A 72,089-nucleotide genomic window follows, 5' to 3' on the forward strand; every position below is an offset into this window, starting at 1 on the left:
TATGATTAATATATATATATATATAATGTTAACAAAATATAAAAAAGAAATATTTTATTTATCATGGTTTTTTTTCATTATTGTAATAATTTTTATTTAGTATTTTTTAATTTCCAGAATATAAAAAATTAAAATTATTTTCTTAATCAGTCCTCGTTTTCATAGTAGATTACGAGACAAACCCAGCTTAGTTTTTGTTGAAATTAATTGTTTAAAACAAAACGACACGCTTTGCTTTTGTACTTCGATATTAAATAGATGAAAGGAGATTCGAATTTATCATGCGTGCGAGATCTATCCAAATTTATTTATTCGTATATAAATTTGTTTTTATTAAATTTTAATAATGAATTTAATAATGTATTATAATAATTTATTTTGATTATAATTATATAGATGTATTGATTATAATATAAATTTGATTCAATAATAAAATATATTATTATAACAATAATATGTCATTTAATATCAGAGACGGATACAAAATTTTATATTACGAGATAAGCTTTTAAAATTTTAGACTATATTAAACTTATACTATAAAATACATAGAAAAAATTCAAAATATAATATTTTAAACTTGAATTTATTTATTTTAGTGTAAATTTAATTTAGGGTAAATTACGTGTTTGGCATCTAGACTATCAGTTTTGATCCGTTTTAGTATTTAAACTTTTAATTTTTCAAAATTATACATAACTTTTAGTTTTTGTTTCATTTTAGTACCCGCCATTAAAAACTTCAATTGTTGATTCATTTTAGTACACTCATTCAAAATAATAATAACTAACAAACAATCAGTCAATTCAGCGGAATGAGACACTAGAATTCTTAAATAATAACAGAGATATAAATCTTAATGTCGTGAATGAAACAAGCTAGGTTAGGAGGGCCGATCACTCTCATAATATACTTTTGTATTACTCGATTAGAGTAGATCGGTTAATAGATTGAATATTAGTGGTTAATGTAAATAAATATTTAATCAGTATTGATAACCATCTGTTAATCTAGTGGGATGAGATAGATCTCTTAAACAAGATAAGAGTTTTTGGATCTTTACATTATAATAAAATAAAATGGGTTGGGAGGATCACCCGTAGTGAGGTTCTACGGTACCCGATCTAAATTAATAGTTTAGTAAATCAAATAATAATAATTAATAGAAAAAATATGGTTAAATTACACGTTTAGTATCTAAACTATTAGTTTTGGTTCATTTTAGTACTTACTCTTTAATTTTTTTCAAAATAATACCTAATTTTTGTTTCATTTTAGTATCCCGCCGTTAAAAACTTTAGTTTTTGTTTCATTTTAGTACCCCGTTTAAAATTTAACGTCAAATACTGGAAAATTGAAAGTTTAGGTACTAAAACGGACCAAAACTAATAGTTTAGGTACTAAACATGTTAAGTTTTTAACGATGATATACTGAAATGAAATGAAAAGACCAAAACTAATAGTTTAGGTACTAAACATGTTAAGTTTTTAACGATGATATACTGAAATGAAATGAAAATTAAACGTTAGGCATGATTTTGAAAAAAAAATAATAGTTTAGGTACTAAAACAGACTAAAACTGATAGTTTAGGAGAAACCACTTTGAGCAATGATAATTGGTGGGTTACTTTGTTAGGTAACTTTATATAAGAATGAGTCCTAAACAAATTGACTAAAAGACTCCCCTTTTTTTAATAAATAGATAAATAAACATTGTTGAAAAAGTATTTTGAAAAATCAGTTAAAGTTAGTTCGAGCAATTGCTTCGTTACACAAAGTAAACACACTGTTGATGACCTTGTCAAATCTACAAATATTTCACATGAATTTATGAGTGTTTAAAATGTTGAATCATGGTAAGTTTGAGAATATTTCGTATTTAAGTTTTTTGAGTATGATTCGAATTCCAGTTTTTGATTTCGAATTCGAGTCGGGCTCGATAATTTTAAGTTCGTGAACTTTCGAATTGAACCGAGCTCAACAATATTTAAACTTGACTCGGCTCGTTTATAATCCTAATTCGAGGGCCTGAAAAATTCTCAATAGTTTAGATCTTGTATAGAAAGTTATATATACTAATTACTAGTTAGTTTAATAGGATAAGATATTAGATTTCTTATGCAGACGATCAATAAATCAAATATGAATAATATATATATATATATATATATATATATATATATATGCCAACAATGCGTATGAATAAAATGTTACTAATAAAGAGACAACAAAAAGTTGTGCCGCTGTTAGTGCTTTGCATGTTTAACGTTTGGGGATGGAAAGCACAAGGAAATGTGTCCAAAAGAAATCAATGTGAAGCCCTTGGTTTGTTGTGATTCTCTAAGTCAAACAACACCATATATATATATATATATATATATATATGAAATCTATTTAAAATTATGATTTATTGCATAATTATCTTTGTGATGATGTTGGTTAATCTTTTCTTGGTTAAATTACACATTTAGAACCTAAATTATCAGTTTTTGTCCGTCTTAGTACTTAGACCGTCTTAGTACTTAAACTTTCAATTATTTCAAAACCTAACGTTAAATTTTGAACGGTGATACTAAAATGAAACAAAAACTAAAGTTTTTAATGGCGTGGTACTAAAATGAAACAAAACTAAAGTTAATCATGATTTTGAAAAAAGTTGAAAGTTTATGTACTAAAATGAATCAAAACTGATAGTTTAGGTACTAATCATGTAATTTATCTTATTCTCTAACATGTACCATCACCAGTCTAATTATAGATTTTTATCTTTCTGCTTTATATAAAAACAAAAATTTAGTTCATGCATTTTAATTTGTCAGAGCTTATCCTCATATTGTACGAAAATTTAAGAAAAATATTGATTTTTGTTAATTTAATGCATATAAGTTGTTAAAATACTATTTTTTATTAATATATATATATAGGAGATGATCAAATTATATGAATCTTATGGGTTTTGATTCCATTTGATTTTATAGAAGTTATTTTTAATTGGATTTAAGTTTGGTCAATTTTGATTTTACGAGGATCCATGAAATCATATCGAGATTGAATTTACGATGAAAAATCCTCGATCTGATTTAAAATAATAATAAAATTTTCTTCGTATATATAGAATTAATTTTTTATAATATCTCGGTACATTTTAATTACTTTTCTATTTGTAATGAATAAAAATGAGGGAAAATAGAGCTAATTACTATAATACCACTTCAATATAGATATTTTCGATTGTCCTCGTATATTCGAATAAAAATGGAGAAGTTTTTTACTTGTTTCGAATGGGATTAGACCCATATCGAAATTCAAATCGGATAAAAAATCTTATGATGTTAAATTGAGTTAAATTCGAATAAAATCTTTAAATTTTTAGATCGATTTGAAATCAACTAAAATTTTACTTTTATTCTACCGATATCCATCCTTATTATAAACTGTTGAAATATTAATTTCATCGATGGCTCTTCATTCGTGCAAAATATAAAACATATCAAACATGCAAAGCGTAGAGTTATTTAATATTCCACGTGCCACATGTCCACCATAATAAGTTCATTATTCTTTTTATATATTTTAATAAATAGTAAAATAAAAATAGAAAAGCTAAAGCAAATTATAGAGAGTAGTATCTTATCAATGTGTGTGAATCCAAAAGCCATTGAGAATAAATAACAGATATTACATAATTATAAAGGAAGTTTACTTATAAAGTGCAGTCTTCACAAACTAAAGTAGCGAAATTTTTCCGATTAATTTGGGTAAGAACAAGACAATATATGTTCAAAGATAACTTCTGAACGCTCATCCCCTGACATTCTTGGTATTCGAACTCGGGGCCTCAAAGAATAATATTAATTCATTTATCAATGAGATCGCTCAGTACGTACTAAAAAATTATAATTAAATAAAATTATATATTTTTAAATTAAATATTTTTTTATATTTTTTATTTATATTCTTTTATCTTTTAACCCGTTAAACTATTCAACCCCATATATATATATATATATATATATATATATATATATATATATATTGATGGGCATGGGTCGGGTTTCGATCAACCCGACCCGACCCGCAAACTTTACATAATTCACCAAATCCGACCCGAAAAATATATACCATTCACCCGATTTGAACCCGAACCAACTTTTTGAGATAAAATCCTTTACCCGACCTGAAATAATAAAAAATATTATTTTTATTCGATAAAAATAGTGATTTAATTGAAAAAAATAATATATAGAGGGGTATTATTGTAATTATTCATAAATATATAAGGTAAATATTCATAAATATAAAAGGTAATTTTTTTTGGGTCGGGTTGGGTTCCGGTATTTTCATCATAAACCCGAATCCAACTCGACCTGAACATCACCTTTAAAAAACCTAACTCGACCCGTATCTTAAAAAAAACCGATCGGATCGGGTCGGGTCAGGTCGAAACCGGTCGAGTTCGGGTCCCTTGCCCATCCCTATATATATATATTCAACCCATGATATAAATATAAATAAATTTTATTTTTTATTCAATAAAATATATATCTAATTAAAGATATAGAAAGAAATATTATTGTGATATTCATAAATATATAAGAGATAGATTTTTTTTGTCAGTCCAAACCTAAAACTATATAACAAAACCCATCCAATTTTAAAAATACTTTTTTTCATCTCAAAACTAATTAAAAATAATGCACAAACCAATTTGCCTTAATGATTAAAGGAATCGTTATTGTTCTCTGAGGTCATGAATTCGAGTACCAATGACTGCAACAGCGTGATTGAGTGTTCATCATCAAATAGTTGAAAATATTTAGAACAAATATTACTTTATAATCACCTTAGCTGAATAAAAAAATCAAACTTTGACAAATCTAACCCAATTTAATATACATATATTATATTTTTATCTAAATGAAAACTAATTAATTAAACATTAATTTATTAAATTAAAGTAAAATTTAATTTAACACTATAATTTTAGTATAGTATATAATTATAGATGTCGTACTCGAACATGAGACCTTAATGAATAACAACATTTCTTTAACCATTAAAATCACTTGATTCGAGTAAATTATTATCATTGTTTTTTAAAAAATAATCTAAAATAATTTTAAGATAATATATACTTAAAATCTTCTCAACGTATTAATAACGTCACATCATGCGAACAATATTACACAAATTTATCTTTGAAGAGTATAATATTTTATCTTTTGATTGAGATAACTTTATTCATATAAAATATTATCATTCTTATATGTAATACAATGAGACATAAAATTGAATACACAACGTCTTTTATTTTATGACGAAAAATCGTGTAATATAAATATTGTATTAAAAATAGAGTAAATTATACAAATAATTCTTTGACTAAAGTGTATTATTTTATTAAGTATTTTGACTATTAAATTTTATAAAATTGTAACCTGATTATTCATTATGGTTTATACTCATAATTTTCTGTTAAAAAATTGACGGTTGTTTAAGTTGGATGTTAACATGATAATTGAAATATGATAGTCGTTTGAGATTCTAAGATCATATTTTATCATATCGCAGTCAGCAAGTTAACGTTCAACTCAGAATAGCATAAGTATTTTAATAAAAAATGACGAGTTTGTAACATAATGAATAATCGAATGACAATTATATAACTTTTAATAGTTAAGGGATTTAAATAAAAGTATCACTTACTTAAAAAAATAGCAAGAGGTGAAGGGACACACATTATAAATTCTCCCATTTTCTTTGCAAACTTCCCACACAAACACCCAAAGGACTTCCATCAATAGGGCAAAGCATGGCGCATTTCTACATCACCCTTTTGCTACTCTTCGTCTCCTTCGTAACCCTCTCCTTCTTCGTCCTTTTCTATAAGAACCGCTCCAATTATTCCGCTGGAAACCTCCCTCCCGGCCGCCACGGCTTGCCGTTCATCGGTGAGACTCTAGAGTTCCTCTCCACCGGATGGAAAGGCCACCCGGAGAAATTCATATTCGATCGCATGGCCAAATACTCATCCCAAATCTTCAAAACCAGCATCCTCGGCGAACCCGCCGCCGTCCTCTGCGGCGCGGCGGGAAATTAGTTTCTGTTCTCCAACGAGGATAAGCTCGTGACGGCGTGGTGGCCGAGCTCCGTCGATAAAATCTTCCCCTCGTCGTTGCAAACATCGTTGAAGGAGGAATCGAAGAAGATGAGGAAACTCCTCCCGCAGTTCTTGAAGCCGGAGGCGCTGATGAGGTACATCGGAATAATGGACGCCATCGCGGACGCACACTTCGCTTCGCAATGGGAGAACGAAGACCGAGTACTCGTCTTCCCGTTAGCGAAGAAATACACTTTCCTCATCGCCTGCCGGCTGTTTTTGAGCATCGAGGATCCGAGCCACGTTTCGAAATTCGAAGCGCCGTTCCAGTTATTAGCTGCCGGAATCATTTCGCTGCCAATTGACCTTCCTGGAACGCCGTTTAACAGAGCCATTAAGGCGTCGAATTTCATCCGGAGAGAGCTCTTGAAGATCATCAAGCAAAGGAAAGTCGATCTCGCAGACGGCAAGGCGTCGCCGACGCAAGATATATTATCGCACATGTTGTTGACGACCGACGAGGACGGCCAATTCATGACGGAGATGGATATCGCCAACAAGATTCTCGGGTTGTTGATCGGCGGCCATGATACTGCCAGTGCTACTTGCACTTTCATCGTTAAATATCTCGAGGAGCTTCCTCACATATATGAACTGGTTTACAAAGGTATTATTATTTTTCCTCTATTATTATCATTATTATTAAAAATTAAAATAAGTATACTTTAAGTAATTAAAACATTAAAATACATATTATTTTGGTTATCAAATATATAATTTTTAATTATATATATAATTTATGAAATATAATCCAAATACATAACATAAAATATTTTAATTTTACACATATATAAAACAATATAATGAGTGAGAATAAATGATTAAATTAACAATAATAATAAATGATAATATATTCACTGAAAAAGAATAAATTAATCTAAATCGTTTATTTTCACTCATCCAACAATCCTAAATTTGTATAAAACTAAGAAAATTTACTTAATATAAATAGATAAACGTAATTATTTACTATAATCTTGAATGGACATTGTTGATAAATTTTAAATAAATTTATTAGTAACTAATTTTTGTAAAATAATAAATTAGCTTATAAATGGATTAAATTGAAAATATTAAAATAATTTAATAGGATATAAATAGGATAATCATAGGTCGAATTGGGTTTTTCATCTATTCTAATTTAATCAGAATATTATATCTTCTATTCGTCACCTGATGCAATATAAATTTAAGGAGACTCCACTCAATCTAAAATTCTACTCAAATTTTAGAATAAAAATTTATATTTGTTTATGTAATATACACTGCCTATACCTATACTCGTACCCGTCCGTTGTCATCTTAGTTAATTTATTTAGGGTAAATTATGTGTTTAGTATATAAACTATTAGTTTTGATTTGTTTTAGTATCTAAACTTTTTGATTTTTCAAAATCATACTTAAAGTTTATTTTTTCTTTCATTTTAGTACCTCGGTTCAAAATTTAACATTAAAATTTGATTTTTTTTTGAAAGTTTAAGTATTAAAACGGACTAAAATTGATAGTTTATGTACTAAATGCGTTAAGTTTTTAACGTCAGGGTATTAAAATGAAACAAAAACTAAACGTTAGATATGGTTTTAAAAAAACTAAAAGTTTAGATACTAAAACAGACCAAAACTAATAGTTTAAATACTAAATGCATAATTTACTTATTTATTTAATTCCTTGTTAACGTCAAGAAATTGGCATGAAATAAAATAAATAAATTAAAGCCATGCAAGTCATTGAAAAAGATAGACTTACTTCTTAAGTCAGATGACAAATCTTTTCAAGAATTTGATTTTTTTTTTGTTTAAATCCATTACTTTTACTTTGTTGACTAAAGTGAATAATTTTTATTATTATTTTATTAATTTGGTGTAAAAAAACAAAGTCTTAATTATCACGAAATGTTTTGTTAGAAAAATGCAAAATATCAAGAAATTAACTCACCATTCACCAACTCCCTAAATTGAATAATAATACTTCAATTCTCCTACTCAACAATTAATTAATTAATTAATAAGAGAACATTTGAATTTATGTTAGAAATATAAATGTTTAGGTAGTTATATTAAAAATTTAAGACACAAAATTATAAAACTCTAGAGACACGTAATTAGATCATCAGTAAAAAATAGAAATAAGATACTATTATATTTGAATTTAAAATTTCTCGACCTTTATTTTTAATTAAAATTTTCTTGTTAATTTTAAATTAAAGAAAATAGATAGTGATTTTATATCGATGATTTAATTTAGTTTTTTTCGAATTACAGAACAAATGGACATAGCAAACTCAAAAGCTCCTGGTGAAAGATTAAGTTGGGAAGACATTCAAAAGATGAGATATTCATGGAACGTTGCTTGTGAGGTGCTGAGACTTGCCCCACCATTACAAGGTGCCTTTAGGGAAGCCATCAATGATTTCATCTTCAATGGCTTCTCCATCCCAAAGGGTTGGAAAGTGAGTCCCCCATGTCTAATTTTATTCATACAATCTCGGTTTATCCGAATTCGATTATAAATTTAACCCATTTTACGATACTCGTACAGTTGTATTGGAGTGCGAATTCGACTCACAGGAATCCTGAATGCTTTCCAGAACCGTTAAAGTTCGACCCGACGAGATTCGAAGGAAAAGGTCCGGCACCCTACACGTTTGTTCCGTTCGGCGGCGGTCCTCGGACGTGCCCCGGGAAGGAATACGCTCGACTTGAGATACTCGTGTTCATGCATAACATTGTGAGGAGGTTTAAATGGAAGAAGTTGGTGGGTGATGAGAAGATCATTGTTAATCCCATGCCTATGCCTGCAAAGGGTCTTCCGGTTCTCCTTTTCCCTCACAAAGCTTAAGTTTTAGCTTTTAACTTCATTATTCCCAAAAGGCTTAAAATAAAAATATATACTCAAAGTTGACTTTTACTGTCCAAAGAATTTTTCATTAGAAATATGTGTCTAATGTTTTCTCTGATATACTTTTAGATGTCTACTGTTAAAAAAAAATCTGTTAAGTGACACATGTCATGTTCATATTTTTTATTTTAAAAAATATAAACGTGAACATATCACTTAACGTTTTTATTAACAGGAAGCACCTAAAAGATTGACGAAAAAAACATTTGACATCTATTTTTAACAAAAAAATTCTTTGAATACCAAAAATCAATTTTGAATATAATTTAGACTCTTGTTTTTGTATAATCCTTAAAAATCAATATATTTTATAATGTATTAAATCAATATGATTTAATGTTCTGTTTATCAATGTTTATTAAGCAACTTGATTTGCATATTTTATTTTTTTTAGTTTTTATTTTTCATACCTTATAAATCAATATATTTTACATGTATGTTTATTTTATTATATGATAAACTGTCGGTCGAAAAAATAATTTCACAAACAATGTTTCATCATGCTAAGTATTTCATTATCAAGGATGTCAATAGGTTGGATAAGAAAGAACTTTTAATTTTTTTGAACTTGATATAATATTATAATAACAAAACCTGACTCTGATTCGATCTGAATTTAAAAACATTGTACATGATCTGAACTCGTATCGACATTTTAATTGGAAATCCGACTATGGTTCAATTTAATATAATTTTCACATATTTTTACTAAAATAGAAAAAATATTTAAATAAAATTTAATTTAAAACCATAATTTTAATACCTTTCATACTAAAATTTACATATATTTTAACCAAAATCTAACTAGTAATATATAAATACATGTTTAAACCTAAAATTCTTGAAAGATAATTTTTATTAAGGAAAACTACAATAGTAGTCACCGCGTTTTTTAGAACATTTTAACTTTAATCATCGAAATCAAAAAATTTATTTGAAGTTACAATCGTTAAGAAAAATTTTAAATTCAATCACTCTAACAAGTATACATGCCGACTCAATTATCATTGACATGTAAATATATCACATTAGTCGTCGTTAATAGTTTAATGTCTTAGTGATCGAGATGAAATTTTTTTCTTAAAGAAATTGATTCCAATTAAAACTTTTTCGATTTTGATGACCAAATTACAAGTGCCCTAAATTTCGGTGACGTTTATTAAAATATTTTTCGACCCCATATGACATCTCGGTCATCGGCGATCAATCCATGTTTTCAAAGATAAAAAAGGGGAGATGAAAACTAAAATCTAAATATATCCGATTAATTTCATTTCATGCTTACACTCCTATTATTAAAAGTTATAAAATTATTTCCTAACTATAAGATTTATTTGATTGATTTCATCGATTATTAAAAGTTACAAAATAATCATTTGACTATTCATATATTCCAAAATCTTCCTTATCCGCTAAGAAATTGACGATCACTTGAACTGAATGTTAACATGTCGATTGAGATATGATAAGATCATATTTTAATTATGTATACTAACACCATTGTTGCTTTCAAGCATTGACTCGACACATAATGTTTCAAACATTTATTCGACGACATAATATAAATAGAGAATGGATCCAAAAAATACCGCTCAAACTATTCTAAGGTAAATTTTATCATATTCTAGTCAACAGGTTGATGTGCAACTCAAATGACCCGTCAAATTTTTAACGAAAAATATGAGTTTAGAACATATGAATATTCGAGTGACCATTTTGTAACTTTTAATAATCAGAGGACTCAATAAAAACTTGCTAGGGATGGCAACGGGTCGGGTTTTTGGTCAACCCGACCCGACCCAAAAATTTTATATCCTCCACCCAACCCAACCGACCCGACCCGAAAGATATATGTCCTCCACCCGACTCTAACCGACCAAAATTTTTAGAGTATAAATCCAACCCGACCCAATATAAAATAATGATTTAATTAAAATAATAATTTTTTAAGAAAATTTCATTATTATCATCGAGTTGGATCGGGTTGAAATTTTTTTACCCTCAACCCGAACCCAACTTGACCTGACCTCACCCCTTAAAAAATCTGACCGACTCAAACCCAAATTTTTATAATAAAAAAATCGACCCTATAAGGTCGGGTCGATCAAAACCCACCTGATTCGAGTTAAATTGTCATTCCTAAGCATCGCTATATAGTTGATGGACCATTTTATAACTTTTCATAATTAAGATACTCGATAAAGCAACTCTCTATAGTCATGAAACTATTTGTGTACTCTAACCATTTCATAAACAAGAAAATTTTATCTAAAATCCTAAAAAAATGGATAAAACTGGACTAAAAAATTCTCCCGCGCATTCAAATTTAGATTGGAACGAGTAAACGGCGTATCGCCGCGCTTCGCTCGCCGTCAATGGCGGCAACGCCTAAATCCCCAAAGGGAAAAAAGAGAAACTGTTAATCCAATCGTGGATTCGATCCGAAAGCCATTGTCGATATCTTTCTTCTTTTTAATTGGATTTTTTTCTTCCTTTTTATGGTTCCATCTTTGGGTCGGTTCAGTTCCTTGGCAACGACACATCTGTGATGCGATCTTACCCTCGTCGGATTTTAATCAGAATATCATATCTTCTATTCGTCATCTGATGCAATATAAATTTAAGGAGACTCCACTCAATCTAAAATGCTACTCAAATTTTAGAATAAAAATTTATATTTGTATATGTAATATACACTGCCTATACCTATACTCTTACCCGTCCATTGTCATCTTAGTTAATTTGTTTAGGGTAAATTACGTGTTTAGTATCTAAACTATTAGTTTTGATTTGTTTTAGTATCTAAACTTTTTGATTTTTCAAAATCATACTTAAAGTTTATTTTTCTTTCATTTTAGTATCTCGGTTCAAAATTTAACATTAAAATTTGATTTTTTTTGAAAGTTTAAGTATTAAAACGGACTAAAATTGATAGTTTATGTACTAAATGCGTTAAGTTTTTAACGTCAGGGTATTAAAATGAAACAAAAACTAAACGTTAGATATGGTTTTAAAAAAACTAAAAGTTTAGATACTAAAACAGACCAAAACTAATAGTTTAAATACTAAATGCATAATTTACTTATTTATTTAATTCCTTGTTAACGTCAAGAAATTGGTATGAAATAAAATAAATAAATTAAAGCCATGCAAGTCATTGAAAAAGATAGACTTACTTCTTAAGTCGGATGACAAATCTTTTCAAGAATTTGATTTTTTTTGTTTGTTTAAATCCATTACTTTTACTTTGTTGACTAAAGCGAGTAATTATTATTATTATTTTATTAATTTGGTGTAAAATAACAAAATCTTAATTATCACGAAATGTTTTGTTAGAAAAATGCAAAACATCAAGAAATTAACTCACCATTCACCAACTCCCTAAATTGAATAATAATACTTAAATTCTCCTACTCAACAATTAATTAATTAATATGATTTTAGGGTAGAAATATAAATTTTTAGGTAGTTATATTAAAAATTTAAGACACGGAATTATAAAACTCTAGAGACACGTAATTAGATCATCAGTAAAAAATAGAAATAAGATACTATTATATTTGATATAAATCTAATGAGTTTTAATCCGACTTGATACGTTTGACTTTTTTTAAAAAATTTCGGTTCTGGTCGAACTTTATACGAGAGAGATTGGATTGAAATTGAATTTTGGGTGAAAAATCTCCAATTTGACTCAACTTTAAATAATAATATGATTTTCTTTTATACATATAATCTAATTACATGATGTAAAAATAAGAAACTAATCTCAGTTATATATTTAACTCATTAATAATTCTAAATATACGTAAAATTAAAATTCTTGATGAAGCCCAAGTTTAGGACAAAGTTGATGTATACTTCCAAAGTAAGCAAAAATGTCATTTTTCAAATATCGTACTATAATATATATTTGCATGTATACGTATCTTTCTTGTTTAGTCGATCACCGTTTTCTTGTATATGGTGTCATTTAGCCAGCAAGAACGGCTTAAATAGTTATAATTTTAGAATTACATCAGTTAATTTTAATCCGAATTCGACTGATTTAAATATAATTAATTTTTTATTTTAAAATTAGATAAATTAAATTCGGTCTTTATTTTTAATTAAAATTTTCTTGTTAATTTTAAATTAAAGAAAATAGATCGTGATTTTATATCGATGATTTAATTTCGTTTTTTTCGAATTACAGAACAAATGGACATAGCAAACTCAAAAGCTCCTGGTGAAAGATTAAGTTGGGAAGACATTCAAAAGATGAGATATTCATGGAACGTTGCTTGTGAGGTGCTGAGACTTGCCCCACCATTACAAGGTGCCTTTAGGGAAGCCATCAATGATTTCATCTTCAATGGCTTCTCCATCCCAAAGGGTTGGAAAGTGAGTCCCCCATGTCTAATTTCATTCATACAATCTCGGTTTATCCGAATTCGATTATAAATTTAACTCATTTTACGATATTCGTACAGTTGTATTGGAGTGCGAATTCGACTCACAGGAATCCTGAATGCTTTCCAGAACCTTTAAAGTTCGACCCGACGAGATTCGAAGGAAAAGGTCCGGCACCCTACATGTTTGTTCCGTTCGGCGGCGGTCCTCGGACGTGCCCCGGGAAGGAATACGCTCGACTTGAGATACTCGTGTTCATGCATAACATTGTGAGGAGGTTTAAATGGAAGAAGTTGGTGGGTGATGAGAAGATCATTGTTGATCCCATGCCTATGCCTGCAAAGGGTCTTCCGGTTCTCCTTTTCCCTCACAAAGCTTAAGTTTTAGCTTTTAACTTCATTATTCCCAAAAGGCTTAAAACAAAAATACGTGTATAAATTATACTCAAAGTTGACTTTTACTTTCTAAATTTTTTTCATTAGAAATAAGTGTCTAATGTTTTCTCTGTTATACTTTTAGATGTCTATTGTTAAAAAAACTCGTTGACATATGTCATGTTCATATTTTTAATATAAGTGTCTAATGTTTTCTCTGTTATACTTTTAGATGTCTATTGTTAAAAAAACCTGTTAAGTGACACGTGTCATGTTCATATTTTTTATTTTAAAAAATATAAACGTGAACATGTCACTTAACATTTTTTTTAACAAGAAACACCTAAAAGTGTGACGGAAAAAACATTTGACATCTATTTTTAACAAAAAATTCTTTGAATACCAAAAATCAAATTTAAATATAATTTAGACTCTTATTTTTGTATAATCCTTAAAAAAAACACTTTGTTATGTGTATCAATGTTGATGAAGCAACTTGATTTGCATATTTTATTTTTTAGTTTTTATTTTTCATACCTTATAAATCAATATATTTTACATGTATGTTTGTTTTATTATATGATAAACTGTCGGTCGAAAAAATAATTTCACAAACAATGTTTCATTATGCTAAGTATTTCATTATCAAGTATGTCAATAGGTCGGATAAGAAAGAACTTTTAATTTATTTGAACTTAATATAATATTATAATAATAAAATCTGACTCTGATTCGAACTGAATTTAAAAATATTGTACATGATCTGAACTCATATCGACATTTTAATTGGAAATCCGGCTATGGTTCAATTTAATATAATTTTCACATATTTTTACTAAAATAGAAAAATATTTAAATAAAATTTTATTTAAAACCATAATTTTAATACCTTTTATACTAAAATTTACATATATTTTAACCAAAATCTAACTAGTAATATATAAATACATGTTTAAACCTAAAATTCTTGAAAGATAATTTTTATTAAGGCAAACTACATTAGTAGTCACCGCATTTTTAGAACATTTTAACTTTAATCATCGAAATCAAAAAAATTATTTGAAGTTACAATCGTTAAGAAAAATTTTAAATTCAATCACTCTAACAAGTATACATGCCGACTATATTATCATTGACATGTAAATATATCACATTAGTCGTCGTTAATAGTTTAATGTCTTAGTGATCGAGATGAAATTTTTTTCTTAATGAAATTGATTCCAATTAAAACTTTTTCGATTTTGATGACCAAATTACAAGTGCCCTAAAATTCAGTAACGTTTATTAAAATATTTTTATCCCCATATGACATCTCCGGTCATCGGTGATCAATCCATGTTTTCAAAGATAAAAAAGGGGAGATGAAAACTAAAATCTAAATATATCCGATAATCTCCTTATTTCATGCTTAGTCTCCTATTATTAAAAGTTATAAAATTATTTCCTAACTATAAGATTTATTTTATTAAGTTCATCGATTATTAAAAGTTATAAAATAGTCATTTGACTATTCATATGTTCCACACTCTTCCTTATCTGCTAAGAAATTGACGATCACTTGAACCGAATGTTAACATGTCGATCGAGATATGATAAAATCTTATTTTAATGATATATACTAGCACCATCGTTGCTTTCAAGCATTGACTCGGCACATAATGTTTTAAACATTTATTCGACGACATAATATAAATAGAGAATGGATCCACAAAATACCACTCAAACTATTATGAGATCAAATTTTATCATATTCTAGTCAACAGGTTGACTTGCAACTCAAATAACTTGTCAAATTTGTAACGAAAAAAAATATGGGTTTAGAATATATGAATATTCAAGTGACCATTTTGTAACTTTTAATAATTAGAGGACTCTGTTGAAAATATTTTGATGTTTCGATATAACAAAGTAAGTTAAATGAATTTTAAGATTTTACAAATGATTTTCTAAGTATATTCGATACAATTATTCGAATATCAAAATATTACTCCAAGTCTTTCAAAGTTTAATTTCAATCCTTACTAAAGTGTAAAATTATGTTTTATACTTAAAATATTTTTGAAACAATTTTCACAAAGTATTTCGAACAAAAAACGAGCAAAAAATCAAATTTGTGAAGGGATGCACCGATGGACTCATTGATGCATCGATGCACACCCCATTTCGAATGCATTTTATGCATCGATGCACCCTTAGTGCACCGATGCACTAAGTGTTCCAACGGTCTAAATATTTGAATTTTACACTTGATGCATCGATGCACCTTGACTATGCATCGTTGCACCTTGACTATGTATCGATGCACACACGCTCCGAACTGTTTTTATTAATTGTTTTCACACAATAACGACTCTATTAACTCCACTAATAATCCCCAAAGTTCAAAAATAATCCAAGGAGTATTTAAACAAGCTTAGAAGACATTAATCAATCACAAGAAACAACAAGAAACAAGAATCAAGAAAGAATCAAAGAGAAAGCATCAAACCTCAAGTTTGAGAATTTTCAATCCTATTTCATTCAATATTCATCTTTGCTTTCAAGAACACTTATTGTGCTCAATTGTATTATTCTTGAGTGTTATTTCTTTGTTCTAGAATTGTGCAAACATCTTTCCTTGTGAGGATTTTCTTGTAAGTTTGCAAAATTTGTATTGTTCTCTTTGGGAGATAGTGTTATTAAGAATTTGGGATATAATTCTTGAGGGATTTGTAAGGTTACTATTTGTCCTCAAAAGAAAGACAAATTAGTGAATTTGTGGAAAATCCTTAGCGATGATAGCTAAGGTAGTGGACGTAGACTTTGGTTAAGAAAGTCGAACCACTCTAAATCGCTGTGCAAATATTTTTCAATTTTCTGCAAAAGTTTCCACCGAAATTTTTATTGCCAATTCACCCCCTCTTGGCCTATTCCGTCAATCGAGTAACCCAACAGACTCAATAAAAAATAGCTAGGGATGGCAACGGGTCGGGTTTTTGGTCAACCCGACCCAAAAAATGTATATCTTCCACCAAACCCGACCTAAAAAATATATATATCTTCCACCCAACTCTAACCCGACCCGACCCAATATAAAATAAGGATTTAACTAAAATAATAATAATTTTTTTAAGAAAATTACATTATTATCCTCGAGTTGGATCGTGTCGAAGTTTTTTTACCCTCAACCCGAACCTGACTCGACCCGACCCGACCTCACCCCTTAAAAAATCTGATCTGACTCAAACCCAATTTAAAAAAAATCGACTCTATCAGGTCGAGTCGATCAAAACCCATCGGATTTGAGTTAAATTAACATTCCTAAGCATCACCCTATAGTTGATGGACCACTTTATATCTTTTCATAATTAAGATACTTGATAAAACAACAACTCTCTATAGTCATAAAACTATTTGTGTACTTTACCCATTTCCTAAAACAAGAAAATTTTATCTAAAATCCTAAAAAAATGGATAAAACTGGACTAAAAAATTCTCCCGCGCATTCGATTGGAACGAGTAAACTGCGCATCGCTCGCCGTCAATGGCGGCAACGCCTCTGAAAAAAAAATCCCCAAAGAGAAAAAAGAGAAACTGTTAATCCAATCGTGGATTCGATCCGAAAGCCATTGTCGATATCTTTCTTCTTTTTAATTGGATGTTTTTTCTTCCTTTTTATGGTTCCATCTTTGGATCGGTTCAGTTCCTTGGCAACGACCCATCCGTGATGCGAACTTACCCGCATCGGATTTTAACCCCTCTTTAGGTTTTTCTTCATTTAGATTCAACTGAGAAACCCATATATATATGTATAGAATGATATTATCATGTGAAATATATACACATATATATGTCGATATTCAAGCTTTGGGGAGCTAAAATCCGAATTCAGATTGATTTTCAGGGTTTGGGTTTCTTTGATTAATGGGGCTTTGTTGTAGCACCGCTGAGAAAACGCCGTGCCAACGTAAACATGGCAAATCTCCCAAGAGGAGTCCAGGTTAGTTTCATTTTCATTTCCCTTTTTTCTTTCTTGATGTTTGTTTGGGTCTGATTTGAAGTTTTGGGGTTGTTTCTTATGCTGCATGTTTGTTGGATTTTTAGAATTTTTTTCTCAAATTTTTGGCCGTTTGTTGTGAATTTGTTCGTTTCAATCATGTTTTGAGAGTAAGGAAAATTCGACTCAAAGAATTGATCTTTTCGATTCGATCGAAAAAAACTCGACTCGAATAAAAAAAATTCAAATTCAAGTCGAATTATAAAATATAATTTTAATAACACAAAAATTTTAATAATTGATGGATTGATTTTCAAGTTTGAGTCGAGTTTATCAATTCTGTATGATATATGTGTATTGTATATGCAAAAAAATATGAAAAATGTATATGTATCGTATATGATTATAAAAAACCATTTAAATTACAATTAAATATTATCATAATATTATAAATATCAGTAGTTAAATTTAAACAGAAATTCAAACTCGACTCAAATTTTATAGACTCAACTTGAAATTTTTTTAAATGAAGTTTGAGTTATAAAATAGAACTCATCAACTCGAATATGTTATGGAATATTTTTGCAGAAAACTGAATTTGTGAAATGTTGTTCATCTGGAGAGTTGCAGCGTGGAAAACTTTGATATGTTATGGAATATTTTTGCAGAAAACTGAATGAATCAAGAGAATTAGTCGATTGATTAGGGTTTGAACAATCTTGAACCTGTCGAACTGACTCTTTGAATGATTTCTGATTGTGCCTTGTGTAACTGATCTTTTGAGAATTGAATAGAACCAGGAGGATTAATTTCGATGGTTCCGAAACGATGATATTCACCGATGCTTAATTTAAATGCTCTTATGACCGTATCGGTTTCATGCTTCGGAAACTATATGAATTACGAGAAGTAATCGATTGAATAGAGTTTGAAATTCGATTGTGCCTTGTGTGACCTATTGTTTGTAAACTGTATAGAATTGTCGAACGATGATGAATTTTGATGTTTCCAATATTATCATGTCCAGAAGGCCTTGATTAAGCACTTGCGATTACAATTGTATCGGTTGCATGCTTGAATGCTTTCATATTGTAAAGAGATAGAATGACCTTTAGCTTGTACAATATTTCTTTAATCAACAACTTCGAACCGAGGACTTGATGTTAATGCCACTTCATTTCCAACAGAAAGAATCCCAGCAACGCAGAGATCAAATGAAACTCAAACTCAAACCGTATTTCCTTCGACATCCGTCAAGGATCTCAAAGATCTACGGCAGAATCCCAGTTACAGCAATGTTAGCATCTTCACATATGAGGAGACAAAACTGGCTACCAAGGAATTCCGGCCAGACCATATCGTCGGTGAAGGGGGTTTCGGGGTCGTTTATAAAGGAGTCATAGACGAGAATGTGAGGCCTGGTTTCCCATATACAGCAGTTGCCGTTAAAGAGCTTAATCGTGATGGGTTCCAAGGGGATAGAGAATGGCTGGTGAGTCTCATTGCATATTCTAAACTAATTCTTCTAATCTGAGGTGTTATTGTTTTATTTTTACTATATTTAAGTATACGAGAACCTACGAAAAAGTTTCATTTTATGTTATTCGGACTCGGGTGTGAATGTCAGAGTACTTTTTTTTCGAAGTTTCGTTCTATGTTACTCAAACTCGGGTATGAATGTCTTCTAAAGGGTAAAGGGTATTGCTAGTTTCGAGTTTTATCTCAAAAAGACAGGTTGGGTCAAGTCAGGTGAAGTCACTTTAAAGTTTAGGTATTTTGAACTTTGTCATTCGAATTTGAGTATGATTCTGATTGTTTGCACAAATTTGGTTTGCAGACTGAAGTGAACTACTTAGGGCAACTCAGGCATCCAAATCTTGTGAAGCTCATAGGCTATTGTTGTGAAGATGACCAACGGTTGCTTGTTTATGAATACATGGCAAGTGGGAGCGTCGAAAGACATCTCTTTCGCAGTAAGTTGTAGAGAATACAATTTTAAGTACATGTCCATATCTTCCTCGAAGAATTACTAGTCTTTACATCCACTTATAATGTGCATACGGTCATTCCTCTAATTTTGTGACTGGTTAGTAATATTAGGTATAGAGTGCCTGTATTAGGGATGGGTTGGCTCAGGTTTTTAACCAACCTGACCTGATTTGAAAAATATACACCCTCCACCTGAAATCTTATCCGATCCCAGTTTAGGGTGATTTCACCCGACCCAACCCAACCTATCTTTTTGAGATAAAACCCGAATCCGACCAAACCTGACCCGAAATAAATATATTTATAAAAAATATTACTTTTATTCAATAAAAATAAGAATCTAATTGAAAATATAATATAGAGAGATTATTACAATTATACTTAAATATATAACATATAATTACATTATTTTTAGTCGAGTTGGGTATTTTTCACCTTAAATCCAACCCTAATATAAACTTGAATTTTTTTTTAAAAACCTAACCCAATAGAGTCAGATTTGGTCGGAACTTTTTCAGATTGAGGTCTTGTGCCCATCCCTAGTCTGACAGATACGAATGAGTATGAAAACATACCCCTCAAATACATAGAAAAGATTAAGCCTATCGATACTCGCATCAAGTTCAAGCAAAAACGAAGGGAACTAGGAAAACATATACTAAAAGGCATATACATTATGTATATATATATATATCAGAGATGTTTTCCATTATGCCAAGGTTGAAAGCATTTTGCATTTTGTTATTTACCCTATTCATTATGGCTGGTTGTTAGGATCTGATTGTACATTGACTTGGTCGAAAAGAATGAAGATTGCTCTAGATGCGGCAAAAGGGCTTGCTTTCCTTCATGGTGCCGAAACACCCGTCATATACCGCGACTTCAAGACGGCCAACATCTTGCTCGATGAGGTTACTCATCGTTTCCCATCGTTATTCACTTTCATTAGTTTCAACCCGTACTTGATTGTGAGTGTCAGACACGAGAATGTTTGACCCATATTTTGGACTTGCTAAACGGGCTTGCTTAAGTATTCATTACTAAAAATGCATGTAAACATGTAGGACTTCAATGCAAAGCTGTCGGATTTCGGACTCGCAAAGGATGGACCAATGGGAGACCAAACCCATGTTTCAACACGAGTGATGGGAACACACGGTTACGCTGCTCCTGAATATATTTTGACTGGTTTGTAACATAAATGCTTTTTTCCCAGAGGATTAAACCATCCCCATAGTCAGAAGTGTCAAATATATAACTGAGTTGCAGTATTGAAATGAACAGGCCATTTAACAGCGATGAACGATGTTTACGGGTTTGGAGTAGTGTTACTAGAGATGCTACTTGGGAGAAGAGTAATGGACATGAGGGGGCTTAGCCGAGGACAAAACCTGGTCGATTGGTCTCGACCACTCTTGAACCATAACAACAAACTTTTTAAGATCTTAGACCCTAAGATGGAAGGTCAATACTCACCTAGAACTGCAATGAAGGTAGCCCATTTGGCTTTTTTATGCCTCAGCGAAAATCCGAAAGGCCGACCTGTGATGAGCCAAGTGGTCAAATTTCTCGAGAAACATCAGACAGAAGATGTCAGCCATGACAAAACTCCCAACAAGTCCCCTCGGACTCCTGTGAGAAAGAGAAATCACACGAGAAGTTCAACTCAAAAAGAAAGATGCAAACAAAGAATGCAACCTGCAAGAAGAAGCCAAAGTGAATCTCACATAGAAACTAAACTTTTTGAGCCTTCGGATTCTGACGCTGAAGATAACTTTGAAAATGTGGCTAAAATTATCTAAAGATGCATAAAGTTTGGTTTCAGCCATTCCCAGTGGAACGTGTCGACTGGTTCTTAAATGGTGCCTGGATCTTTTCCCATTAGCCCCATCCTTTCAAGCCTTTTCCTTTTGGAAACGGTGGGGAAGATTGGTAAGCAGGTACAGGTCACAAATGGCCAGTCACTTTATGCTGGCATTGCTGCTGCACTAGTAAGTTTTGCATCCACACATTCTTTTATTATTATCCCTATTGTTATATTTATTTTCTTAACTTCTTGTATCAAATTCAAGAAATAAATGATTCTTTTGTTCTATTATATTTTTGCTCACCAATTTTTTCGCAAGCAAAATGGTTTTAACATAATAGCTAATGAGATTGATATCTGTAATTACTGCCCAGACTGAATGGTCAAGATGTTAGTTTAGACTCTAGAGGGAAAGAAACAGTTCAAGTTTGGCCTCGATTCAACAGCTGGATCAGGAGAACGAAAAAGAAAGGTTCACATCTTTGGCCATGGATTAAATTCTTTCAGGCCATTGTTTTTGAAAAATCCTAGTCCGACATCGGGTTTAGAAGGTAGAGGCCTTTGAAAGAACTTTAGGGTTCATAAGTCATCGACGAATAGACCTTTGTATCACTTTATCAAGTGATAAATTTGTTTGGCTCTATACCATATGCATTAACATCTACCACTTGTCCTAACCTAATAGCTAACAAAACTCTTTCGTTTAGTAATCAATCTTTATTTCAATAAGGGCAATTTAGCTCTTTGGAAAAGGATATATACATGTACCAGAAATGAGTGTGAAGCATCTTTAACAAACTAATAGCTCATAAGGAAAAATAAACAAGTCGAACAGTCCGCATGCAATACTGCAGTAAAAGGAAGAAAGTACCTGTACAGATAAATTTTAGAGTACTTCATGGTATAGACCTCTATACAGCAAAAACAGTCGGGACAACAGACGAAACGTGTTCTGCCTAGTGCTTTTCTTCCGATGGTCTGGATCCATGCTGAATTTTTCGTTCAACAAGTTCATAACTATGGGCATTTTCATGTTAAGAAAAGCAGAAAAAAAATGGTGTACTAGTTCAATTGGCAATGTAAATGATATTAGCCAGTGTGATAAATGAAATCATGTGCAATCATATTTCCTTACCCCATTCTCGGTGGAACATTATTGCCAGCTGAGTAACCGTTCTTCTTTCAGCAGGGTTAGAAAGCTCCATGTTCATTGCCTCCTGAATTGCAGATAAAATCTCCCTTCTCACTTTAGTAGAGGGAATTAGGAGACTTGGTCCATGGATAGCACTCAAATCAACCACCTAACAAACAAAGATTACAGATGGTTAAACTATTGTTTGAAAACATGGGGATTTTATATAAAAAAAAATGAGCGATAAACAACCACTAGGCTCAAGATAAGACCATTCAAATTATATCAAAGAATTAGAGCACTTATCTATCAGACAGCTTTTATGATTTTTCAATGTATGTTGATTTGAACTCTCAATTGTTAAATTAACATCTTTGATGGTTCATGATATTTCTTACAGTAACTCAGCTCATTGTAATTGGTTTGAGACACCAAGAGACATTTTTTGTCAGGTAATATGTTTAATATTAAACCAAGAGAAGGAACTTGTTTAAAATTGAAGTTTGAAGCTCCACAAATAGTATTTCTGGAAAAACACCGAAAAAAATTAGAGGCACAACTAATAAAATGATGGAAATTTAGAGAGAATAGAAAAAAAATGAACATCAAGTCCTCAGCCTTGACAACCAGACACAGTTAACAACGCTTCGGTAACAGTTAACAACGCTTCGGTAATCAACTGGAAAAACAAGAGTGCTTGGCAATACTGATCGGGAAACATGCATGAATATCTTTACCAATATCAAAGGTAATATCTGTGGGGTCTATTATATATCCCAAGGAAACAGATAGAAATCTATCATCCCCTAAATTGTGATATATAAATCATGTATATTGGGAGTCTGATAATAGGCTAAAAGTATGATCAGTAACTTGCCTGCTGCGACCATGGAATAACACTGTTCATAAATCTCTGTTCCAGAAGGTACGATGCCAAAGTATTGAGAATACTGCACACATTCTTTTGGGATAATCTTTCTAGAACAGGACCAGTTCTATCAAGAAGCTCAACGAGGACAAGTTCATCACCAGAAGAGAGAGCTTTTGCATATGCAGAGTCTAAGTCACCTTGGCATAGAAGACTTTTCACATGTTGCCATAGACCATCTTTGTTGTCAGTATACTTCTGTCTGCCACTCATAGTTGGAACAGAAGAACATGTAGAGACAGCTTCATTTTTTCTGATCTGGCCAATGCCTTGTGCTCCCTGCCCAGAGCTTTTGGGCACATCATTCTCTGTAGAATTTCTACAAGACTTTACAGTATGATTAGTCCTTATCTGCATACTTTGCTTAGAGCTTTTGGGCACATCATTCTCTGTAGAATTTCTACAAGATTTTACAGTATGATTAGTCCTTATCTGCATACCTTGCTTCGCACAATTGGGTGACTTGTTTGGACCAAGTACTTTTTCCTCCCAAACATCAGAATTCTTCACTGACAGCAAAGAAGATTGTCTGTTATAAATATCTACAGAAGGCCTTGGAGTACAAGAAGGCACCCTCGAAAATGAAGCACCAGCGCACTGCTTCTCAAGTCTGGAATTCATTAAATCAGGATGCTTCCCTCTCTGCAGGAGGTCTTGCACCATTTGTTCTACAACATTTTCTAAACTTAAGACCTTCGACTGTATCATGGACATGCTATCCATTATACCAGTTGAAAATACCTAAAAGAAAATATAATTCATTATTGGAAAGAAAACAGTTAATATTGGCTGTCAAGCAATTACTCGAAGAATACTTTTTCAAAGGTAAAAATAGAAAATCGAAACACTCAAACACATCAAGAAAATAAGATATATCACTCAGTTTTCCCTGGTGCCTAGGATTAACGAGGACAGAATAGTATGAGACAATATCAGTGGGTATCTTTGTTTATCTTATTTTGGTTGTATGCACAAAAACCCTCAGCACCGTAAGGTCATCCTATGGCTTAGAATGGTATTAGAATGCATAAAGTATTACAAGCATATCATTTAGCTATTGAGATTTACCTGGAGAAGATCCATCAAGTTGGACTGCTTGCTGTCAATCTCCAAAAGTTGTTTCTGAATGCCAACAATATTATTCTCAATCCGTGAACAAAATTTCGAGACGGTTTCTGGACTTGATTCATTGACTGCTGAATCAAGACTTCTGCAGTCCCTAATTTTTCCAGAGCACACATCATCTTCCTCCTCATTACTAATTTCTTCACCCGCAATCCTCTGGTTTCGTCCCATGGACTTCTGCCATTGTCCCACGGTAATATGGTCACGAGAAACAGTTACAAACTTAGGCCCAAAGTTATCACTAAGAAGGTTGGACACCGAAGAACATTCTTGTTTTTCATCCACGGGACAAACTCATATCCTATATCTTGTGAACTTGTAGTGCCAGGCATCAATCTATCCAATATCTTGGTGACAGTACTCCCTTCAGATTCTTCATTCTGAACATCTGGTAAAGAAACATTATGCTTCTCTGAAACAGAAATTTCAACATGCCAATCATCATCTTTGCAATGTTGAGGGTCTTGAAAATAATTCTGAGACATCTTTCTAGCAGACAGGCACCCTTCTTATAGCTGAGTTTATAGTAACTTTCTTCTTCGAGACATCTTTCCAACCAGAGTCATTGTTACTGGTGATATCACTGTAATCACCTCCACAGAAGTTTTCTGCAGAAAGTATAAATAAACAAATAGGAGCATTAAGAAGAGGGAAGAGACTAATGAGGTAAACAAAATGTCACCATATCATATTCAGTCCAAATAAGATTTCTAATCCGGCTACAGAAACTATTTAATGAGGAAAGATTTATTACAATCAAATGCCACCAAAACTAAACCTGATATGTGAAACAAATTTCAAAGGGTTGAGTACAAAATAAGAGTAAAGAGCACCAGCCTAAACCTTGTACATAAGATCCTGCCTCAGAAGGTTCAGATTTATCAGGCCCAGGAACGCTTCTCCAGTATTGAAGGGCATGCAGTCCTGTGTCCCTAACTGGTTTGACCTATAAGAGACAAGCACCAAATAATATGGTACAACCATTCATAAGCAAAACCTCTAGAGTCAAAATCCCTAAGGACCCTAACAAACTCTAACCTAGTCAAAACGACATGACTCAAGGGAACGGATGCTGGAAGCCCTGAAAGATCCCAAATAAGATGCCCCACTAGAAGCAATCTCTCCCAATGCTATAGAAGCAGCTTTACGTGTTGTCCAGTCACTGTTTTTAAGAGCATCTTGAATGCTAGCCATCGCTGCAGCTAGAAGACTTTGTGTTGTAGCACCCCCAGCATGGAATGAACAATTAAATGCATGTTTTACCATAAATTAAGCAAACAATCAGCAGAAAACATTGATAATGAAGGAGAAACATATAAAACCAACTCCATGAATTGCCAGCAACTTATGTGTCATTTCTTACACATCCAACCTAAAACTGACCTGAATAATGCTTCTGTTTAACTCAATTACTGATGATTTTGCCAATAAGTGTGGATTCTTGAGCAATTTTGTAGTCCGATTCAACATCCGCTGCAAAATTGAAGCTGGAGGATCATGGGTATTGTCGATGACCCTTGCCAAGCACAAAGCTGAGCCTGATTGCCAAAGCTTATTTTGTTCACCTAATGCTTCAAAAAGTGGCTTCACCAACATAATAAAAACCCCATTATTATCAACTTCGTGATCACTCAATTTTGAAGCCAAAACACCCATTGTTTCATGACAAGTATCCCTCACAACCGAGTCTGGGTCCTTTAGTCTCTTAACAATGGTAGCAACCATCTTACTTAGATATGGAACAATTAGACCCTGATGAAATCTAGCTAATGTAGCCATCAACCTGATGGACTCCCTTCTAACGGCACTCTTCCGCCCTGAATCAGTATCCAATATACATGACAAAAATGGGGAATCTTATCTGGGGTTAAACACTCTGTTGTTTTCTCAAGCTCATCAGCTCCTAATTGATATGTATCTCTATCGGCTAACTTGTTTAGCGCAAGATTCACCTTACATTTTAGCTCAAAAGCTACCTGTTGTGAATTGACCTTGGAGGGTCCTTTGGCTTTCCTTTGCATTGGTGCCTTCATCATGTTATTGGCTACCCACCTATTTTCACAGGGTTAAAAGAGTTTTACAGGAAGCATCGTTGCTTGTAACATGAACTTGCAAAAAGAATAAAATAAAAATGCAAGATTTCATTCATTCACCTAGTAAGAAATAGTATCACAAAACGGAAAACCCTGAAAAGTAAGGACCATTTTTCAATTCCATTCTACTTAGAATAGTGAAAATCTTTGTGAATATGGGAAAAATATGGAACTCCTTTTATATACATATAAAAAAAACTCTATACCCTATCACAATACCTGACCCTATCTCAAATTCAAACCCGGAAGGCATTTCAAATTTTCCATTCCGCTTCTCTCTCTTTCTTAGATTTTCTCGTTCAACAAACAGAAAGTAGCCCAGCTCAGTGGCTTACTAAACAACGAAATGCGGGACATTCAAAGCTGAAAAGACGAAATCAGCATCATTTTACTGCAACAAAAAAAAAATTGAAGTTCGTAGCAACTTACTCCCAGGAGAGCAGCACATCAGCGAATGAAGCTGCTTCAAAGCTAATTAAACTGGAAAAATAATTACAAGAGATGCAAAATCAAATTTAAATATTTAAAAAAATATACATTAATTTTAAAAAACAAACAAATACAATGGAAAACAGGCACGAATCTCAGAGTGAATTGAGAGCAGTAATTTTCAAGAAAAAAAAAAAGCTTACCCGTTTGTCTGCACAAATTACAAATGAGCGTTTCCGTGCATTGTGGTTCTTTGCTTCAGTTTTCGCGCTATGCTCTTTGTGTTTTCGAATTTTGGGGAGCGCTTTCCTCGTCACCTCCTGATTTCCGCTACGTGTTCTTGGCAAATGCATATTTCCAGAGACTCAATTATAAAATAAGGTCAAACTACACTGATTTTACTAATAATTGTCTAAATTATTTTTTTTAATGATTCGCCTAAAGTTACAAATATTACTGTTTAAAGTGTTTGGATAGTAACTATTGTTAATTTTATCTATTAAGAGTGGATAGTAACTATTGTTAATTTTATCTATTAAGAGATAAATGATATATTCTGATAATTTTAAAATTTATTTTTTTAAAAAATTATTATATTTATAAAAAAAATTATAATTTCTCTTAAATTAAAAAAACAAAAATCCCTAAAAATTTTAAATCTCTAACCTGCCATAGTCACCCTTTCCGGCCACGACCACCGTCGCCAACATAGTTTCTACCATTTTCCTAGTCATAGTCACCATAGTTATTGTAGATTGGTCGTCGGGATTGCGTGCGATCACGGTTTTCAACCTAGGGTTTGCGGGATATAAAGCGTCGATTTGATCGTCAATTGGCCATTTCATAGGGTTAATGATAACTGGAGAGGTGAGGTCGAATGGAGTTTCGTTGATAGCAAAGGGCGACGATTTAATTTAGGGGTTGAAATGAGGGTTTTTAAAGTTTTGAGGCTATTTCAATTTTTTGTGTTTTTTAATTTTTAATTTTTAAATAAATTTTTAAAATTATTAGAATGTGAGATTTGTCATTTAATGAAGAAAATTAATAGAGTTTACGGCCCAAGCATATAAAGTAATAACGTTTGTAACGTTAGACACCTGAATCATTCAAAAAGAAGTTTAGACACATATTTGTGAAAAACGCTATAGTTTGGACATTTATTTTATAATTAAGCCTTTCAAATAAGCATGAGTCGTGTTGGGTCATATTTTCAATTAATTTAACCTGATTTGATAAAAATGTATCATCCATAATAAATTTGACTTTATAGTTTAGAATTATTTTGCATAGGGGTGTTCATAATTCAGATAAAATCGAATTAACCATCCCAATCAAAATTTTGGTCAGTTAACGGTTTATAGTTTTTTTCAAACTTCGATTATCTGTTAATTCAGTTCAAAAATCGGTTAATTAACCGAATTAACCTACTGAATTAACCAAATAAATAAAAAATATTTAATATTTAATATAATATATATTATTTATAAATTTATGTTAATTCGATTAATGGATCAATAAATCAAACTTAGTTTGATTCGGTTAAATTTTCTTAAAAAAAGTTTTGATTCAGTTAACGGTTAAAAGAAGAAGATTAATTAATGAATTTTAGGTAATTCGATTCGATAGGTTAATCGAATTAACTGATTTATTTTATTTAAAATATGCAGACCCAACTCCTAACAGGAGTAGTCGAAGTAATGACTCCGGGCCCCCTCTTTGAGGGGCCCCACCTTTTAAAAAATAGAAAATTAAAATAAAAAAAAAAACATAAATGCCAACTAATTTAAACTTCACGACTCCACCCCATTTTTAGTATTTTTCTCACTTCATTTAGTTCTCAGTTTCTTCTCCCCAAATTAACTCTTAAACTTCTTCAAATCTTTATTAGCGTTAACCTTTTTTTATTTAATCTTACTAATTAAACCCACAAAGATGACAACCAATTTTATCTTCCCCTTCTCCCTTTCTTTTCTCTCAAGTGCAGCTGTAATTTCAACACAATTACCGAAAATATTGAGGGTACAATTAGAGACCTAGAGCAGAAAATATTGAGGCTTTTGGCATCTACAACATTAACACTATAATCAATTTATAATTTCAATCACAAAATCAGGTTTTATTGCTCCTACTCCTTCCCTTAATTAATCAAATTAGAATTCTTTATTATGAATGATGTATTTAACAAATTTTATTGTTTTGAGCATAAATTGTATGATTTGTTTCAAGGAATAATTTGTTTTGACGAATTTGCTTCAATGAATGCTTTGAGGATGAGATTGTTCAAGTGACTAATATGTAATTTTTAATTTTAGTGAAATTATTATTATGTAAAAGTTTTGCTCATTGTTTTTTTTATCGTTTAGTTTTAAAATTAATTACTTACGCCTCCATTGCTTATGGATCCCTTTTTTAATATCCGCTTCGACCTTGATAATGACAGAGATGGCCTTGAATATACGTTAAGTTCGAGTCTCATGTCCATTCTTATTCCCTATCGAAGCCTTCAATTGTCTTTTCTCTTTTCGTTCGAATCTTCTTTTTTGGGGTAAACAATTCTACAAGTCATCTAACTATTAGAACATTTCATTTGGGGGAACTAAAAGAAAATCAACGGTAAACTATATGTTTAATACTTAAACTATTACTTTGTTTCATTTTGGTACTTAAACTTTATTTTTTAAAATCATACCTAACGTTTAGTTTATGTTTTATTTTGGCAATCCACCATTAAAAACTTAACAATGATGGTGACACATCAACATCATTATTAACTTTTTAACGGAAAATGACCGAAATGGAACCAAAACATAACATTATGTATGATTTTGAAAAAAGAAATAGTTAGATAACCAAATTAATAGTTGAGTGACTAAATACTTAGTTTACCCCATAAATTAAACACCGAGAGTAAATCTTGTGACGAAAGAAAAGTCACTATTGTGTAATTTCATAGTGGCATGTCTTGTTTATAAATTAGTCACAAATCTTTTGTGAATAATAAATTAATTGTTTTTGCATACGATTAATAAATAAAAATATACATAATCACGAGAGATGCATTTTTTAATTTCAAAAAATAATTTTATAAAAATGTTGTCACTTTGTCATTTTCAAAATAGGACTTGACAAAATTATATTATTTAAAAGTAAATAAATTGACTATAATGTAATTAATATTAGTGTTCTACTAATATCTAGAGTAAAATTAAACTACACATTTAATACTTAAATTATCAGTTTTGGTATGTTTTAGTATCTAAATTTTTCAATTTTTTTAAAATCATATCTAACGTTTAGTTTTTGTTGCATTTTAGTACCATGTCGTTAAAATTTTAACGCTTTTAGTACCTAAACTATCACTTTTGGACCATTTTATTACCTAATCTTTCAATTTTTTCAGAACTTAACGTTAAATTTTGAACGGGATTACTAAAATAAAACAAAAACTAAACTTTAGGTATGGTTTTGAAAAAATTGAAAGTTGAGATACTAAAATGGATCAAAACTAATAATTTAGGTACTAAATATGTAATTTATCCTAATATCTATAAAAATAACAAATAGTTCATATATATAGAAATATTTAAGTGAAAGCCAAAGCTAGAAGCCAACGAATTGATCCAACAAAGTTCTTACTTTAGCATTTCCCTTAAAATAAGAAAGGGATTAGGTGAATGATAAATACTGACAACATGCCTGTAAAATAATTTTGAACTAATAACACTTATTAGTTAAATAACAAATATTTTAAAATTATGAGAAGAGTTTATAAAAGCGAGAGTATAATCATATATTTCTCTTAAAATCATCGAAGTGTACCAACGTTTCCAACGCGTGGACCGCCAAACGTAAACACTGTGACCATGAACGGCTCACCTTTGGGTGGCTTGTTAATTGTTATATCCATTGGTGACTATGTCCATTGCGGTCAGCGTTGCAAGTGCTGCACCTAAGCTAAAACCTGTTACGGTTATGCTCATTTCTTTACCTTTATCTTTGTACTCATCCACAAGTTCCTTTTCCGCGTCCAGGACCTGTATATATAAATAGCAAGGCAACAACAAATCAATAGTTATTTCCCTATTTATTTAACCTCTTATGATTTATGTCATCAATTATCGATCGATTCTAGTGTATCAGGTGAAACATCCTAAAGTTTATGTCAAAAGATTGTAGTTTACTAAGGTTATAAGTAGGACGAAGCTAGGATCAAATGTTGAAGGGATAAAATTGTTTTATATCAAAAGAATAAGAATCAATTAAGAGTATGTTTATTTCACGGAAAATGTATTTTAGAAAATGATTTCATCATTTTTTGGTGTTTGGTTCACAGAAAAGAGGCAATGTAAAATATTTTTCTGATCAACATAATTCTCTTCGTATTTTTTTGAAAGGGTTAATTACCCCATTCATACATCAATTATACCCGCTTTTCAGTTTCATACATAAAGTTTAAAATTTCTCGATTAACTACATATTGTTTTCTGCAGTTAATGGGTATACCCATTTCCGTCACAGAAGATGACGTGGAACCCTTTGACCTATAACAAATTGACTCGTGGCACTTAAAAAACATGTTTTTATTTTTTAGGTAAATTATATCATTCATCATTCAACTACCTTCTCATTCTTATTTTAGTCACTAAAGTTTAAATTTTTTTAATTTAATTATTATCTATCCGCGACGGGTGGATAATATTTTACCCACCAGACAACGCCATTGAGATGAGTTGCCATCTCTATTTTCCCGTCGATTTTCCAACCAAAGAAGAGGGAGGCGAAGGTAAAGCCCAAAGGAGAAGAAGAGGAAGAGATGACAGTGAGCGCAACAGTGATCGGAGCATTACTGGGACTTGACACTTAAATGTACTCCAACACTCTCCGCAAGCTCCCTTACATACGACGTGCGATTGATTTCCTTCTTTCATTTTTTTCCTATTTATTTATGCATTTGATCTTGTTCCTAATTTCAAACCCTAGACTAGAAAATTTGAATTCGAAATCGAAAACTCGAAATGCAAATCCGTTGGAGCACCTGTTGGGTATGGGTCTGGGAGCAGTGTTCTTTAATCAGCTCCGACGGGACCTTGACCAAATGCTCGAAAAGGCCAAGGCTGTAACACCCCAATTTAGGGGCTAAATTTTAGAATTATAAAGTATTGAATTTAATTTGGTATTTTGGAAGAAAATTGAGGATTAAATTGAAAAATTTTAAAGTTGATAGACCGTTTTATAAAGTGCAAGAAATTTAGTGACTAAACTCATGATTTGACCATTTTTCTTTTGGGATGAATAATAAACCCCATTCCCAGTTTCCCTCCCCTTTGACTCTCCTTTCAACTCTGATCTACTCGCCATCCGACCTCCAATCGACGAACCGAAACCACCATCGTGTTCGTTGTCGACCGATGAAGAAAACCCCTCAAACCTTTCGTCATGAATCGTCGTCGTTCATCGTTAATTTCAGTTGGAAGTATCATCGGTTTTAACTCGATTTCAGTTGGTTTTTCGTCGATTCACGTCGATCCGGCCACCCATTTTCGACACCTCCCGCACCATCGTGTTCCTTGCATCGTTCCGAGTCTGCCGGTGTCCTCCGTTTCTCCGTTGTCGTCGGCGTGTGAAGGGGTGAGAAAGTCAAAGTTTTCGATGTTTCGGAATCGATCTCTCCGCCGTTCAAAATTGTTAACAAGCTTGGTAAGTGTCTCAAAATGCCTTAAAATAATTTATAGGAATTTTTCCGACACCGTATCACTGTTCACACGCCGCACGTGTCGCCATTGCACGTAGGGGGTGTTAATTTTGTAATTAATTTCTGTTAGGATGATATTTGTGTAAAACTCGGGTGTTAGTTTTGTAAATATTTTTAAAAGGTGGCTAATTTTGTAATTAATTTCTGTTAGGGTGATATTTGTGTAAAACTGTTGACTGTTGACCTGCGTTGACCGTTGACCGGCGTTGAACGACCGTTGACTTTTTCTAGGTACACCTATCCTGACATTTTTCGACGTCCTGAGTTCAATTATGCAGTCCGTTTTTCGAAATTCGGACCCGAATGCCTTGAAATTGCCAGTCAAACCCGTTGACTTTGACTGAAAAGTCGAAATTTTCGAAAAGTTAAAATTTTTGAAAAGTCATATTTTATGTTTTTTGACGTCCCAAATCCATTTTTTGGGTCCGTTTCACCAAACTCGAACCCAATAAGCTATTTTTGACTGATTTATCACCCGATTCGATCAGTTTTTTGAAATTAAGCTTCGTTTTTATGTAATTTCTGTTGATATGCATCTGTGGAATTATTGGAAGTTGAATTAAGGATCGAGGACGTTCAAATAGAATTTAAATGGTCGATCAGTATAGAACGGAAATCGAGGTAATACATTACTACCTTATCATGCTTTATGGAACATGTTGGTATGAATAAATGCATGAATGAATATGTTTGGTCTCATTTGAGTATTTAATTAATTTATACACTTGATATGAATGCAGTAGAAATTCGATAACTGAATACGGATCGAATGACTAATATAAGAGATTAAGGGATTGTTATAATTAAATTACAAGTTTTGTGATTAGTGATAAATAAATCGGCCTTGGATTTATAATTTATATTTTATATCAACAAAGGTTAAATATTAAAGGTACTCGGATGATAAATTATGAGAATACTCTGGTTGAGTAAAATTACGAAAATACCCTTATATTGTAAGATGACAAGAATTGTCACTGAAAGTTGGTTAATAACTCTGAAAAGACATATTGATCCGGTAAAATTTTTTATGTGTATAAGAAATGCTAATTTTGCTTAGGAAATGTGGATAATCAAATTTTAAACTCAAGAGGGTTTGTGCAAAATACTATAAGTTTGTTAAGGGAATCATTTCAAGATCAGAGAATGTTCAAGAAAGCAATTAATCATAGGATCTCTAAATTATATTATTTTTGTCAAGAGTTAATACCGAAATTATCTTGTTAAGAAATTACAAAAATGCCCTTGAAAGGTAAAAATAGTCCGAGTTGACCCGGAATGAGAAAGTACTTTGAGGATTTGTACTTAACTCGATAAATTACGGATTTAATTGTTAAGATCCTATCTATGTACATGAAAATTCATGATATTCAGTTTGTAAAATCTGAGAAGGCACTTGACCCGAAAATATCCGAGTTATGAGTAAATACCTGGAGAACAATTTATCGGGGGTGTTCTGTTGTCAGAATTGTTTGAAAGGACTGAAATAAATGATAAGATTGAATTTAATAGTAAGATCGGACGGAAGGAAATGATTGAAATACACTGAATCTGTAAAATAACCAAAATACCCCTGGAATAGAAATGACTCAAGAATATCACCAAGCCCAGGAATGAATGGACATCCTCAAGCTTTGAAATAAATGGAAAAACATTGAGCATCAAAATGACCAAAATACCCTTATGACCTAGACTAAGTAGATGTCTTGGATTAATTAAGGAATCCAAATAAACATGGGTGTGGTACTGATCTTAAAAGTTATGGATCACATATTAAGCCGAGCAACCAATGCTGGTGTTATATCAGTACCAGAACGATATAGAAGTCACTTGAATGCATGTTCAACTTCTCAAGTTTGGTTCGATGAAAATTTTGGAAGTATTCAGCTCAGCTCAATTATAGATCGCATTCTGTATTAAGAAAGGGATATTCGTTAGACAAATCAACCATGAAGACCAAATTGAACGGAGCGGGAGTACAATATGTATCTGAAATTTAGAAAAGTACAAATTACTCTGGAAAACCCCGAAGTAACTAGAATGAACTTGACTGCTAAATGAATTAAGTAACCTCAAGGATTGAGGATTAAGTAAGTGATTTGGATGAGTCTGGAAACGTTAATGATCATACATGATATAACGTGCTTATTGGTAATGAACTACAAATCAAGTATGTTCGCATTTCATGATATCATGGAAGCGTGGAAATGAGATAAAGAGCATTGAAATATCTGTTAGTTTCCTTTAGATCTGTTCAACGATTATTCCAAAGATGATTTATGGACAATAATTTGTGGTATTAATGAGTAAATACCCTGGAAGAACAATGAATTGACCAGTCGACAAGCATTTGCTCTGAGAGCTATTTGTCTCAAGTTGTTTGATTATCCGATCAATCGACATAGTTGTAAAGGATTCTGAATACCCTTCTGATTATGTACAACTTCTGAAAAATGTCCGAATAAGATATGATCCTGATAATTCATATTCTAAATAACTGATGATTCCGTCAGTTATTGAACCCTTCCTATAGTGATTCTAAATTCCGACATTCTATCGGTAAACTAAAGATATGTGTTTCTCTGCCCCATAAGATTATCCAATATCTCTGAATAATATCTGATAAATATTTTGATCCTTTAGTGTGTTCCACATGTAATACATGACAGTTTTATATGTCTGAAATGAGTTTTAACGAAAGTATTGATTTACTGGTTTATGACATGACAACATGGTATGTGATCTATGATTACAGCTTTCATCGAAAAGTATGAATTGTACATGATTTATGAAATAATGGAATTTACTTGAAATGTGTTATCTGGTTTCCTATTTTCACTGGAAAATATGAATTGTTCCTGATTTATGGAATCATGGAATTTACTAGGAGTGCAGGTGGGTATAAGGTTATGTGGAACTTACACATTATGGAGTGTTCGGTTGGAGGGAATAATATGATTTTTGATAAACATTTTATGGGAGGGTGTTGTTGGAGGAAGTTACCGTTACTGCAGGCTCCTCTGCTTTGTGCTCAGGGTAGGTCCTTACTTGGTGTGTAGGTGGGTGTATGGTTCTGGGGAACCTACACATTATGGAGTGTTTGGTTGGAGGGATTAATATGGTTTTTGAATAAAAAAATGTTTTTAAACTACTACTGTTTAAAAAGAAAAGATATGTATCTCTTCACTGGTTTTATGGGAACACACTAGATAACCTATTCTGAATCTCCTGAACCTAGACATCCGAAATATTTCCATTTGAACTTAATATTATCTGTTACTATCTGAGATATCAATGGGATCTCAGCTCAGCCTAAAAATCTGTAAATATCTAAACCAATAAGGAAATATAATGTGATCTGTATATGCACGTTCTTCAGCATCATCTGGTAGTTCTGTATTACTGAGCTTTTCGAAGCTCACTCTATTACTCAATATTGTAGGTTAAAATAATTGTACCAATGCATCTATCGACTTCAGTAAGGGAGTTCTTTCGGCGTTGTTTGCAGAGTATGGAACAAGTGATTAGGGGGCATGAAATTGTATTTTGTTTTATATACGAGTCTAAAATCTTGTTTTATTTCTGAAAACTGATAAATCATTTTATGAGTTACATGTTTTAATAAAAGTTTTAAATTTTCCGCTATTTTACAGTGGGTCACTCCGGTGGCCTTAATGTGACACCCTGGATCGGATCAGGCTATCCGCATCGGCCTGAGGGGGTTACAAAGGCAACCAACGAGCGTCGCTACTTTGGTCATTGACCTTGACCAAATTCCGGGAATATCTGTTACAATAATTTCATAAATCTCTTCGTCTTTACCACTATCAAACAAGTTTGCTCCTTTTCTGAAATAAAGAAAATCCTCAACGCACAATCATCGACCAGTCAAATAGAAATACTTGGCCAAACCATGAAATCCATATGTTTTCCCTTCACAATCGTTGCGACAACCATAATTTAGGGATAGGGTTTGAGGGGGTTTTGCAAAGAAAAAGAGCTTGCAACCCATTTGGGGAAAATTTTCAAATTCTAGTTACATATTAAAGCAAATACATTAAAATAAAAAGAAATTTAAACTTTGAGTTATTAAAATATTATTAAAATAAATTTGAGTTATTAATAAAATATTTAAAAAAATAAATTTGAGTTATTAATAGATGCCATGTCATAAAAAATTAATAAAATAAATTCGATTATTAAAACAAGAGCAATTCTATAGTTTAATAATTAAATTAAAAAAATTTAAACTTTAGTGACTAAAATAAGAGTGAGAAGATAGTTGAGTGACGAAAAGTGTAATTTACCTAAAAAAATGAAAAAAAAACATGTTTTTAATGTGCCACATGTCATGGTTATAGGGTTCCATGTCATATTCCGTGACGAAACTGGGTGAATTTGTTAATGGTAGAAAACATTATGTAGTTAATCAAGAATTTTTAAACTTTATGTATGAAACTGAGAATTGGGTATAGTTCATGTATGAATGTGGTAATTAACCCTGAGTCATTTTCTGAACTTTTCACTTTAAAGTACAAATACTCAAAATAATATTATTTTATGTATTTAATGTTGATATAATATTTTAATATTATTTTAGTAAAAATATTAATTATTAAAATATTTAAAACATATTAATTAATATTTTTAATATTATAATAATATACTCATTTATATTATAATAATATATGATATTATATTCTTATTATATAATAAAATATAAATAAATTTATATTATTTATTAATTTCATAAAAGAAAAGTTATTTAATTATTAATAATGAATAGTATTATTTATGTATTTAATATTAATATAATAATCTAGTAATATTTTAATAAAAATATTTCAAATGTATTTATTAATAATTTAAAAAACATAATATAATATTTTTATTTCAATATAATATACTAATTTTAATATTTTTATTTATAAATTTGTAGAAATAATATTTTAATAATAATGACATAAATAATATTGAATAAATTATTATAATATTTTAAAAATAATAATATTAAGTTTTTATAATAAATAATATATTTTTATTATATTTGATATTTATAATAAATAATTTTTAAAAACATATCAACTAACGGAAAATGGTTAACACAATATCTCCCGAACATTATAAAACGTTTTTGTAACCCCTAGACCTGACCTAGACGATAGACCCGAACCTAGACGGTCACATATCGCATTCAGAGATTCTTTTCATATTTAAATATATATACATATACATATGTCAGAAAACTATATAAAACATACACATATCCAAATACCGCAGAAAACCATATAAAATATTTACGGAATAAAATATCGGTAATACATATATATCAAGACGGTAACAAAACACATGTCACCAAAATATAATTGAAAGGCATATAGAGATATACAGTAATACAAAAGTAGGAGTAGTCGGTCCTCCTGATGCCAAGTTTGCTATTATCTGAAAAGATTAAAATTTACAGAATGAGTTAAAAAGTTCAGTGTGCTCCTTACATTGTATAAAAAAACATACAGATAAAATATTTCAGTAAAATCGGTTTATCAAACATGTTTTAAAAACATGAACACTACCCAATGTGTAGGTTCCCCATAACCATTCACCCACTTGTACACCCAGTAAGGACTTACCCTGAGCATAAAGCCGAGGAGCCTTCAGAAATGGTAAGGTCTTACCCTTGCACATAGCAGAGGAGCCTTCATAAATGGTAAGGTGTTACCCTGACACACAACAGAGGAGCCTTCAGAAACTTCCTCCAACAATACCCCCAATGACAGTAATAAATATGTATGTATTCAAGTGAAAACGATAATTAATCCATTAAACCATGAAAATATTTCATGCTTGAAAATCATATACATAAATACAGTAATCATAAATCAAATCAGTAATATACGGTAAATCAGATGTCAGATAAGCAGTATTCAGAAATCAGGTATCATGTCGTAAAAATATTCATAATTAACACAAATCTAAAACAGTTCAAATGGGTAGTTTAAAACAGTAATGTAACACCATCAAGAAACATACATGTATTGATCTGATTAGTCTAATAGGGAAGCCTACTACTGAGTTTTTCGATCACGATCAGCGACAACGCTAAATCCTATGAATCAAAAAATGCATATCAGAATCCTAATATGAATAAAATTAACCTTTATTTAAATAATTTAGGAAACCTATGGGTAAATCTCATAGAACGCGGATCGAGCGGATCTGACGGACGGGAAACACTGGACCTAACTGACCCTCGGTCATGTGAAATACGAGTACCTTCATAAGAATATCTTATTAGATCAATTCCATAACCAAAACTCAAATAAATAAGCAAAAATGCTAAAAAAAATACTAAGCATTTTTGGGTTAACGAGTTCAATTCGGGGCCTTAGGGTCAAAATTTGGCAAAACGAACTTCGAAATCGGACTTAGGACGTCGAAAAACATAAAACATAAAAGATGACTTTTCAAAAATTTTGACTTTTTTTTTTAAATATCTTAAAAATCCAGATTTTTGGACTCATCCACAGTCCGAGTGTTTAAAATCGAAAGCTCTGATATCACCAAGTGTAACCCCTAGACCCGACCTAGATGATAGACCCGAACCTAGGCGGTCACATATCGCATTGAGAGATTCTTTTCATATGTATACATATATGTTTAAATATGAAAAGAACCTCTCAATGCGATATGTGATCGCTAGATTTGGGTTTAACGTCTAGGCCGGGTCTAGAGGGTTACAGTTTTTCAGAAAATATTTTACACAAAATGTAATTCATTTTACGGAATATATTTTTCGAAAAATGTTTTCAGTGAAACAAAAGTATTTAAATCTAAAAATTGGAAAGGACATAGAACTTATTTAACTATTTCCTCCGTTCTATTTATATTGTCCATTGTTGACTTTTCATATAGTTTTAGGAAGGAAATTTATATAAAAGACTGTGTTGTAAAAAAATAAAAATGGCATTTCTATTATTGAAAAAGTTAGATTTTATTTTATAGAGAAACTAAAAAAGAGTAGGAAGGAAAAATTTATTGATTTTTTAAAAGGGACAATTTAAATAAGACAATTTTAAAACACAAAAAAAAATTAATGGGACAAACTATAGAAAAAGCAATATTTAAATTAAAAGATATCTAAAATACTATTATACCAAAATTTCTGGGAGGGACAACCCTTCTAACCCGTGTAAAGCTCTGGGTGTTTTGAGTTCAAAGATATTCTTCCCCGAAAGTTTTGGCACAGAGGAGAATCAAAAAGGTATATATAACAATCTTTCGAGGTCTTTATTATGGAGGAATTCATCAGAGGTTTTGATATGCGGAACAAAAGAGATTCAAAAGGATAAAAAAAGGGTATAACAATATATAAGAAGATGGTAAACACCGGTGGATCATTGAAATTCAAAATTTTTTAATTATTTATTTTATTAATGATATTCATCCTGGAGTTTTATTTGTGTCTACCGCATTTAAATTTTGTGTATTTGACATACGTATACCCACCCTGAAATTTTATTTGTGCCTACTCCATTCAAAATTGGGGTAAATTACACGTGTAATACCTAAACTATCAGTTTTGGTTCGTTTTAGTACCTAAATTTTTAATTTTTCAAAATCATACCTAACGTTTAGTTTTCATTTTATTTTATACTCCGCCGTTAAAAACTTAACGCATTTAGTACCTAACTATCAGTTTTGGTCTATTTTAGTACTTAAACTTTCAATCTTTTCAAAACATAATGTTAAAATTTGAACATGGATACTAAAATCAGAGATTCAAATTTTGAACATGGATACTAAACATAATGTTAATAGACATGCCTTGGTGAAGAAGTCTTCTTTGGAGGCTTCAGTTTCGAGGGTTATATAGTTGAAGAGGTGTCCCACAGCCCTTTGGCCGTAGTGAATGATATAGCGGCGGAGATCAGGATCAATAGTTTGAAGAAGACCTTCCCAGTTCTTCTCGCCGCTCAGTTCTCTCAAATGCCTTGCTATTGAGGTGTCCATCTCTCTTTTTCTCTGTTTTGACCGTAGTGAAGAAGGCCATGTATTCCTTACATCTAGATGATAAAAAGGGTAAATTACACATTTAGTATCTAAACTATTAGTTTTGGTTCGTTTTAGTACTTGAACTTTTAATTTGTTTCAAAATTTAACGTTAAATTTTAAACAGGGGTACTAAAACGAAACAAAAACTAAATTTTAGGTATGATTTTAAAAAAAAATGAAAGTATATGTACTAAAACGGATCAAAACTAATAGTTTAGGCACTAAACACGTAATTTACCCTAAAAATGCATAATGTTAAAATAATTTAGGATTCTTATTTTTTAGGGTAAACTATGCATTCAGTACATAAACTATCAGTTTTGGTCAATTTTAATACCTAAACTTTCAATTTTTAAAAAATCATACCTAAGATTTAGTTTTCATTTCATTTTAGTACCTCGCCGTTAAAAACTTAACGCGTTTAGTACCTAAACTATCAGTTTTGATCCATTTTAGTACCTAAAGTTTAATTTTTTTCAAAACTTAACGTTAAATTTTGAACGAGTACTAAAATGAAACAAAAACTAAACTTTAGGTATGGTTAAAAAAAAATAAAAGTTTAGGTACTAAAACGAATCAATACTGATAGTTTAAGTACTAAACGTGTAATTTATCATACTTTTTAAATGTTTCAACTCCTAAAGTTTTTTATTTTAGACTGAAATGATCATCTAGTAGATGAAACTGATTAGTTAGTTAATTAATGATTAACATTTGTCGTTGGAGTGAAAAGTACTATGAATCCACAATGATGATACCATATACACATAAGTGATGATACCACGTATATATAGATAATGATGTGACAATACTATATGTTTAAATTGATGATGTGTCATATGTCATATGTACAAAGTAATGACATGACATATGCCACGTGTATATAATAGTAATAATAATTATTAAAAATTTGTATAAATTAGCTTGTTAATTTAAGAGAAACTTTTAATTAACTGGGAATCAATGTATAATTAAATTGATTATTTACATATTTTATTAATTTAGTTTTACTTTTAATTTAATAAATTTATTCTTCTTATCTAGTGAGGACACATCTGAATAATTAAGTAATGAAGATCAAATGTATAATTATATCATTTTTGGTAATTGTCATGTTAACTTTTTATCGATTATTAACGAGAAGTGGCTTGATTGACATCATTTAAATAGTTAAATAATTTAATGAATAAAATTAAAAGATTTACGATTAAATTAATATCTATACAGTCTTGAAAGATACATTTGTTAATTTTAGAAAATAACTGCATGAAAATATTATCACTTTGTCATTTTCTAAACAAGAGTTGAAAAATTTATAGTATTCAAAAGTAAATAAATTAACTAAAATATAAATAAATATTAAAGTTCCAATAGTATCTATAACAAAGTCCAACCACACACAACAAAACAAATAGATCAAAAATATAAAAATATTAAAGTGAAAGTAAACGATAGAAGCCAATAAATTGATCCAACAAATTTTGCACTTTATTATTTTCCTAAAAATAATAAAATGATTAGGTGAATGATAAATATCGAAAACATATCTATAAATTCTAGGTTCATATTTCGGGTGGGGATGATTTTTTTCGGTTTCCAAATTTTCATTTTGATTAATTTAAATCGATTTATGGGTCGCACACTTGATTTTGATGGATGAATCTTTAAACATAAATTAATCTATACCAATCTCATTAGTGGGATGAATTTGACAAGTACATATCATGTTAATCTTATTCATTAGTTTAATCTGAATACGATTTAATTCGATCCATACTTTTATCGTCAATGTTCTAAAACTAGATTAGCGATGGAACAAGTGAAATCATTGGTTTTCAATTTAACTAATAAAATTACTAGTTCAATATTAATTGTTTAACTAACAATTAATTAGTTTAGTAAGATGAAGCAGTAAATTTGTTAAGTAAAATCATGTGTTTGTATCCTGACATTGTAAATGAAATAAATCGGATTGGGAGGATTCTCACATAATAAATCTATACAATGTCAGATCCGAATTAATCAATTAATATATCAGATATCAATAATTAATTTGAAATATTAATAATAATACTAATAATTCTTTAAAAAATCTCCAACTAGAGAAAACATCAATACCATACCTAATGGCTCTTATTTATACCATAACATAATATGTATATATAAGGACCAAGGAGAAGTTGTTGTCATGAGAAGTCGACTTCTAATTAAATGAATTAATGAGTTAATTGCATCACATGTCTATAAATTATAACTCTCATTTTAAAGTAGTCTTTAAACTTTTAAATATTCTAATTTCATCCCTAAACTATGATCTATTTCTAAATCGATCCTCAAATTTTTGAATATTACAATTTCATTCCCAACCCTCAAATTTAAACTTAAAAATTAAAAATAGCAATAATTAAATTATAGGTAAAGCATACAAATGGTCCCCTGACTATAAGATATTGCTTTATTAAGTCCCTTGACTATTAAAAGTTACATAATGATTACTTGACTATTTATTATATTTTAAAATCGTCGTTTTTATTAAAAAATTAAAGATCGTTTGAGGTGAATGTTAACATGTTGACCGAGATGTGATAGTCATTTGAGATTATGAGATCAAATTTTATCATATCCCAGTCAACAGATTAGCGTACAACTTAGACTACCATCAAAATTTTAATGAAAAAAAACGAGTTTGAAACATAATGAATAGTCAAATGACTATTTTATAACTTTTAATAGTCGGTGGACTTAACAAAGCAACTTCCAATAGTCGGGGGACCATTTTATAATTTTTAATAGTTAAAGGACTCAATAAAATAATATCCTATAGTTTGGGGATCATCTGTGTATTTTACCCTTAAATTAAATAGCTTTTAATTTAATATGGACCTAAACTACCATTAGACTAATAAATTTGAGGGTGTCCGGGCTCCTCCCATGATACATGTAGATCCATCCATGGGTTTAGCATCATGTTTATATTGTATCATAATTTATCTTATATTTCACGTATTAAGTCATTTAATCTAAAAAATATAAATTGCATAAAAAATCTTAAAAAATATATATATTTGTTAAAAGATGTTGGTTCCATAAAATAAAGACATCAATTTTTCCTTAAAAACGATAACACACACAATAATTACTATATAAAATCATTTTAAATATATTTTATATTTATTTTAGGCAAAAAGGCATAACATACCCTTGTATTTTTGAAAATAACCAATGTAGTCCTCGTATTATTTTTCTCTCAATGTTGCCCTCCAACTCAAAACATAAACTCCATGTAACCCCTTGACCAACATTTTTTCATCGTTGATCGTTACAATGTCAATCACTCCCTCGTATTGATTAATTTGTTTTAAACGAAGACATTTTTATGTTTTAAATATATCATCGAATCGAATATAATGTTAAATTTTATTAAATTATTAATTATTAATTTGTTTAAATTATACTTCAACAACATGATTTTTACCTCGTCCCGAACATACCTATCAAGCCACGTTAGCTTCTTCTTCATGTAGAAAACCAAACTTTGGAACCATTTTAAACGTGATTTTTACCCCGCCTATAATGCCTTGTATGTAAACTAATAATAATCATTAATTTTATTAGATAAAGAGTAAATATTTTAATTCACAACAAGAATTTATAATAATAAGAGTAAACTAATCACATAAGTCAAGCATTTGATCTAAAATCATCGAAGTACGATGAAGAATCATTTGTCGAGGATGAAGATAAATACTATAAACACTAACATAAAAATGTATATAACAATGATGGTTTATTGACAAAGTGATATTACTATAATTTAATCTTTGGTGATTGTGAGTACTTTCTAATATTTGATCATGTAATTTGGGGATCTAAACAAGAGAAATTAACAAAACAATCAAATAAGAGCTACATAATATTACATAAAATCCAAAAATTATAAGAAAGATTATTCTAAACCAACTATAGTTCATCTAGTCACCATTGATTAGCTAAAACAATTAGAAAATTATATTTTAATTCTTAAAACATTGATATTTTACTTCTAATACAAAAGATTTCCTATATTAATGCTTAGAACGAGGAAATAAACCAATAAATACATAAATAAAAGAGAGCATAACGTGAACATAATTGAAAACATCAAACAAACGTAAGATCTTTTAATACATTACATAACAATGTAGTTTAAGTCTGATCCAACTCGACCTTCCAACGACCATTGTCTAGCTGAACCATCATTCTGCGATTCTCGCCTTTCCACCATCTCGGGGGAATTTCGTAATCGGGAAGCACACGATTGAAATATTTGTTCACGAGTGCTATATCATGATCTAGTTCCTCCGCCGTGACGGTGTCGGCGATGTCTTTGATGGCAACCCCATGCAGATATACATCCATATTATGACAACTATAGTTTTCTCCAAGCTTGCTGGTATCGATGTACACTGATTGTCTAGGATCAGCTGCCTGAGAGAACATGCAGATGACTTTACGTATATCTCCATCTTCAGATCCCATTATGGTATGATGATCATGTTGATCTCCATAGTCATGATCGTCATGGTACTCCGTGCATTTAATTTCATGATTGTCACCATCTTCAGAGCCCATGATGATGAGTTCTTGTCGGTCTAACTCTTCATCTTCATATTCCATGCGGTCAAGTTCATCTCCATCTCCATCTTCATCTTCATATTCCATGCGGTCAAGTTCATCTCCATCTCCATCTCCATCTCCATCTCCATCCCCATCTCCAGCTCCATCTCCATCTCCATCTCCATCCCCATCTCCAGCTCCATCTCCATCTCCAGCTCCATCTCCATCTCCATCTCCATCTCCATCTCCATCTCCATCTCCATCTCCATCTCCATCTCCATCTCCATCTCCATCTCCATCTCCATCTCCATCTCCATCTCCATCTCCATCTCCATCTCCATCTCCATCTCCATCTCCATCTCCATCTCCATCTCCATCTCCATCTCCATCTCCATCTTCATATTCCATGCGGTCAACTTCATCTCCATCTCCATCATTTATATTTTTGCTCGGCCAAACTCGACTCATTATTAAGAGCAAAAATGGTGACCAACTGGGCTGAAGCACCATGAACGCCACCAACAATACAATACATAGCCAACGCAGCCAACGCCAAGTGTTATCTTCTTCTTCTTGTCGTTGTAAACGCACCGCACAACAAAAAACCTTGAAGTTTAAGTACTTTGAGACGGAGGTGTTAACAACCAGCTTATTTCCGACGCCGGTGAATATTAACGGGGGCATATTAGGGATGAAATCTTTTTCATTTTTTATACGAAGAAGACGAAGGTGATCAAGACCGAGCGTATTGAATACACGTTTCAAACCATCGTTCCCAACGCGTGGACCACCAAACGTAAACGCTGTGACCATGAAGGGCTCACCTTTGGGTGGCTTGTTATATCCATTGGCGGCTATGTCCATTGCGGTTAGCGTCGCAAGTGCTGCACCTAAACTAAAGCCTGTTACTGTTATGCTCATTTCTTCATGTGTATCATTTTGGTACTTGTCCACAAGTTCCTTTACCGCTTCCAGGACCTATATATATGGAGAGAGAAAAGCAACAAGAAATCAATAATTGTTTCGCATGTATTTCATCCTTTATGATTTGGATGGAAAATTACAGTAACAATTAAATAACCATAGGCTAATTAAACAACCATAGGCTAATGTTAATATTTTCTCTTTTCTAAATAGAAAAGATGGGTGTGGGAATATAAAATACCGATCCCTTCCTCTCGATTTTAATCAAAAAGTTTTGTAGTAAAAGTTTTGTAGTAACCTTTAATACTAATGTGATCATAAGTTAATGATAACTATTTATAGATTGGTAGGATAGATAAGTTTGCTTGATGTACTCAGCCATCGATTGATTCTGACATATAAGTGAAACCCGTTAAAGTTCATGTTAAAAGAGTTGTGGTTTCTTGAAGGGTATAAAGCTCCGGCTGCTTTGAGTCCGAAGATGTTTTTGTGGTGTCAGACTAAGTCAATGATTAGGGGTGTAAATGGATAGATAATTTGGTGAAATGTTCGTGAACTGTTAAGTTTACCGTTTGTATAATTTTTGTTTATGATCATTAATTAAGCTAAATAAACGAAAATATGAAAAAAAAATTATGTTCATTTAATAAACGAACGAACACGAACAGAGGTGTATTTGATTTATTTATGTTTACGAATAAACTCGTTTATAAACTCAACTAGAAGCTTGTTTAGAAGCTCGTTTAGAAGCTCAACTAAGCTCGTTTATTTTTTCACGTTTTGAATATTAGTGAAGGTACATACTAAATTGGATATATGATAAAATTTGGAGTTTAAACGATGAACCCTAAAAGTTTAAGAACTAGTTATGTTGTTTTACCATTTTCCCTATAATAACACAAACAAAACCTTTTCTCATCTCTCTTTTCTCTTTTTATTCTTATTCTAAACCAACGTTTTCGCGAAGGTTAAACGAACACGTTCACCTACATTTAAACGAACATGTTTGTGAACATTAAATAAATGAACACGATATTAAAAGATTAATCGAACATGAACACTTTAAAAATGAACAAACAAACATGAACCGAAATACTTTAAAAAATAAACAAACGAACACGAATACAACCTTATCCGTTTAAGTTCGATTCATTTATATCCCTATCAATGATTATTATTTTTAGGTATTTAGGATGAATAAGTTTACTCGATATAATCGGCTCTCGATTGATTCTGACGTATCAAGTGAGACCTGCTAGAGTTATGTCAAAGAAAGTACCTGCTCTCTTGCACTAGTTTTATTATGAATAGAATCTGGCCTTGTTCCAGTATAAAGAAAGTAGAAGCCCCGGTGCAGTTGAATTTTAGTCCGGTCCGGAAACATCTGCGAAGCACTAACTCGTGGCCCAACGCGGAAGTTATTGAGCCACTCCGATTTCGTTCTGGTTCCTCTCCAAGCAACCAAGATGTCTCTCCTGCCCAGAACGCGCCTCCCTTCGTCGGTGGCCACCGCCACATATCCGATCCATGCGGACTTTACACTATCCGAGCCGGCATAGATGAACCGGGTCACTTCATACTTGTATGGGTTTCCTTTAACCAGACATGCCTCGGAGAAAAAGTCTTCTTTGGAGGCGTTAGGGTTTAGGGTTTTACCGTTGAAGAGGTCCACCGCGGCTCCGGTCATTTGGCCGTAGTGAATGATATAGCGGCGGAGATCGGGATCTAGAGGTTGAAGGAGGCTTTTCCAGTTGTCCTCGCCGCTCAGTTCTCTCCAACGCCTTGCTATGGATCTGTCCATCACTCTTTTTCTATGTTTTCCCCCTAAATTTTGTCGTGTGCTGTGCATGAGACGACTCCAACAGCCATGTAACCGTCCCATTTAAAAAACCAAGGCAAGTGGCTTATTTTATTCTGTACATCTAGTTGATAAAAAAGGGTAAAGTACACAAATGGTCCCTTAACTATAAGGTATTACTTTTTTGAGTCACTCGACTACTGAAAGATACAAAATGGTCTCTCAACTATAACATATTGCTTTGTTGAGTCCCTCGACTATTGAAAGTTACAAAATGGTCCCTCGACTATAGGGCATTGCTTTGTTGAGTCCCTCAACTATTGCAAGTTACTAAATGGTCCTTCGACTATAAGGTATTGCTTTGTTGAGTCCCTCGACTATTAAAAGTTACAAAATGGTCCCCTTACTATAGGATGTTGCTTTGTTGAGTCCTTCAACTATTGAAAGTTACAAAATGATACCTGACTATTCATATGTTCCAAAGTCATCTTTTTTCGTTAAAAAAACTAACGGTCATCTAAAATGGACGTTAACATGTTGATTGGTATATGATAGTCTTTCAAGATTCTAAGATTAGATTTTACCACATTCTAGTCAGCAGGTTAACGTCTAACTCATATTGTAGTCAAATTTTAACGGAAAATGACAAGTTTGGAACATATGAATAGTCAGGAGACTATTTTGTAACTTTTAATAGTCGGGGGACTCAATAAAATAATAACCTAAAGTCAAGAAACTATTTTGTAATTTTTAATAGTTAAGGGACTCAGCAAAGCATTATCCAATAGTTGAGGATCATTTGTGTACTTTACCTATAAAAACACATAATATAACAAATCTCTAATAATTGATAAAATAATTATTTTAGTAATTTTTTAAAACATTTTAACTTCTAACATTTTATTTTGAGGTAAAATTGTATGTCATTGGATAAAAACCGTTAGTTGAGTTACAATCTAACGCTTGTTAACTTAATAAGTCTTGCATGTCCAAAGTGATGACATGACATATGATATATGTATATAAGTAATGATGTGACACATACCACACATATATAAGTGATGATGTGACACATACCACGAGCACATAAGTAATGATGTATCATATACCACGTGTTCAAAATAATGATGTATCATATGCCACGTGTGTTCAAAGTGATAATGTGTTACATGCTACGTGTCCAAAGAATGACGTGGTATATATCACATGTATGTAAGTGACGATATAACACATGAAACATCATCACTTACATATATGTGGCATGTGACATGTGACACATTATTACTTAAGTAATCAACAAATTGATTACTTACATATTTTTATTAATTTAGTCTTTAATTTTAATTTTATTTAATAAATTTAATCATCTTATATGGTGGTGACACATATCACTAATTAAACAATATTGATCAAATGTATAATTATATCAATTATGTTAATTGCTACGATAGCTTGCTGCTTCTCCATCAAATGTTAACAATAAGATGTTAACAATAAGTGGTCTGCTTGACATCATTAAAATAGTTAAATGATTTGATTGCTAAAATTAAAAGATCCATGATTGAATTAAAATCTCTTATAATTAAATGGTCGCAAATGTAATTTATCCTAAACTTTTTTAATCAAATGTCCCTTTTTCGCATATGGTTACTATTATAACAATATAACAAATGAATAAAAATATACATCGTAACAAAATGTGTTTTTAATTTTTTTTAAATAATTATTTTGCATAAGATTAATATTATACCAAATGAACAAAAATCAATATCGTCAATTCGTCATGAAAGATGCTTTTTTTTCCTTCTAATTTTAAAAAATAATTGCATGAAAATATTATCACTTTGTCATTTTCTAAACAAGCGTTGACAAATTTATATTATTCAAAAGTAAATAAATTAACTAAAATATAAATAAATATTAAAGTTCCAATAGTATTTATATCAAAGTGCAACCACGCACAACAAGACAAATGGATCAAAGATATAAAAATATTAAAGTGAAAGTAAAAGATAGAAGCCAATAAATTGATCCAACAAAGTTTGCACTTTAATATTTTCCATAAAATAAGAAAATAATTAGGTGAATGATAAATATTGAAAACATATCTATAAATTTTAGCTTCTTATTTCGGGTGGGGATGGACTTAGATAAGTATAAACTATGTTGATCTCATCCATTAACTCGATTAGAGATGGGCACGAGACTCGAATTCGATGGGTTTCAATTAAACATGATCCGATCGAATCAAAATTTTTTAAAAAAATGGGTTCGAGTTAGGATTTTTTAGAGGTTATGTTCAAGTAAGGTCTTCGGATTTGGGTGAAAAATATCTGATCCGACCTAAAAAATTGTATTTTACCTTATATATTTAGAGATAATTATAATAATACATCTCTACATACTATTTTTCTCAATTAATACGTGTTTTTATTGAATAAACGTAATATTTTTAATAAATATATTATTTCGGGTATCTATAACAAAGTCCAACAACACAACAAAACAAATAGATAAAAGATATAAAAACATTAAAGTGAAAGTAAACAATAGAAGTCAATAAATTGATCCAACAAATTTTGAACTTCATTATTTTCCTCAAAATAAAAAAACGATTAGGTGAATGATAAATATCCAAAAACATATCTATAAACTTTAGGTTCATATTTCGGGTGGGGATGATTTTTTTACGGTTCCCAAATTTTCGTTTTGATTAATCTAAATCCACCTGTGGGTCACACACTTGATTTTGACGGGTGAGTCTTTAAACGGAAATTAATCTAGATCAACCTCGTTGGTCGGACGAAGTTACATATCATGTTAATCGTATTCATTAGTTTAATCTGAGTTCGATTTATTTCGATCCATACTTTTATCGTCAATGTTCTAAAACTAGATTAGCGATGAAACTAGTGAAATCATTGGTTTTCAATTTAACTAATGAAATTACTAGTTCAATAATAATTGTTTAACTAACAATTAATTAGTTTAGTAAAATGAAACAATAAATTTGTTAAGTAAAATCATGTGTTTGTATCCTTATGTTGTAAATGAAACAAATCGGATTGGGAGGATTCTCCCATAATAAATCTATACAGTATCAGATTCGAATTAATCGGTTAATAGATCAAATATCAATAATTAATTTGAAATAATAATAATAATACTAATAATTCTTTAAAAAATCTCCAACTAGAGAAAACATCAATACCATAGCTAATGGCTCTTATTTATACCATAACATAATATGTATATATAAGGACCAAGGAGAAGTTGTTGTCATGAGAAGTCGACTTCTAATTAAATGAATTAATTGCATCACATGTCCATAAATTATAACTCTCATTTTATAGTAGTCTTTAAACTTTTGAATATTCTAATTTCATCCTTAAACTATGATCTATTTCTAAATCGATCCTCAAATTTTTGAATATTACAATTTCATTCCCAACCCTCAAATTTAAACTTAAAAATTAAAAATAGCAATAATTAAATTATAGGTAAAGCATACAAATGGTCCCCTGACTATAAGATATTGCTTTATTAAGTCCATTGACTATTAAAAGTTACATAATGATTAATTGACTATTCATTATATTTTAAACTAGTTATTTTTTATTAAAAAATTAACGATCATTTGAGCTGAACTTTAACATGTTGACTGAGATGTGATAGTCATTTGAGATTATGAGATCAAATTTTATCATATCTTAGTTAACAGATTAGCGTACAACTTAGACTATCATCAAAATTTTAATGAAAAAGAACGAGTTTGGAACATAATGAATAGTCGAATGACTATTTTATAATTTTTAATAGTCGATGGACTTAACAAAGAAACTTCCGACAATTGGAGACCATTTTATAACTTTTAATAGTCAAAAGACTCAATAAAATAATATCCTATAGTTTGGAGATGATCTGTGTATTTTACCCTTAAATTAAATAGATTTTAATTTAATATGGATCTAAACTACCATTAGACTAATAAATTTGAGGGGGGCCGGGCCCCTCCCATGATGCATGTAGATCCATCCATGGGTTTAGCGTCATGTTTATATTGTATCATAATTTATCTTATATTTCACGTATTAAGTCATTTAATCTAAAAAATATATATTGCATAAAAAAATCTTTTAAAAATATATATTTGTTAAAAGATATTGGATCCATAAAATAAAGACATCAAATTTTCCTTAAAAACGAGAACACACACAATAATTACTATATAAAATCATTTTAAATATATTTTATATTTATTTTAGGCAAAAAGGCATAAGAGACCCTTGTATTTTTTAAAATAACCAATGTAGTCCTCATATTATTTTTCTCTCAGTGTAGCCTTCCAACTCAGAATATAAACTCAATTTGACCCTTTGACTAACGTTTTTTGTCGTTGATTGTTACGGTGTTGATGTGACAGTTCACGGTGCTGATATGACAGTATAGGGTGGTAGATTAACATGACAAATGACATGACATATTAGCTAAATTGGTAACTCAGAAATGGCATATAAACTGTCACATAAGCATCATGGACCGTCATGTCAGCACCGTGAACTGTCATGCCACTCTAATGATCATATTGAGTTTATTTTCTGAGTTGAAATATCATATTAAGAGAAAAAAATAATACGAGAACCACGTTGATTTTTTCAAAAGTACATGCACCTCTCATGTATCCTTGCATTTAGAATAATATTAAAAGCTCCAGTCTAAAACTTGAATAGTATTTAATTTAGGGTAGGTATACTTTTATGCATGTACGAAAATAACCTTTATGGGTCCTTACAAATTGAGAGGATTTACCAACAAAATATTTGTCTTTATCTATGTAATTGTAATTCACAGCCACGAAAAAATTAATTGTATATAATATTAAAAAATATATAGACACAAACTAGGGAAAATGTGAAACATAATTGTAAATACTGAATTTCTTTTATTATTATTATTATTATTTATGAAAATTTTATGATTTAATTACATCTAGTAACAGATTGATAACGATTCTTACTTTTTGTATTTTATGAAAATCATGTCACTCTATACGGACACGTTTAGGGAGCCTATGTTGTTTAGGTCCGTCTAGGGAAATGGTATAGCAGCCGAAGGGATGAAATCCCTTCCGTTTTTGATACGAAGAAGATGGAGGTGGTCACCGAGTGAATCGAATACTTGGGCCAAACAGGCGTTTCCGCACGCAGACCGCCGAATGTAAAGGCCGTGACCATGACCGGGTTGCCTTCGGTGGGCTTGTTATATCCATTGGCAACTATGTCCATTGCGGTTAGCATTGCGAGTGCTGCACCCAAGCTAAAGCCCGTCACAGTTATCTCTTCGTGTAAGTCATCTTTGCACTTTTTCACAAGCTCCTTTACAGCGTCTAGGACCTGGAGAAAACAAGGCAACAAGGAATTAGTTATTGGTAAAGAAATAGGATTTACATCGACTCGACTCAAACCTGATATGATAATATATTAATAAAATATGATTATGACTAGAGTTTAAAAATATTTTTATCAGTTACTACTTTAACCCGAATTTTTTTTTGAATTTCGATCTCGATCTAATCTGATTTAATTTAACATAAATTTTAAATTTACGTAATTTTTTATCTAAATAGAAAAAATGACTTAATAAAATGCTAATTCATTCAATTTAACAAAAAAATTAAAACAATACTTAATTTAACATTACAATTTTAATATCGTACATATTAATTTTTAATATAATCTAAGGTATATCTTTGACATCTAATTAAATAATCATTTTAACCCTTTTAGTTGATGTGACAAGACCTATTATGTCTAAAATAATGATATGAGATATATCTTATGTTTAAAATGATGTAATATCTATCACATATTTAAAGTGATGACGTGACACTGACATATATTACATATCTAATAATATGATATATGTCACGTAAATAAATTATCCTTAAACTCAAATCCAACGTGATCAAGCTCCGGAAAAAAATCCAACTCAATGCGTAGTTTTTATATATATATACCTGCTTTATGGCACTAGTTTTGGCATTATGAGATTCCGATCTGGTTCCGGTATAAAGAGAGTGGAAGCCATTGTGCACAGTAGCATAGTGTTCTTTGGCAGTGGGGAATAAATCAGAAGCGTCGTTTCGTATGACAAATCGGGCATCGTTGAGACATTATAATATGAAAGAATAATATATATATATATATATATATATATTATGGTTAGATAAAGTCAAAAAATTAGGAATAAATCATTTTTATAATATTATAAATAATTATAATAAAATTAGTACAAAAATTTGAATAACTTGATTCAAATAACTCGAAATTTTTTACTCGACTTGATCGAATGCTCATCCCTAATTATAGAAGACGTCATGTTATATCGATAAATTTTCTTTATATATATATATATATATATATATATATATATATATATAGATAATTCCAAATTTAAGTTGAGCACACTCACGAGTGTACGTACACACATATATATGAGCTCATTCATGACAAATTGGCTGGAATAATGCGTATGGGGTATATTATTTCCCCAAATAATGCATTTTGATTATTATTTTCCCAAATGGGGTGAAATCTACAGTGACACCTGAATAATTTGGATCTCTCGGCATCTTCAAGGGAACCATGCAACCAACATTTAGAAATCAATTGGAAATCCTAGTGTCTTTAGGGTTGGAATTCCCTTGTTGGAAATCCCGACGTCTTTAGGGTTGGAATTTCCTTTTCCATTTGATTTCTAGGCGTCTTCAGGCTTAATGGAAATGGATTTCTCGGAGTCTTCAGCTGCGTTGTAGGGGGCCGGGAACGTGAGGAATCTCTGCTGCTGCATGGCGTGGGAATCTCTGCCTCTGTGCAGAGCGCATGCATCAACTGACAAATAATGCATGTGTTGGTGTCAGTGCGGGAAATAATTTTGAATTATTGTGCACCTATAATTCAAATTGATATAGGGTTTATAAATATGGGGTGTTGGGAGTTTGGGGGAGAAGAAGGGTAGAGTTAGAAAAGAAAGGAAGAAAACTTGCATGGCCGAGAGAGAGTAGGAAAAAAAGAGATAAAAAAGTTTGAACAAAAGAAGAAATAATTCGAATATTTGGTAAGTTTTATGTAAATTTTATTGTTCCATTATTTTTATTTTAAATTTTATGTTTACCTTTGACGTGTATATATTTGTTAACAATTAAGTGTTTTTATAGTTATCTTATTTCTTTGCATTGTTTTTTCCCGATGTTGCAGGTTTGGCAATCGTATATGTTATAAGTTTTACATCTAGTTCTTCTGTGGCTCTTTTTACTTAAATTTCGGTACCAAATTCTATTTTCTAGCTTCACAAACTTAATCATATATTTGAGTATTATTGTTAATTTAAAATTTTAAAATTTAAGTTTGATTCATATTTTAAAAAATTAATTTAAAATTTTCGTATATTTGTTCTCATTAGTTCCTATGAATAAAATAGATAAATAGATTTAAGCATTAATTATCCGTTAATAATATCAATAGGTTGGTGGTTGGTGGTTAATAATTATCCTTTAATAACTCGAGTAAGTTAGTGGTTGGTGGTTATTAATTATCCATTAACATCCCGGGTAGGTTGGTGGTTGCAGAGGAAAATATAAAAAATTAGTGAGTAATTAATTCGAAGTAATAATTAGATGTTATAAAAAATGAAGTAATAAATTTAATCATTAATATAATGTAATCATAGTATTTAAGCATTATTTTTTAAAAAAATTGTTAACATATTTACATTTATTATTTATAATTTTATAAATAATTTATTTTTATTATAATTATGAATGTAATTTATTCTGAATATCTATATATTTTTACGTGTAGAGAAAATGAGCAACAAAATTTTCACGATTGTCCATTACAATGAACATATGATGAAAAATGATGTCGGAGTTATTTTTCAGTCTGAGGCACCTATAAATATGATGTTTAAAAGTGACATCACATTTGTAGAGATGAAGGAGAGGATATATAGAAAAATCCGTGCTAAAGTTGATGGTTTGAGGTGCAGATTTATGGTATGTCCCAATCCGGTCAGGTATGCTGCAGTGCCACTTCAAGAAGATGATGATATTATAACTATGGTTGAATTACATGACTCGACAAATATTCCAATTATTGAGTTATTTGTTGAGCTGTGTAATATCTAATGTGACTGGGTCATCAAGAAATGCGGTTGAAACTTCATTTCAAATGGGTTTCGAGAGTTATTTCGATAACCCGACATATAGGTCGATGAACAGCTTTGTGGCGATGTTGGAAAGTGCAAATGAAGTTGGTGGAACATCTGGAGCCACAGAGTATGATGTTGAAAACCACTGGGAAGAAATACTTGAAGATTCCAGTAAAGATGAAGAAACTGAGGAACCTCTTTTGGTTGAGGATGACGCCATGTTCGATGGTGATGAAGCTGATATCAATATTGATGAATATCCGACACCATATCAACCTACCCCTCACATGCAGGAGATTGATTATGAAGCAATAAGGGCACCTGAATTCCTGGAGATACCATATTTAACTTCAGGCTACATGATTGAATCGTCCGATAACTCTGGTGAATTATCAGTTGGGAAGCAATACAGAGAAAAAAAGTAGTTACACTAGCGATTAAAGGTATTGCATAAGAGGTCATATAGATTGCAAGGTTGCAGAGTCCAACCAGAAAATTATGTAAGCGAAGTGTGTTAAATATGGGCCCGAGTGTAAGTGGCTGATCAGAGTGTCCAAAATGCAGAGGCAAGATGCTTGGGTCATCACAAGGTACAATGTTCTACACACATGTTTGCAAAACTCTATCGAACAAGACCACCGACTACTGGACTCCGATGTAATATGTCAATATGTGAAGGTTTTGGTTGAACAAAATCCAAGGATCCCTTGCTCAGTGTTAGCTGTATCTATTCGAGACCAGTTCAGATATAATGTAAAATATAGACCCATTTGGCATGCGAAGGAGAAGGCAAGGAGGTTGATATATGGTGATTAGAATACGTCATACAATGAGTTACCTGATTTGTTACGAGCTATGAAACAATTCATACCTGGAACCATCTTGAAGTCTTAGACCATGACTGCATACAACTGAGAAGGTAAACTTCTTCAAGGGAAGAAAATATTCCATACTCTTTTGGGCATTCAAGTTATGTATAGAAGGTTTTCCATTTTACAAACGTATGGTCCAAGCAGATTGTACGTGGTTATAGGGTTAATACATATATATATTATTGATAGCAATTGCGCAGGATGGTCAACGAAATATATTCCCAATTGCATTCGCCATCGTTGAAGGAGAGTCGATAGAGGCTTGGGACTTCTTTTTGACTAATCTACGTAAGTATGTCGTCCGAGAAAAAGGAGTTTCCTTGATATCCGATCGAGGAACATGTTTTTTGGCGGCAATTGAACGACCGAGAAGTCGTTGGACACCTCCGCATGCATATCCAACATATTGTATCCGTCATATTGGTAAGAATTTTATTGAGAAGTTTCATAACGGCCGTATTCATAGGGAGATAGTCATCATGGGTAAGTTTTATTTTCAGCATTTGTACCCATTTATGTGTTTGTTTATAAATTGACTTTAACACAATATCTATTTTTAAACAGGATATGAACTATGCCAACCAAATTTTGATAAGAGATTGGAGGATTTGAAGGCCATAGATGAGCGCGCTTGGAAGTGGACGTCGAAATTCAAGCGGGAGAAGTGGTCATAAGCATACAATGGTAGTTGACAATATGGACACATGACTACAAACCTTGCTAAGGCTATTAATTCAGTACTAAAAGGTACACAACATCTCCCAATAGCGAGTGTGGTGAAAGAGACATACTTTAGGTTGGCTAAAGTTTGGTCTGATAAAGGGAAAAAGATCGAGTGTCTGATAAATCGAGGTAAAATCTGGGCTCCGACGGTGGTAGAAACAATAGAAGCAAGTGAGCATATGGAAACCTCAATGTTTGTTCATGACTTCGATCTAATTGGACATACTTTTGTTGTCATCGCATGCATTCCAAAAATTTTCAACAAGACAAAGAAATTCAATGAAATTTCTGCAAATCCAACCAATACATACTAGCATCAAAACATAAAGATAAGCAATAGGGAAATTCAACCTACACTCTACTGCATATTGACATCAAAATGACAGTTTTCAAATTGATAAATGAAGAAAATATGTAGTAAAGAGAAGTAAGAGTCGATTCCACAGGGACTTAGAAAATTATAAATTTTTTGTCCGAATTGCTCAACCAGGCGTGAAAGTAATAAATGGGGGGTTTTGGTAAAAATATTTTTAAATAATAATAAAGGCAATTTGAAGTAAAAATGAAGAAAGGATTTTAAAGTTGAAAAATAGATATGGTAAAAACAGCCTCAAGCTTCGCTTTAACTCAATTTCCTTCAGATCTTTGAATTAGATTTTCCCTTCGGGATTCATGTCGATTACTTTGTCTACAAGGGCAATCCACGTGACTCTATTTTGTATATCTAATACCCAAGGCAATCTCTGATTCCAGCTTTGGAAATTGATCTAATCAACATCAATTGTCGTAGATCAATTACCGTTTAATTTCGTGGCGACCGACTCGGATTGTTGCTTCTATAACCGTCAATTTCGATCTCAATTCCCTCTTCGCAAAGCTATCTCGCCAAGTGTATTCCCAGGAAGTCGAATGTAATTTCTATAAGCCGAATCTTCCTCCCACACATTTAATTGCAACAACCTCTTGACCAAAGTCTATCTTTTGATTTTGAAAACTGTTTTTATTTTGAAAAATAAGCGCAGAGATTGAGAGAGATATTTCGAAGATATTAAGGGCCTGTTTCAATTCTCCTATTGGAATTGAGTCATCGATTCAGCTCTCGGCTTATGAGAAAATTAGATAAACATGGCAAAAGTCATACTTAGAATATTTAAAACAAAGTAAAAAAAAATAAAGTAAAAAATGAAAACTTGAAAATAAAATAAAAGAGAGAGTTTTTATAAAACTAGAATGAAGAAGAATATTGTAATATGAGATGTGAGTTTAGGCTTATCTCAAGAGGGTATTTATAGCCTCTCAAAGCCTAAATATAAAAAAGAAATTAAAATAAAATAATCCTAAAGATAATTATTTTTCCTAAATTCAAACTTTAGATCGTGTCATGCCCAGAGTCGTGCCGCTGACTGGACCTTCTAGAAACTGCTACGTTAGACCGTGTCATGCCCAGAGTCGTGCTCATGTCTCTAACCGTGACAAAATAATAAAAAAATACAGAATGCACCCGTTTTATCATTAATTCTGGAAAGTGAGAACATGCACAAAAATAAGCATAACACAACCAAATCAACAAAAATAAATCCATAAGATCGAAAAATTAATGAGCAAATACTACCGATTCTGAACACTCATAACTAAAGGTTTCGAACTTTAATCGAGTAAAAAACTCAATTTAATAGTAATGATATTATTTATTAATAATGATTTAATACTAATGATTTAATAATAATTTAATGATTTGATACTAATAATTTAATAATGATTACTACTAATAATGAAATTATAATATTTACTAATAATGATTTAATAATGATTACAAATTTAATAATATTTAATGATTTGATAATAAAGATTACTAATAATGATTTGAAAATAATGATTTAATAATGAACACTACTAATTTGATAACATTTTTGATTTTTTTAAATACCAAACAAAATTGTTAATTAATTTTTATAAATTTTAAGATTATATTCGATTCAATTTTTACTCCTTACTCAAATGAAATTTTTTTACTAAAGGTTTGAACTTTAATCGAGTAAAAAACTCAATTTAAACTAAGTAGTACCAATACTACTAAGGCAGTATCGATACCATAGAAATAGAACCTCAAAATGGTATCAATACCATAATGTACCATAATGTAGTATCGATACTACTCTATATAGTAGTATCTACACTAATTTGATCGTATCGATACTGTTATTTTCCAACGGTCAAAGTTTTGAATTTTATACAGGAAGTATCAATTATTAATAATAATAATTTAATGATTTGATACTAATGATTTAATAATGATTACTAATAATGATTTAATAATGATTATTAATTTAAAAATATTTAATGATTTGATACTAATGATTTGATACTAATGATTTGATATGATTACTAATAATGATTTAATAATTATTATTAATTTAATGATTTGATATTTAATAATTTAGTAATGATATGATTTAGTAATGACCATCCAGCTCAGTTGGTAGAGCACAAGGTTCTTAACCTTAAGGTCGTGAGATCGAGTCCCATGGAGGGCATTTCATAATTTGGAGGTCTCCTACGGAAGCTGCACTCAACCTAGTGTTGGGGGCAGCCTACTATCTTACCTTCTCTTTACCCCATTACATATGGGAACAAGGGACATCCATGATTTAGTAATGATTATTAATAATGATTTAGTATTAATATTTAATGAGTTGATACTAATGATTACTAATAATGAAATTATAATAATTACTAATAATGATTTAATATTTAAATATAAATTTCATTGTACCATGAACGATATATAAATATATCTCATTTATTTAATAATAATTCAAACATATAAAGTGTTTACAACTCTTGTCGGTGTCAGGGTGTTGTTGAATAATAATGTTGAGGCGCACGTTGGTTTTGTTGTGGTTGTTGCACTTGTTCAGGAGTTTGTTAATCATAACCAACATGCTCATTCACCGAAAGCATACGTTCCGATATTGTAAATATATGCCAATCACCACTATGCTATATGAGGAAAAATATTTGTATTTGTCATGACAGATATTATCCATTGCCGCTTGTTCTGCTCCATGGTGAGAAGAACTCCCACTCCCAGTCCTTGGTTTCTCGGGTTTACCATTTTTTTTCTTATACTCTATAAATTGACGTCTTTCTCTGTTCGTTGTCAAGAACGGCTTTCCATGTTCCGAAAAATAATTTAGGTAATCCGAACTTTGGTAGTCAAAGTCATATGCTTGTTTGGGAGTGAACGTTGACAAGTATGAACCCCTATTGTTCCAATGATTGATATTGTTGGCATGCCTCACAAACCAATCCTCACAGACCCTACCCTGCCCATTTAATCTATAGAGAGCGTCATAATTCTCTAGAATTCCTGGAATAAGTTGGTGGAAGCCGAACTGCCTCATCACTCTATCGAAAAATTAGAACTCCACAAATGCGAAATGGATCAATGGTGTAACAACACACCAATATTGACAACCCTCTCAGACATGTTGCGGTACGCACGACATAATTTCTCCATCATTGTACGGTCTCCAAATAAACTATAAAACAAAATTATATAATTATTATTTAATTAAATAATTATAAAATTCAACTAAATAAATAAACAAAAATATTATAAACATAATAAAAAATAATTTCGCTAATTAATTTTATATATACCTTAACTTTTCATTTGATGTCAATATTAAACCTAAACTCTTTCACATTATTGTGCGCCAACCCCGTTCCTTCTATTTTATGCCTCCATTTGTATACCAATCAAAATAAAATTCTCTAATTATTTTTCCTTTACAAAGTATTCTTTAATTAATTTAAGATAAACAATTTTAAATAAAAAAATTACCTTCTGATAAGAGGAAAGTCAACTGTAGTTTGGCTAATCAGTGTTAACCATGGAATTCTGTGTCATGCCCACGATTGTAATAACATCGTACATCTACCGATTTCAGTCGTATACGCATCATTTACAAGTAATGACGTCTTGTACATCTCGTGATACAAAAACGCCAATATTACTGATCCCCAACTATGCTGATGGGTAATAAAAAAGTTATCCAAAAACGGAAGATATTGTATATGGACAAAATTACTGGATTTATCTGGCATCAAGATTCCCCCGATCAACCGTAATATATATGCTTGAGTTGCATATATAATGTCTTGCTCAGTACAATGAGGATCGAGCTTAAACTCATTTGCCAACCAGGATAATGTTACCAGTGACTCTTTTGTTAATGTTTTTTGTGGTACCTTCCCAAGGTACTGCCCACATATTGAAAACACGTAAAGATCAATATTTCCCACCACTGTCATTCCATTTGTAGGCACCCTGAGTTGTAAAGCCACATCCTCCAAAGTGATCATACATTCATCACACGAAAGATGAAAAGTATGAGTTTCTGGCCTCCACCGTTCAATTAATGCACTGATTAAACCGGTGACCAACCTAAATTCTCTTACAAATGCGACATCATAAAAGCCGATCATTTTTAAATTATTGACAATACGTTGATATGGCATCTCACAATTGATAAGTCGACAACGAATGACTCGTTGTTCGTCATCCTGTAATTTGTTAATCCAAGTAATTAGAATTAATTCATCGTTCTCAAATAAAAATATTATTCAATATTAATACAAGTGCTCCCAAATGACTCGAAATGTGTCGATCATCTAGCCTCAAAATAACATTTTCTTCTGCCATGCTTCAACAATTCAAGAAAAAAAATTCCAATTATAATATTACACTCAAATAAAACTTAATATGTTGGAAAAAATAAACGGAGTTCACATGTGAAACGAGAGAGAACTTACATGTTTTTGAATAGCGTTAAACCAAAACTCAGAAAATTATCGAACCCACAAAAATCTCTAATATCACTGAAAACTCACTTCAAGCAGCAGCTCCAATTGAAACTAATGTAATTTTTTTTCACGATCCTCACTTGCTTCTCCAATATCATCTGCAATGAAATGCAACCCTAACCCCTATTTTATAACCGGTGCATACATGTATTATTGGTCTATATATTAGACCTATTGTAGACACCCATTTTCTTAAAAGATAGAACTAGCAAGAGTTCCTCTCATAGGAGAACTCTTCCACCACCATATCTTTTAAAGCAACAACTACACCAACAAACGTACAAGAGCAAGGAGTCTAGATGCATTAGGATTCTATTGTTAATAGGATTCTAAAAATAGTTAGTTTTTTTCACTATAAATACATGTAATTCTCCCCATTTGTAACAGACGATTTACATACAAAAATACAAAGGAAAACACGGAAAATACAAAGGCAAAGTTATTGTAAACGATTCGAAAAGGAAATAAAAGGTAGCATCTTTTTTACTTTTGATTCAGTCCCTTACATTTACTTATATTTATTATTATTTTATTTATTTAACTTTATTTATACACACATTTCCCTTGTTACTCATTTTATTTAATTGTTTTGTTATTATTTTTTATGTAATAGTTTTTTTTACATTTTATGTATTTTCTTTTTTACTTTAGTATATATATATTTTTAGATTACACACATATATATATGTTAATTTTCATTATATGTATTATTAATTTATATATATATATATATTTACTATTTTTTATGTTTTTATTTATTTTATATATATACATATTATCATTTCGTTTATCTTATATCTATTTTATTTATTTAATTTAATTTTATATTTTTCCCCTCTTGCATTTATTTATTTACTATGTATATATTATTTTCACCATTATTTTCTAGTATTTTATTTATTTCATTTGCTTTTATGGACTTTATTTATTTATTTTTATGTCTTTTATTTTATTTATTTATTTATTTATTTCATTTCTTTATTTTTATTTAATTTACTTGTTATCGTTAATTTATTATTATTCTTTCATTTGTCTTTCTTTTATTCATTTTATTTTATCTTCTCCATTTTCAGTTTTTTATTTTGTTAGTTTTTATTACTTTTTTTCTAACACGTTTATTGACTTTTCTAAGAGTACGCTTTCAAATCAACCAATTGTATGTAATTTGAATCGGGTCTGTTAAATTTTAATTTTAATTTTGAATTTTTGCAACTAAGACAACCGGCAAATTAATTGGTACCGAAAGGGTGGTTTAAGGGTGCTAATCCTTCATTGACCGTAACCGACTCCCGAACCCGACACATTTCTGGTAAAAACGCAGATAAGGTAAGATCGTGTATGACCCACCTAAATTCGTTTTAAAGTGGTCGGTGGTGACTCCCAACCCAATTATTTTAAGTCGAAGCCCAATTCGGGGCCCAACTGAAAGACGGTTATGACAGCTTGGCGACTCCACTGGGGACAAGTAAGTGAGTCAGACCGAAATTAATTTTCGGTTGTCTTTTTTAGCGAAAATTACAAGTTTAAATTTTAATTTATTTATTCGATTCTAATTGTTTATCTTTGATTATTTTTCAAATAAATAGTTGTACTGACGTTTTTTAATGATTTCAGATTTTTCACAATTTTCATCTCATGCTCTATACCCGAGCTCCGAACCCTTTTAAGTGGGGGCGAAAGCGACGTCTTCGTGGGAATTTATTCTCCGTATGGGCATAAGGGAATGTTTCCTCTTGAGTTTAACTTAGTCCACACGAGCTTGTAATGGGCTTAGGACTAAGGGTCTGGTAAGCCTAAGGGGGCACCGGTAAGGAGAACTCGGGTACCATTTTTTAGAACCTAAACTGAGAGGCTATGGAGAATTAGAGCCCACCCCAAAACCTCATTCCAAACCCTAGGTTGTTTTGTTTCATGCTTTACTTTCTGTTCAAAGCATGTGAAATAAAAATTTATGCGGTTAGGACATGTTCAAAATCAACTTGCGGGATAAAGATCATGTCCGGGTAGGAATAATAAGCATGTGGGGTAGATATCATGTAGGGTAGGACTTTTATTTTCATGATTGTTTTGACTATTATCTTTACCTTACTAACTTTTTTCATTTTTTTTCTCTTTTATTTTTATTTCAATCATCTGTATCATTCAAAAGAGGTGTTGATCCACCAAAAACCGTGTTTGTTAACCATAAATAATTTGCATTAATGAACAAAGGGGTTATAATACAAGAGATAAGAACGCAGGGGTCCGACTATGGTCAGAAAAGACTCAGAAAGAAAAGGAGGGCAATGTGCAAGGCAACTATGTGTCACATTCGATCAAGAAGACGTGGTGCCCACAATCAAGTACATCAAAAGTTAATTTTTCAAAAATGGGTTGACAAAGGTGGTAGGGGCAAGACGAGAAAAAGATTACTAACCTCGAGAATCCATTCAAAGACAACAAGAACATGATGGCAAGTCATTGTCGACAAATTCAAGAAACAAGCAAATGAACTTCGGATAATCGCTTTGATGGAGGATTTCAATTGAGTTTCCGATTCAGCAAAGGATGAAAGCCAAAGATGCAGTCATTCGATACTTTTGGGAACCAGTACAAAAAATAACTCAACATTTTCACGGTTCATCCAGAGAGGTCGGAGCGGTTCAACAGGTTATTCAACCGGCGAAAGACGAAGACAAATGACTAGTCAACCTGTTCTGGGTCTAGAGGATTTAGTCCGGATGTACCTTTAAATATGTTTATTGTCTCTTAAAAGATAAAACACTTTTGTCCTAATAAAGATTATCTATAATAACATACATGTTTTTGGATTAATGCCTCGAGCATTTCATGCATTTTTGTATTTTGTATCTACATTTCATTTTTAAGCATTTTCATAAACATGAAATTTCTTCATGGAGGATTCGATGAAGTGGTCTTAACCACATAACACCACATGGAAGCAAGATTTTAACAATTAAATAAAAAACTGAAATCAGTACAGTGGGAGCTTGATCAGTTAATTGTAGGACTAAGCCTGCCAGGATGATCTGAGAAAAGAGTCCCCATCTCCTAAGGGATATGATGTTGAAGCTGTTTGTAGTTACCACATAGGAACCCCCAAACATTCCTCTGAGAACTGTAAGGCATTGAAGTGCAAGATCCAAAACCTGATGGCTTCAGGGGCATGGACAGCCGAAGAAAGGGGTATTGCATATGCCATTTGCACTTAGAGGATTGTTTTGTTTGAACACGTCTTTGATCTTTTATGTTTGTTTAATCTTTTAAACGATTGAATTTATTCTACTTTCTAAGGTGGAGCAATTGAACAAATTTTAATCTTTAGTTCTTCGAATATTAAATGAATTAAAGATTCTTTTAATTCTTCAAGAATTATAGATTTTTGACATATGACAAGATTATACCGTTCTTAGCCTGTCTTAAACCCTAAAATAAAATACCTTGATTCTTTACCCAAAATAACTCATGGTCATTACCAAAAAGACCAAATTTTGACACTACATCCCTTTGAATTTTTTTTGCCTTTATCTTTTTTATACACCCATACCTTTCTTTGAGTCAATAAAGTCACACCATTGTCTTTTTAGACTCAAAATTGATATGTTTATACCATTAAAACCCAAGGCATTGAGTTGTTCATTTGGACATGAGCATTCTTTTACGACACAACTTGGGGCATCTCGCAGGGAGCCTGAACATTGAGACATGTTGGGGGCAAGAAGCAGAAAGAAGAATCCACTCGAAAAAATTCTACCATGCATTAATTACACTGTTTTCATGTGAATAAAAATAATCCTGAAAATCTATCCCCCTGGGATACCTCTTCTGTGAAAGCTTCCATGTATGAAATGATGAACGACTTTCTTTCTTTACTCATTCACAACAGGAGAAAATATATATCCCTTGTGTCCCCTTTTGAGCCTATAGTATTTTTTTCCGATTCAACCCTATCCAAGGCTCACCCTCCACACCGGGGGGCAAGGTGGAGAAAATCTGCTCGTATGAGTGAAGATATTGATTCAGATGAGGTACCGAAAGGTGAACCAAATGCCAAGTGCAAAGATTCAATCAGAACAAAAAGGAAAAAGAGAAAAAAGCAAAGAAAAAATAAAAAAGAAAAAAAGGAAAATTGAAGAAAAAAGAAGACAAGATGCATATGCAAAGATTCTCTCGATTCAAACGACGCATCGAGATTTAAACTATGAGATTGATCAAGCACAATCATTTCCGAATCATTGAACCACTTCACTCGAAGATCATAGAGCATCAAATGAGATTGATCAAGCACAATCATTTCTGAATTACTGCATCACTCTACTCGAAGATCATGGAACATCAAGAGAGAGACACATACGAGCAGATTCAAATTGAGCAAGATATGATCGAAGACATCAGAATGAATTGATCCTTGGTTCAATCACCCTTAAACACTTGTTTGGGCCTTTATCCCTTTCTTTTATAACCATGAACCATGACCTACGTTACGTGCCTTAAAAGTCCCTTCTAATCATACATGGACTTCTGAACAGAATAAACTATCTTCAGATTTCATACCGCCCATCAAGATTAATCTTTATTTGCAAAAAATAGTGTAATTAATATATGATAGAGAAAAATAACAAAGGGGGGTTCAAGACGTAAATTACTGAATGACGTCTTGAAACCAAAGGAGGATTCGAGTTGAAAACCTGAAAAGGCGACTCGAATACAAAAATTGGGCAACTGAGGCGATAACACAAATTCTTTGATAAGGCATCGCACAATCCGAGCGTGACTATGAAAGATGGGAATCCGATAACACTTCCAATAGAGGAGCATGCAAGATACGCCATCAAACCTTTGAGCATCAAATAAACAAAAATGCCAAACCTTTGACCAAACACAATAACCTGAGACATTTTTATCCTTTCCTTACTTAACCATTTCCCAAAAATAGATTTGATCTTGGCACGTGTCAAACAGCTGTAATTTATTGAAGGATTGACAATGTAATTAATTCTTTGATATCCAATGAACTCTAGTTTTATGATTTGTCTAAATTATAAAACCGTGAAAGGGGCAATATTTTCAAAACTTTTGGTTAAACATTTTTCGAAACTCTTTTTTGATATTTTCATAACTTTGAAAATAAAAAAGAAAGAAAAACATTTTTTTCTCAAAACAAGACAATCTCTCTAGAGTGGATCTTGGTAAATGACATGTGGCTCTCAAACAAAAAACTCATGCTTAGAATCAATGCTGAAGCAAGAAATCAGGAACAATGAGGGCATCTTTGAAGATTTAACATCAAATGTTAGGGCATTTTTGAGATTCAACGTCGAATATTGGGGCATATTTGGGAATTCAACATCCTGATGCAAATTATCAGACCTTTTGAAGGCATTTCCTCCATATGCAGGAACAAGCACACAAAGCACGAGACTCCATCCAGGGGATAAAATAGAACTAATTCATGTTACATGCATCTTAGACATACTTAAGAGCATTGCATTTATCATTTTTTGTATACATAAGTTTTGCAGCTTTTAGAGTCAAGTTTCAACTTCAAGATGAAGGATGCTCAATTCAAAAGCACATGGTGGTTGCTTTACCTCACAGCGAAGGGGCGACTGTTTGACAACAAAACAACTTTCTAGTTTCAGTCAGAGTCAATTTCAACTTCATGGCGAAGGATATTGAACTCAAAGCGACATAATTCGCTCATTTCAACTTCACGACGAAAGATATCTAGCTCGAAGCCAAACTTCACAATAAAGGGGTCATCCACGGTTTCGACTTCACGGCAAAGGGAATCGTGTCTACCCACAACATACAATACTTGGATTTCAACTTCACGAAGAAGGATATCCAAGTCAAGGCTCAACTTCACGACGAAGGTGCCATCCACGATTTCAACTCCATGACGGAGGATATCGTACCCACATATCCACGATTTCAACTCCATGACGGAGGATATCGTGCCATTTGAGGCTATACTTCACGACAAAGGGGTTTCCCATTTTCAGAGCTAATTTCAACTTCACAGCGAAAGATATTGGAATCGAGACAACACAAGTTCAACTTCACAGCGAAGGAACGGCTGGTTGTCAATAAACAATTTCCCAGTTTCAAAACCAATTTCAACTTCACAGCGAAGGATATTGGACTCGAGACAATACAAGTTCAACTTCACAGCGAAGGGACGACTGGTTGTCAATAAACAATTTCCCAGTTCCAGAGTCAATTTCAACTTCACGACGGAGGATATTGGACTCAGAACAATACAACTTACTTGGATTTCAAATTCACGACGAAGGATATCCAATTCCAAGGCTCAACTTCACAACGAAGGGGTCATCCACGGTTTCAACTTCACGACGAAGGTAATCGTGCTCACCATTGTCTCTCTTGAGACAATTTCCAAGTTTCCCTTGAAACAAAATATTTAAATCTGTTTTCATTGAAACTAATTTCGTCTCCCTTGAGACATTTTCTTTTGGAACTAAATTTTGTCTCCCTTGAGACAGTTTCTCTTGAAACATAAACATTGAAAACATTTCAATTGAAATGAATTTTATCTCGATTGAGATAGTTTCCCTTGAAACAAAATTTTGTCTCCCATGAAACATAAACATTGAAAATATTTCCCTTGAAATGAATTTTATCTCGATTGATATAGTTTCCCTTGAAAAAAAATTTTGTCTCCCTTGAAACATAAACATTGAAAACATTTCCCTTGAAATAAATTTTATCTTGCTTGGGGTAGTTTCCCTTGAAACAAAATCGTCTCCCTTGAGACAATTTCTCTTGAAGCATAAACTTTGAAAACAGTTTCCTTTGAAACATAATCTTTAAATATGTTCTACGTTAAACAAATTTCGTCTCCCTTGAGACAGTTTCTTTTGGAAGTTTTTGTCTCTCTTGAGACAGTTTCTCTTGAAACAAGTTTTGTCTCTCTTGAGACAGTTTCCCTTGAAACTTCAACCTTTGAAATTGTTTCTCTTGAAACACAAAAAACCTTTGAAAATGTTTCTCTTGAAACACCAAACCCTCGAGTTCGATTACACTCAGCTTCGAGGGCACATCATTTATAGTATAACTCAAGGCTATAAGGGTTATCTGTTACCAAAAGACCTTCGAGTTCGACTATGCTCAGCTCTAAGGCACATCATTTGCAGCATAGCTTAAGTCGAGAAGGGCTATATGCCAACCAAAGACCTTCGAGTTCGACTACGCTCAAGACACATCATTTAAAGCATAGCTCAAGGCAAGAAGAGTTATCTGTCAATAAAATTGTCGAGTTCGATTCCATTCAACTCGATGACACCTCAATCACACTATTGTCCGGCTACAATCGAGGTTTTCAAGCCGAGAAGAAGATCTGGGTTAGCCGTGCCTTAGTAGCAAGAAGCCTTTTTTCCGTCAGCATAGCTTAAGTCGAGAAAAGTTATCTGTCAACAAAGACTTTTCGAGTTCGGTTTCATTAAGCTCGAGGGCATATCAACCACATTGTGGAGTCAAGAGATTACTTCCCAGTCGAATTTTTAGCCAAGGTCTTCAAACCGAGAAGAAGACCAAAGTGGACTACAACGAGAAGCCACATTCTGATTCAAATCATTTCAAGATGGACTCGACTTCGCGACGGATGAGCCATCCGCAATTCAATTCGACAGGGAGTTATTCTTCAACTCCACTTAACAAAATTTTTGTCTTTTTATCTTTGTCCTATTTTTTGTGGAACGAAAAAGGACAAAGAGGGACAGCTGTAGACACCCATTTTCTTAAAAGATAGAACTAGCAAGAGTTCCTCTCCTAGGATAACTCTTCCACCACCATATCTTTTAAAGCAACAACTACACCAACAAACGTGCAACAACCGAGCAAGGAGTCTAGTTGCATTAGGATTCTATTGTTAATAGGATTCTAAAAATATTTAGTTTTTTCACTATAAATACATGTAATACTCCCCATTTGTAACAGACGATTTACATACAAAAATACAGAGGAAAGCACGGAAAATACAAAGGTAAAATTATTGTAAACGATTCGAAAATGAAATAAAATGTAGCATCTTTTTTACTTTTGATTCGGTCCCTTATATTTACTATTTAATTATTATTATTTTATTTATTTAACTTTATTTATACGCACATTTCCCTTGTTACTCATCTTATTTAATTGTTTTGTTATTATTTTTTATATAATATTTTTTTATATTTTATGCATTTTCTTTTTTACTTTAGTATATATATATATATATATTTAGATTACATATATATATATATATATATGTTAATTTTCATTATATGTTTTATTAATTTATATATATATATATATATATATATATATATATATATACACTATTTTTTATGTTTTTATTTATTTTATATATATACATATTATCATTTCGTTTATCTTATATCTATTTTATTTATTTAATTTTATTTTATATTTTTCTCCTCTTGCATTTATTTACTTACTTACTATGTATATATTATTTTTACCATTATTTTCTAGTATTTTATTTATTTCATTTGCTTTTATGGACTTTATTTATTTATTTTTATGTCTTTTATTTTATTTATTTATTTATTTATTTATTTCGTTTCTTTATTTTTATTTAATTTACTTGTTATCGTTAATTTATTATTATTCTTTCCTTTGGCTTTCTTTTATTCGTTTTATTTTATCTTCTTCATTTCATCAATTTCCTATTTTGTTAGTTTTATTACATTTTTTCTAACACGTTTATTGACTTTTCTAATAGTACTCTTTCAAATCAACCAATTGTAAGTAATTTGAATCGGGTCTGTTAAATTTTAATTTTAATTTTGAATTTTCGCAACTAAGACAACCGACAAATTAATTGGTACCGAAAGGGCGGTTCAAGGGTGCTAATCATTCCTTGACCGTAACCGACTCCCGAACCCGACACATTTCTGGTTAAAACGCTGATCAGGTAAGATGATGTCTGACCCACCTAAATTTGTTTTAAAGTGGTCGGTGGTGAC

General features: G+C 31.5%; 4 protein-coding genes and 1 pseudogene across 4 annotated transcripts; 3 read left to right on the plus strand and 2 right to left on the minus strand.

The window, feature by feature from the left end:
- The first annotated feature begins 5,772 nt into the window (after positions 1–5,772).
- Positions 5,773–9,240, plus strand: LOC120142418 (beta-amyrin 28-monooxygenase-like). Its single transcript, XM_039157125.1, is given in 3 exon segments — positions 5,773–6,768; positions 8,424–8,611; positions 8,701–9,240. Coding segments are annotated over 3 exon segments (1,443 nt in total). The 5' UTR covers positions 5,773–5,813; the 3' UTR covers positions 9,001–9,240.
- Positions 9,241–13,259: 4,019 nt separating this feature from the next.
- Positions 13,260–13,857, plus strand: LOC120142404 (beta-amyrin 28-monooxygenase). The gene is made up of 2 exons (XM_039157109.1): positions 13,260–13,443; positions 13,533–13,857. The coding sequence occupies exons 1-2, from the start codon at positions 13,261–13,263 to the stop codon at positions 13,830–13,832; spliced, it is 483 nt and encodes a 160-aa protein (XP_039013040.1). The 5' UTR covers position 13,260; the 3' UTR covers positions 13,833–13,857.
- Positions 13,858–17,591: 3,734 nt separating this feature from the next.
- Positions 17,592–21,615, plus strand: LOC120142367 (probable serine/threonine-protein kinase PBL17). Its single transcript, XM_039157073.1, has 6 exons — positions 17,592–17,805; positions 18,990–19,294; positions 19,640–19,775; positions 20,566–20,702; positions 20,856–20,979; positions 21,076–21,615. The coding sequence occupies exons 1-6, from the start codon at positions 17,730–17,732 to the stop codon at positions 21,591–21,593; spliced, it is 1,296 nt and encodes a 431-aa protein (XP_039013004.1). The 5' UTR covers positions 17,592–17,729; the 3' UTR covers positions 21,594–21,615.
- Positions 21,616–22,719: 1,104 nt separating this feature from the next.
- On the minus strand, positions 22,720–27,362 carry LOC120142336 (annotated as a pseudogene).
- Positions 27,363–45,294: 17,932 nt separating this feature from the next.
- LOC120142338 (phospholipase A1-II 1-like) lies at positions 45,295–48,449 on the minus strand. Its single transcript, XM_039157052.1, has 3 exons — positions 47,909–48,449; positions 46,200–46,683; positions 45,295–45,842 (listed from the first exon to the last, which is right to left on the minus strand). The coding sequence occupies exons 1-3, from the start codon at positions 48,428–48,430 to the stop codon at positions 45,295–45,297; spliced, it is 1,554 nt and encodes a 517-aa protein (XP_039012983.1). The 5' UTR covers positions 48,431–48,449.
- Between the last annotated feature and the right edge of the window lie 23,640 nt (positions 48,450–72,089).

Source organism: Hibiscus syriacus, unplaced genomic scaffold, assembly GCF_006381635.1.
Source record: "Hibiscus syriacus cultivar Baekdansim isolate YM2019G1 unplaced genomic scaffold, ASM638163v2 tig00110828_pilon, whole genome shotgun sequence".
Classification (NCBI taxonomy): Eukaryota; Viridiplantae; Streptophyta; class Magnoliopsida; order Malvales; family Malvaceae; genus Hibiscus; species Hibiscus syriacus.

Bases quoted from the DNA above. Each gene is read 5' to 3' on its own strand.
- LOC120142404 (XM_039157109.1), top strand. From the start codon at position 13,261: ATGGACATAGCAAACTCAAAAGCTCCTGGTGAAAGATTAAGTTGGGAA. The intron at 13,444-13,532 runs GTGAGTCCCCCA...ATATTCGTACAG, and splicing joins CCATCCCAAAGGGTTGGAAA to TTGTATTGGAGTGCGAATTC.
- LOC120142367 (XM_039157073.1), top strand. From the start codon at position 17,730: ATGGGGCTTTGTTGTAGCACCGCTGAGAAAACGCCGTGCCAACGTAAA. The intron at 19,295-19,639 runs GTGAGTCTCATT...TTTGGTTTGCAG, and splicing joins AAGGGGATAGAGAATGGCTG to ACTGAAGTGAACTACTTAGG. The intron at 19,776-20,565 runs GTAAGTTGTAGA...GCTGGTTGTTAG, and splicing joins CGAAAGACATCTCTTTCGCA to GATCTGATTGTACATTGACT.
- LOC120142338 (XM_039157052.1), bottom strand. From the start codon at position 48,430: ATGGACAGATCCATAGCAAGGCGTTGGAGAGAACTGAGCGGCGAGGAC. The intron at 46,684-47,908 runs GTACTTTCTTTG...CCATATATATAG, and splicing joins AAACTAGTGCAAGAGAGCAG to GTCCTGGAAGCGGTAAAGGA. The intron at 45,843-46,199 runs GTTGGTCACCAT...ATGGAGATGGAG, and splicing joins GTTCATGGTGCTTCAGCCCA to ATGGAGATGGAGATGGAGAT.